The sequence below is a fragment of the Papaver somniferum genome, chromosome 3 (assembly GCF_003573695.1).
Source record: "Papaver somniferum cultivar HN1 chromosome 3, ASM357369v1, whole genome shotgun sequence".
In the NCBI taxonomy this organism is placed as follows: Eukaryota; Viridiplantae; Streptophyta; class Magnoliopsida; order Ranunculales; family Papaveraceae; genus Papaver; species Papaver somniferum.
The window spans coordinates 185,017,519-185,089,607 of record NC_039360.1 but is presented as its reverse complement, the minus strand read 5'-3'; the positions used below and the strand labels follow the sequence as shown (position 1 = coordinate 185,089,607).

The window sequence follows — 72,089 nt, the reverse complement described above, 5'->3', positions numbered from 1 at the left end:
TTGTCGACCAACGCATGATCTTGGCGTTATTTTTCTCAAGGAAAGCATGGCGAGTGTCGACGTTTGGCCCTTGCAATATACTACGAGGAATCGGCGAATATTTCTCAAAGTGCTCCCACATCAAAGCTTGGAGGAACATGGTATTAGCATATGTCTCAATTTTCATGAAGCCATTGGAGATACTAGAGTCTATGACTAAGGAGTCTAAATTGGAAAACAGTGAACCCAAAAACAGACTGCCGATAGGAAGTTTCTCACCTTTAGCCATTTTTATAGCAAAAGGAATCACGAATGGTTTCAACAAATGTCCACTATCCTCAAGAATATCTTTGGAAAGCCACAAGCATAAGAAAGCAGCAATAGTTAAGGTACCATCAACAGGTTCTTTGGGAACCTCATCTCTCGGGCACCAGTGCTTCAACCATTGAGCATAGCAAGTTTTGTGCGATTTTTTGAATTCATGCATCGTAGTTTCCAACACGTCAGATATCACGTCCTCCTCTGCTGAGAGCTTTTCAGGGAAATTTCCAGTAATTGGGAGATGCAACAAAGCAACTACATCTTCCAAAATGATGGTGAATTCTCTCCATCTGCATATGAAAGTATGAGTAGGAACGCACCAGCGAGCAAGTAAAGACACCATACCTGGTATATCATGATGAATGACTAAATCCCCAGCATCTTGAATAGCTCGTGTCACTTGTGCACGATCCAGCATGGTCCTCACACGGCTATGACCCAACATATGCCTTGCCCACCCAGAGAAATGCGCCAGAGGCTTTCGAGAAAGCTTAAGTTCCACATGTGAACCCAAATAGTGTTTCCCATTCAAACAAAATATAATTATCGCTTGAGGAGATACTAACTTGTTCTGAGTAGTACTCCTAGGATTTATGAGCATCCGGAATGAGGAACCTTAGGGACGCTTTTCAGGTTTATACACAAACACGAAGAATTCATCATCAGTATTTGGGATGTTCTTGGTTTTAGGAGATTCCTATTTCTCCTTGGAAGTCTCAGAATCATCATTTCTGGAAGAATCATCATCTCTGGAAGACGCGTTTGAAGAAACATCCTTCCTGGAAGTTTCCTCTCTGGAAGCATCATCTTCAGGAACATTATCACGGAAATCAGTCATTTTTGCAAAGCTGATGTGACATTCATACATGAATATCATCAACACGATGGAATTAAAGCAACGGAATAAACATGATGCTCACATGTTCTACGAACTTAGTGATAACAACGTAAAACTCTGAAAACCTGCTCGCTTCTTCAAACCTGCAAAGATGAGCAAAAAATTCAAAGTCAAACACCCAACTTTTCATAAAACCATGAGTGATTTATATAACCTCCCATGTGAACATTCACTGATTTTTACGTGTGCATACACTATAAAATCACCAAACTTATGCTACGAGTTCATGAACTCATAAAATATTGTTTGCTTTCAACAATTTTTCATAAATCAATATTTGATTTTTTAAAACAAAACGTGAATAAGTCACGTAATTGTTTTTAAAAAAAATTAGTGAGCTAATAACTCACTTAAATTTTATATAAAAAATAATAATTTTTTGCTCAAACGAGCATTTTTCTATGAAACGAAGTTCTTTTCTATTTTTGCAAAATTCCACATATTCTAAATAAAATTTTGAAAGTTCACAAATAAATTTTATCATGAACTACAGGTCCTTTCAAAATTCCTCTAACCCTAAGGATCATTATTTATCACTTCTACTACGAACGAAATATATGTTTCCTAAAGGTATTTGCGTGAAAGTTCATGCTTTGAGAACAAATTTGGATTTTCATGAAACCTCGTAAAAAAAATTTCATCTACTGTAACTAAATCATATTTACTCAAGGATCCATGTATCTCTTTCATATTAGGAATTATTGCTCGTTTCTTAAACTAACGAACGAACGGACATACGTTTTCTAAAACAATTTTCATGAAACTTACATCTTCATGCATACATATGAAATTTTGTTTTGAACAACTCATGAAAAGCTCACAAAACTCACAGCAAAAAAAAAAAATCGTACCTTGTCGGCGCCGCGCCGGAAATCGGCCGGCGGCAGTCGGTGGTCACGGAGCTCCGGCATGTGCGAAAAATATTCCTCCTTCTCTGGACGTGGAGAAATCAAGGAGGGGGTGGTCGGTCAGCTAGGAGAAAATAATATTTTTTGAGGGTCTCTTCCCTTTTTATATCAATTTTATTGCCAAAACCTAATAAAACATGGGTTTCCTTTTTGGGCTCGGGCCCATAAATCCTAAACCGACCATAACTAGGCTTCTGAAGTCCAAATCAGCAGTGCTTCATTCCTCCATGCTCATGGAATCACACTCTATCATACTATCATGGTCCTCACCCTAACATTTGCTCATACACAACATCATTGGAGTAAATCGAGGATTCTGAAAATACCTTTGTACAACTGGGTTCGACCACTAGTCTCGGCGACTGAAAATCACCATTTAATGCTTACTGCGGAACATGACTGTCCCTCACTAAGCAGGGACTTAATGTAGATGGTAGATTTTCAGCAAAGGTCAAAATCGTAAAATCATGATATTGCATGTTTCTGACGCGACTTTCAGGCATGTACGATTCATATTTTACGAGCCATGATGAACATGTTCCTCGAAAAGCCTCCACTAGCTGAGCGTTCGACACCTTGCGTTTCATCATGACCTTTATGTAGAATAACATAATTGGGTGGTTCTCCGTAAGATTGAGGACTTAACGCCTTCAGGACGTCGGTGATACTCACTGTTCCTGACTACATGAGAGAGACCCACCTCTACATAGAAGAACGATTGGGCGGTTCTCCGTAAGATTGAGAACAATAACGCCTTCAGGATGTCGGTGATACTTATTGTTCCCTGACTATGTAGAGAGACCATGTATAGATCCAGGCGGTTCTCAGTAAGATTGAGAGCAATAACGCCTTCATGACTTCGACAACACTCGTTGTTTTCCTGACTATGCACCTTTCAGAATGGGTATGACGCTTTAACTGGCTAATATCCCTTCTGTGATAGATTAATTCTACCATGACATTCACCACTGAATTCCTAGAAGATAATCTATTTTATCTCATTACTCTGATTTCATGATCGAATCCACGGATGATCTCATGGAATGGTAATAGATAATCTCATTACTCCGATTTCATGATCGAATCCACAGATGATCTCATGGGATGGTAATTACTACCTTCATTACTCCGATTCTACGGTCGAATCCGCGATCCAATGGAATGGTAATACTCGTTTTATTATTTCGAATTCATGGTTGAATCCACGGCTGATCCTATGGATTGATAATAAAAAACTACTCACTTTTATTACTCTGTTTCATGAATCATTCTCCACTAAATTTCATAAATTAGTAATAAATACTCAACAATCGGGCATCTGGACTATCACTGAGTAAGCCTCATAAAATTGTGCAAGTGTACTCAACCATGATGCGCGAACGAGCACCTAAATGCATGAACGAGCATTCAAAAATATGGAAAAATGAGGAATCCTACACGGAATGGGAGAGAGAAAATATTATTAAAATGATAAAGTGGCGTCTGTGGGACAGGACCCACCGGCTGGCCAGTCATGCCGTCGTGGCCGGTCCCCACGCCCTTTTTCCTTTATTTTAATTGTCCTATTATTTTCATGAACTCATGAAAACTCCTTTATTCTAGCAATTTTCCTTGTTTGAGAAAAACTCATGGTTTCTCCATACTTTCACGGAATCATGAAAAATAATACAAAATTAGGGAAAGTGTCGCGGGCTCGGGCCCCTAGCCGGCCGGCCATGCCTTGGCCGTGACCGGTCCCACACTTTCCAAACCCTTATTTTATTATTATTATTTTCCTTATCTCATGGAAATTTCATGGTTTCAACAAAACTCCTTGGTTTCATGGAATTTCCTCCGAGTTATGAAAAACAATATAAAATTAGGAAAAGTGTCGCGGGACAGGGCTCCTAGCCGGCCGGACATGCCTTGGCCGTGGCCGGTCCCACACTTTCCAAACCCTTATTTTATTATTATTATTTTCCTTATCTCATGGAAATTTCATGGTTTCAACAAAACTCCTTGGTTTCATGGAATTTCCTCCGAGTCATGAAAAACAATATAAAATTAGGAAAAGTGTCGCGGGACCGGGCTCCTAGCCGGCCGGCCATGCCCTGGCCTTGGACGGTCCCACACTTTCCAAACCCTTATTTTATTATTATTTTCCTAATTTCATGAAACTCCTCCGCTTCAACAAAAATCATGGTTTCTTCATATTTTCTCAAATATTGCTCAAACCATGAAAAGGCCAAAAAGTCAAATGGTCACATGACCGACTAGGCTACTCACGCCAAATATTAAAATATTATTATTTTAATATTTTCTTAATTTTGATCAAACGAGCAAAGTTCCACTTGCTCATTCGAGCAAAATCAAGAATTTCAGTCAAAGATCGAACTCTTCGGAAAATCCGAGATATTGCTCAACGCACATCAGAAAATGCTGAAACTCTCAAGACTGAGACACAGACATTATGGTGACACGGGAATGCTCCCTTGACCGACCAAGGATGGCCCTAAGGCTTTCAAGGAGCTGGTCCCACACTTTTCATAATTTTGACCTAATTTGCTCAATTGCTCATATTGGGTCCAAACTCTTTCCAACCGACTTGGAATTTTCTCAAACGACCATCAACTGGTCCCACGACCACCAAGGGCCGGTTTCATGCCCTCTTGGTCGGTCCCTCACTTTTACACAATTAGGTTTTATCACCTAATGCTCAATCGAACACTATTTCAATAAATGATGAAACCAGCATTTTATCATCATTCTTTCACCAACCGGCCAACTAAGGACCTGGTGCACGCTCACTTGAGCACTAGGGCGGCGCATGGACTCCCTAATTCCATGTGTGGTCGGTCCCTCTATCACTCATGAACTGTTTTCAGCAATTCATCAATTGACGAACGATTAATCAAAAATTAGGGTTTCGAACAAACGCTTTACGAATTCATCATTATGAGAAAGTTCAAACACTAATAAATTATGTTGATCCAGCAATCAACATCTGGATTAATTATATAATATTCGGTAGTCTACCAATATTTTAATTAATATTTTATTGAGTAAGGTCACCAATAAATAATTCGTCGAATTGAGCAATACTTGCTCAGTTGCTCAAATATTGATCCAACTATCAATATTCAGTAATTCGTCGAATTGAGCAATACTTGCTCAGTTGTTCAAATGTTGACCCAACTATCAATATTCAATAATTCATCGAATCGATGAATCTCTGAGCATTCTTCACTCATGCTCAATTCAACAAAACCTAGACTCATTTTCTAAACAGTCAACAACTGACTAATAAAATACACGTCTGTCATGCAGACTCCACGATTCGTGAGACACCAATCACGTCACATGGGGGGATATCAATTAGGGTTTTGGTTTGGCGGCCTACGACACGTGGATTCATCCACGATGAGAAATGTGAGTAAGTCATGCAAACAGTTGAAGGAGTTAGCAAAGTAGTGGGTGAACGGTTAACCAAGTCTCCGCACGACCTGGAACTGGTTTCACCACGATTTCCCACTTCCCCACTCTTTCACTCAAGAAACCGTCACACTTAGAGGGATCAAGGTTTTACCATTCTGACAATATAAATAAGTCTCTGAATCCATGATTGAGGACATGAACATTCGTATACACAGAATTTCTCGAGTAATTACTCTCAAGAATTCAACAATCTACCAGAACTTATTCGAACTCATCAGTTCACAGAAACCTTCAACACATCCACAATCCTTGATCATCATTGATCCCACACAATTCTCAGCTTCCCTCCTACAGATCAACCCATCTCCCTCTTTGTGATCGAATTGACTCTGGAACGGCCATTGACTTGGTTTAGGCCGGAGTCCTATAGATTGATCTCTCGAATCTAAGCACTCTCTTTGCAGTGCATCTGTGTGAGGTTAAACAGTTTGCTCGGTTGAGGAGTCTCGTCCGCACGCTCGACTCTCCACTTCCTAAAAAACCAGCAAATCGTTTTTCCCCATTTATTTCTGTATTTTCAATTCCTCCAAAACGTATGCAATACTTGCATTCAGTATTTGAATTCGGCAATTAATCAAAGTTTATTTTACTTAAAAAAAATCTCTATCAAATCCAAAAACAAATCATCAATCATCCACTTATCCAAAACCATTCAAAAAATCAAAACCAAATAAAACCTCATATCTCTCAGGAGTTCAAAGTTCAAGAGATTATGGAAGAAAAATTAAAGGAAATCGGCAAAGTAAGATTTTGCTCCTCTACAACTTTGAAGTCTCGCAAAGCCGCTTTCTCCAACTCCATATCTTCAGTAAACTTGGCAATTTTGGCTTCCTTCTTCATTACAGCATCACTGAAAAAGGTACATTCTTCTCACTATGTCCTTGATGATGTTAATCCTCTGACGCAACCATTTCAAGTTGAAGCCCAGTCTCTCAGAATTTTCCAAGTTGTACTCCCAATCAAAGAGTACATCTTTGGTCAACTTGCATTATCAAGAAGTAAACACGTTCGGGATATTTGGTGACGAAGATATGACCGTAAATTTCCTATATTTTCTGATACATGCTAGAATATCCGGTAGAAACGCTAAATCCACCAACTAATTCATGACACGGGAGTGTATCACTGAATGGAGGATCAAAAACACCTCCTGCATTAGGGTATTTATGCACCACCTTACGAGTCTCGATCATTGGAGCAGTTTCTTCAATCTCTGGAGTAGTTTCTTCTATCTCTGGAACAGTTTCTTCCATCATTGGAGCAATTTCTTCAATCTCTGGAGAAGTTATCTCTAGAGCAGTTTCTTCCATCATTCGAGCAGTTTATTTTATCTCTGGAACAGTTTCTTCTGTCCCAAGGACGGTTTCTTCTACCTATGAAGTGATGGCGACTTGAGCTTCGGTCTCTTCAACGGCTTCAGTAGGAACATCCTCATGACCCTGAAGTGCAGAGACGGTTGTTTTTCCACTTTGATTCACATCGTTGCTCGTGTCATTGTTTATGGTGGTTTTAGTTCAGGGTCAAAATTGTAAAACCCTATGTTTAATGCGTCATCCTGAAAAGGAACAAGAGTCATCTGAAAGTGATGAGTGCATAAACCTCTTCGCTCACGGATGAACTGAGCAACTTCAGATTTGGATATATGTGAATATATATATAAAATTTACTCAGAATGGTGCATGCAGCAACAATCCCAAATATTCTGCGAAATTTTTTTCTTCACTGGCATTATTCACTAATGCATCGCCTGCCTAGTATTTTCCTATGCTATGTTCCCCAGCTGAACTTTCAATGTTGGCATGACATGACGATTAATGTTCACTCGCAGCAGAGTAACACGAATCTCCCGAAGTGTCAGTATTGAAATCTGCATGAAAACACTCGCGTAGGCTACACCACTCTCTGATAAAGAGATCGGTGTGTTTACATACTTTTTAATTAAAAGTTAACACGATCGAATGCGTTTAAATTCCTTAAGGAAAGTCTAGACTGTCCATGTCAGTCTCAAAAAACGATCACGGCCACACGATTTGGCCACACAATTCAACAAGCCTAGCCTACTCCTAGGAACTAGGCGATCATCATGATGACCACCGACGGGCCAACTAACATCCCGACCGATCGGGTTCCATCTAGTACACCTGCAACGCCTTTGGACGCTAACCCTAACATGGGTGATCGCGATGTTGGAAGATGAGCTCAAATGAGCTAAGACTGGCAAAACGGTCTCAAAAACATCATGACCGCCCAACTTAGCTAGCCTAGTTGGATGGCTTAGATCTTCCTTCGAATAATTAGAGAAGTGCTAACGTGTTCACCGGTGACCCAAATCTACCCATGGTCGATCGACCTGCCTGCGGCAAGTCAAGAAGGCACCAAACTGTTTTCCCAAAATAGGGTGAACGCGTTGTTTTAAAAACCCTAATTTATGTTGCGGCAACGTACTGCTGTCGCAAACTGATCATAGTCGTCCGTCTTCGCCGGCCAAATTGAATGGCTTAGATCCAAATTCAGGCGGCCCAGAAGACATCAACATGATCACTGGCAGCCTGCCTTTGCACCCCACCGGTCGGCCTGTTCCAACTAACGTCTAATGCCTTGAATTGATTGCCCAAAAGAGGGTTGGCCACACGACTTTAAATCTTAAAAAATCAAGCAGCGGCAATGTACAACCTCCGCAAATCATCTCGTCCATCCAACTTCGCTAGCCTAGTTGAATGGTGTAGATTTATTTTCAGACGTCCAACAGGGTAGCGTTGTGATCACCGGCCACCCCTCCTCCACATGGAGCGATCGACCAAGTGGTAGCTCACCCATAGGGTTTTCAAACGATCGCCCAGGGGTGGTCGGTCACGCTACTATTTTTAAGACGTTCATTTCGCGACTAATTTGAACGAGCTCTAAAACAACGATGTTTCCTACACATCGATTATTTTCAGCTGCTTGTTTAAAAGTGATGCTTTATATACATCGATTATAAGAGATGCTTTACAAGTATTGATTCCGCAATTTTTTTTTTATTATTTTACCTAAAAGCACGGTGTGCTGCTTTTAGCGGCGAGTCTCATGACTTGACCCATTTACTCGAGACATCAAACATGTCACAAACTGGGGGATGCTCAATGGGGTATTGGTATGGCGGTTTATAGCGTGTGGTGTGCAACGTGCCCATTACGAGAAAGTGTCAGGAAAGGACGGACGATTAACAACAATGAGAGTAGTGGGTGAAAGTGTGACCATTTTTTCCTCATAATGGAAACGTGGTGATCACCATTTTTTACACAACCCCATTTCCCCACTACTTAACTGCCTCCACTTCCTACAAGATCAGGGGTGCGCTCAATGACTTGTATAAATAGGATTTCAATCTATTGCAACAATGAAAACAAGGGTTATCAACACAAGTATCCAGAAATCATATTCTGATAACAGGTTATAAAAACAACCACACCTCCATAATTCAACATTCTGATCTCAACACCTTCTTCGCTTCCCTCCCTAAGATCAACCCTTCTCCTTCACTTTGTGACAGAAGAAAGACTGGAACGGCTATTTCTTGGTTTAGGCCAGGATTGTACAGATTGATATCTCGAATCTAAAGTACTCCCGTGCAATGCATTTGTTTAGGGTTTAGATCGTTTCTCAGCGGCACACCCAAATTTACCATTGCCAGTAGAACCAGTTTTTACCCCAAAACAACTGGCAACCACAGTGGGAGGTTAATCTCTCGGTTTCAAGAAATTGATTTCAATCTTCATTTCAATTTTCTTAAATCTAGAACTGGTAGATCTTAGGTTTGAGCTCACTCATTAATCCAATTTCATTTCAGTCACCAATTCCAACTTCCACTCCGTGATGTATCCCCTCCAGCCAAATTCTCTGAAAGCCGTAAATTCTCGAAACCTAATCACCATGGAAGGCATGGCTAAGATATTAGAGGATGTTGTCGCAAATCAAGCTGATATAGCCAAACGGAAAAACGAGACGCTTTGTCTCTTAAGGAATATAGCAAACCGGTTGTGGAAGGATTCAACAAGCAGTCACCCTGGGAACACAATCAATGTTAAAGATGACACAAAAAATATTGAATCTTTATCTGAAGTTTGTGCCTCTGCCAACAACGATGCAGATAGAACGCGTAACCACATCGGACATGAACCGAAAGGAAACGATCAACAAAACCCAGCCGACGACAAAGATCCAAGGCAGTTTCACAGGAGGAGAGACTCGCCAGGAGTGTCACAATACCTGCAAGATAAGGGAAAGAAACCGGCTTATGAAACTTTGCTGGAAAATCTATATATCAAGACCCTCACATAAGTTCATATAGTTGTTCAACAATCCACAACCACGACCGCTCTGAATTTACTGAACAGAGAAGCACCTGAAGAAGGGGAAATTTACCAAGGCCTCCATGAAGACAAGAATTACGATGACGAACGGTACTCATTTCAACCACTTCATATCGCTATTGTCACCGATGCAGGGTTCTCGAGAGAAGTTGCACTTCAGCAAAACCACCAAACTAAACAATCTGCGCCTATATCAATGCACACTCGCGCCTCAATTCCACTCTTGAAACGAGCTTCGTATCAAAACCCACAAGAGTTCTCACGACAACAACCACTAACGCGAGAAAAACCAGACTCGGGGTACCCGCGCTTCCCGTTTCCAATGAGGAAAGTTCTGGAGTTGCTTGAATATTGGGTATGAGACGGAGTAGTTGAACTACCTCCCATGTAGCGATCTCCAACGGATCGAGAAACGACAGATTTGAGGTATTGCCACTACCACAGGTTTATTTATCATCCTACCAGTGAAAGCAACGGCCTGAAGCGCATCGTCCAGGAAAAGATTAACTCTGGAGAGTTACGTCTATGAACTGAAGATCCTCCATTTCTCTACAAGTCGACACGTGCAGTCAACAAGAAATTGGTTGGAGACTTCCCCATTGTTGAGAGGCGCGTCATAAACTGGATTCGAAGCAATTATCCAGGAAAGCCAGTTTTGTTATTGGGTCTCGTGAACAAGTTAGTTTCGTAAAATAACAATACACAACCAATTGTTTTGAAATTCACTGGAGACTCGACACATGCGTCAGCTCATGTTAAGAATAGAACCGATAATACGATCATTCTAAGAATATCATATTACCCTAGTAATTCCCTCTTTCGTGCAACATTCACAATTTCTCCAAAAGGGTTGCACTATTTGCATTCCAACTTGTTAATTCATCCAAATATTATCACTTCCAAAAAATTACTCACAAAATCATTTTAAGAGTAAATGAACAAAAATCCTCACAGAGCAATCACTTACTAGTTCATAACCAGAAAATCAAAACCATAAAAGAGGCGTCTTTTGCCTTTTCAAAAAAAAAAAAATTAATTAAGAAGAAAAAATTCATGAAGTAAAAGCATTCAAGAGAAATCGTCCAACAATGGCTCATTCTTCTTGGATAAAGCATCCTTCATATTTTGGAGAGCAGCCTGCTTCAACTTCAACTCATGGGATAACTTCTCAACTTCTGCCTCCTGTTGGTTAGTAAAATCCGCGGAAGGGACTTCAGTCATTTCAGTCTGCAGCTTTTGGATTTTGGAAAATCCTTCACAAAACCAGGAGGCGTTAAACTCAAAGTTCACAAACATATCTCGGTGGAATTCCCAGTTTTGAACTACCTCCTCAGAGAAGGTGCGTCCAGTCACGCTGCACATATCATAAATGGAAGATAGAGCTTCTTCAACGCGCTTAACCAATGAAAAGCGACTCTTAATCTTCTTGAAAGTGGCAATGTGCCCATGCTTCTTCCATATCTTGGTGTACAACTCCGTATACTTAGCCGGCATGCTGAATCGTCCACCCAGCACGTGGTCTGTTAAAGGGACGTCAAAAGGGGGATCGAAAGTGGCTCCAGCAACGGAATGCACAACTAATGCCGCATCATTTCCGAGAAGTTCTTTGGATAAAATTACACCTACAACCATGGATGCGGCATCTCCGTTCTCATCAGAAGGGGTAGCAACGTTCCCTGCATCATCATCTATCTCCACCTCGAGATTGTTTTGTTTTACGGTCTCGTCCTGCAATACCACTGATTAATGTTTGTTCCACATCAAAGAACGAATCATTCTTCAGAAAAGGTGTAGAAGACGTACCAGTTCATCTTCCTACTCGCTGGGAGAGTTGGATTCTCTACTACGCTTAGAGGTACTTCCTTCATCACCGCCGGATTCTGAACCTTCCTCGTCTTCAGTCTCATCATCATCTTCGAGAGACTCAGTATCACCACATTTCTCTTCTAGAGCCACCATGTTGTGACTACGTGCGAGTCTAGCAAAAGCGTTCTCAATCCCAAAACCCTGATTTTAAAGAAGGAAGATTTTTAGTGAGGCTGCCTCGAAATAATTAAAATCGATTGGTTAAGAGAAAGTCGCGTATGTACCTGCATATTGGAAGAATTAAAAATTACCGGAGCTGTTGAAGTCGTTTGAAAGCCGCCTGCACGCGTCTTCGACCTTACCTCTTTCTCCTGGGGACTGCGAGAAATGCTAGCCCTAGTCCATTTGCCCGAAGGAAGCGGCTTCAACAGCTTATGTTGTTTCAAAGTTTCAGAAGAAGGCCTTTCACGTGGAACTGTCACGATTTCTTCAACGAATTTTTGAAAAGATAAGAGCTATTCTCTCCAGAATTCCTTATACTTATCAGTAGCCACTGGTTTTCTTCCTGGGATCAAGAATGGTAGGCTCTTCTTTGTTGCGAAGACGCTAGTATCGAAAACAGATGCCAAAAGGTCCACTAAAGGCGTTGGCGGGAGAAAAAATGGGATTCCCTGATCAAATCCCGTCTAACGAGCGGCCCTGTCAATGTTATGCGGAACCACAATAAAAGATTCATTAAAGAAAGATGGAATATATCCTGGCATGCAGCTTCGCATGTATACATTCTCTTCAAGACTCATATTCTTTCCATTAGTGTGCAACACTATATCAGGAACGACGACAAAGGTTTTTGGTTGAACTACATAAGAATGAACTGGCACCCACGGGAGAAAATCTATGGCATGCACGCTGTCAAAAAAGTCAATAAGATTCAACCCAGGCTTTGGACGCCTCTTTTGCCAATGGAGTATTCTGGAACCTCCATACAGACTGGAGAAAGAAGTTGCAGGGACAGGAGCATAACCTTTAAAGTGCTCCCATAATCATGCTTGAAGAAAAGAAATGTGAACATGCGACTCCACCTTCATATATCTGTTGGAAACATACATGTCTGCTACCAGGGAATCCAGATGAGAGTACAAAGACCCAAAGAACAAGATGCCTAAGGGGAGGACTACGTCTTGCGCCAGCTTACTAGCAAACATGACGAGCTTCCGTCTTATGATCTTCTTACCAGATCCATCATCAAAAACGTCTCTAGACATCCACAAGTATAAGAACGCGACAACACTGAGTACATCATCCAACACTTGGCCTGCTTTCGGTTTCGTAGGAAACCATTCAGACACCCACCAAGTATAAAAGCATTTTTTATCATTTTCCTTCTGATTATATTCTTCTGCCTTATTCACTAGAGTGGCGAACATCACCTCTTCTTCAGCGGACAACTTAAAGTCAAGTCAAGATTCCCTGCAACCGGAAGACTCAACAAAACGGCTACACTTTCTATAGTGATGGTCATTTCTCCCCATCTACATATGGTCGTGTGCGTGGAAGGATACCATCGACAAATGAGAGTTATCAAATCTTCAGCATCTTTCCTAATGCGAAGTGTTGCAGACGCCATGACAGCTTCAACAACTTGTGCTTTAGTCAGGTTATTTTTGATGCGCTAATTGCTCAGCATATGCCTCATCCATCCTTCATAAGAGCGCAACGGATTATGGCAAATTTTGAAATCAATAGGAGAAGCTGGATACTCATTCTTTTGGAGACAGAACCTCATCACACGCACTGGAGAAACTGACGGAGCAGCCGCTTCATTCTCTGAACCTGTGAGGAGGGTTATCTTATGATCTGGATGAGTTCTAGCGTTCGGATAGGGAACGAAAAAGAGCTCGTCATTAATGTTTGGCATATCCTTGGAGTTGTTAAAGCTTCCCAGCTTGGTGGCATAAATATTTCCAGGTGACATCTTAACGAGAATTCCTTGCGTTCACTTTCAAATAACTACAATGAAGCAAAACGGAAGAGAGTCACTACTTCACGCTAAAAGAGGAATCATGCACATAACTCTTATTGAATTCGATATAATTACTACTAGTCGAAGCTCAAAAAAAAATGGGGAATTATGTGGATAACAAACTAGCAAGAACAATGGAAGAGGCCGCGCGCAAACCTTGCTTCAGCCACGGAATACGTGCTCATAGCCGAGTGGCGCCCACAGCTGGACAAATGGGGACTTGCGCCCTTGGAACAAAATTTCACCATGGGAATTATAACCACGGTCAAAACCTAAAAGCTAGGTTTTTGGCACAAGAAAAAAAAAAGGAGCAAACGATGGCATCCACTTATGACTCTTTGCTCGTCTTGCCGGTGATTCCAGTGATGTTGTTATTGATGCTATTTTTGAAGCTCACTACAATATTGCTAGCGTAGGGATATCATTCATATGGGGATGAGTTTTCAAGTTCAAGGAATATACGCCTAAATCTAGGGTTCACATCCACGCAAAAAAAAGGGAAAACAATGATAATAAAAGGGAGAATGGACGCATCGCGCTTACCTGATGGATGATGCTCTCGTGATGACGGCGACGACGAAGAGATACGCTGCCAGGGACCGAGTGAAGCAAAGCAAGCAAATCAAGTAAAAAAAAGGGGGGGTCGGCACCCTTTTGTACATGAAGGTTTGGTGGAATTCTAACGGAAGAAGGAAACCTTCTTTTTCTTGTACACAGGAAAGGGAAGATGGGTCCGCCACACCGACCGACGCCCCACAGCCGAGCCAAGTGTTGTCTCGCACGTCGATGGTCTGCTCCTTCCGGTAAGCTTTTCCATTCCTTTCATCTCTGTTCCATCTTGTATGTCTCCATCCAGTGCCTACCCCGCAACAATGTCACTGTTATGTGCTAGGCATGGGACTTAATTATGGTGGTTTTAGTTCAGGGTCAAAATTGTAAAACCCTATGTTTAATGCGTCATCCTGCAAAGGAACAAGAGTCATCTGAAAGTGATGAGTGCATAAACCTCTTCGCTCACAGATGAATTGAGCAACTCAATACATTTGGATATATGTGAATATATGTAAAATTTACTTAGAATGGTGCATGTAGCAACAATCCCAAATATTCTGCGAATTTTATTCTTCACTAGCATTATTCACTAGTGCATCGCCTGCCCAGTATTTTCCTATGCTATGTTCCCCAGATGTACTTTTAATGTTCGCATGACATGACGATTAATGTTCACTCGCAGCAGAGTAGCACGAATCTCCCGAAGTGTCAATATTAAAATCTGCATGAAAACACTCGCTTAGGATACACCACTCTCTGATAAAGAGATCGGCATGTTTACACACTTTTTAATTAAAAGTTAACGCGATCGAACGCGTTTAAATTCCTTAAGGAAAGTCTAGACTGTCCATGTCAGTCTTAAAAAATGATCAAGGCCACACGGTTTGGCCACACAATTCAACAAGCCTAGCCTACTCCTAGCGGAACTAGGGGATCATCATGATGACCACCTGAGGGCCCACTAACATCATGACCGATCGGGTTCCATCTAGTATACCCGGAACGCCTTTAAATGCTAACCCTAACATGGGTGATTGCGATGTTGAAAGATGATCTCAAACGAGCTAAGACCGGCAAAAACGATCTCAAAAACATCACGACCGCACAACTAAGCTATCCTAGTTGGACGGCTTAGATCTTCCTTCGAATAATTAGAGAAGTGCTAACGTGTTCACCGGCGACCTAACTCTACCCATGGTCGATCGAGCTGCCCGCGGCAAGTCAAGAAGGCACCAAACCGTTTGTGCAAAATAGGGTGAACGCGCTGTTTTGGAAACCCTAATTCGTCTTGCGGCAACGTATTGCTGTCGCAAATTGATCACAGTCGTTCGTCTTCGCCGGCCAAATTGAATGGCTTAGATCCAACTTCAGGAGGCCCAGAATACATCAACATGATCACTGGCAGTCTGCCTTTGCATCCAATCGGTCGACCTGTTCCAACTAACGTCCAGTGCCTTGAATTGATCGCCCAAAAGAGGGTTGGCCACACGGCTTTAAACCCTAAAAAATCAATCAGCGGCAATGTACAACTTCCGCAATTCATCTCGTCCATCCAAATTCTCTAGCCTAGTTGAATGGTGTAGATTTATTTTCAGGTGTCAAACAGGGTAGCGTGTGATCACCGGCCACCCCTCCTCCACAGGGAGCGATCGACCAAGTGGTAGCTCACCCATAGGGTTTTCAAACGATCGCCCAAGGGTGGTCGGTCACGCTACTTATTTTAAAACGTTCAATTCGTGACTAATTTGAACGAGCTATAAAACAACGATGTTTCCTGCACATCGATTATTTTCAGTTGCTTGTTTAAAAGCGATGCTTTATATACATCTGTTAGAGCATTGCTCGGTCGAACTCGCATGCGTTTCTATCTCAAGCATGTTTGTCAATGTTAGTGATCAAAACTATAAGTCTTGATTTCTAGTCTACTATAGCTATGGTCTCGGACTAGGATAGAAAGTGTAGTTGATCTCAAGAACTCCATGGCTGTAGTTGCAGGAAATCCTACACTACACCCCTCATATGATTTCATTGTTGATCAACTCATTTAGGTTTACACTCTTAATTTTATTGATAAATCTTTGGATGTTTTTACAAGAAAGATAAAGAAATCAAGAATGATCTCTGCTCTGGACTTTCTCTCTCCTATTTGCTTGTTTCTTACTCAAAAAGATCTCTCTCTACCTTTACAACTCGAATGACTATTTATAAGGAAATACATAGTGGATGACAGCTAATCTTTCCTTTATTTTCGGATATGGTTTGCGACATTCTCGCAACCTTACAAATGTTAATTTCTCAAGCTCTCTAATTTTCGCAGGACTATCACATCTTTCTCATGATCCTTGCTGATGTCGTTTCTGAAATTGTTCTGCGACGCTATTGTGTTGTACCATTGATAATTTCGCTGAGACATAATTGTTGCAAGATTCTGATCCTACGTCTTGCCTCTTCTCATATCTTCTCTGCAAAGTAGAGAATGATGTGATAAATGCCGCAGCTTCTTATCTTTTCATATTCCACATTTATCACACGTACTCTCTCTTCCATTTATTTCTTGACACGTCTTTTGTAACCGCTACTTTTCAACCGCTCACGTCTCTTCGTCTTAATGGTGTTTATTTCTTCGAGTAAAATTTTTCTTTATATACGCTTTTACCCCCCCTTTTTCCACTTTTCCTTTTACTTTCTCTTCTATTTTTATTCTCTCATCTCTGCAACTCCGTTATTCTTCTGTAAATTCTGCTGCTGTAATTTTTTTCTTCCTTCAATCCTTTTACTTTCCATACATTCCCATACTCTATATTCAAACATGGCTCCAAGTGGTTATAGATATGAGAAGAATTTACAAGATGTCCAAAAAGATCTTGCTGATAAAGGTTTTACACTCTCCACCATTCCTGGTGAGAATGCCAAATCAATTCTTTCTGTCAAGCTTTTCTCCAATCAAAATTGTGATGATCAATCAATCATAATTTCGCTAGGTCAGATTCTCGCAGGTCTCCCTATTCCTCTTTATAACCCAGATCTTCCTTTGTTTTATGAAATTCTCGCTCATTCGGGATTTTTGCGAGCCATCTTCCAACTAAGTGGGGACTGCATCCGTCTGATGATAGAGTTCGCTAATCGTGGTGCTGGTAGAGGATCTCTTTACTCCAAAGAACTTAGGGATCCAAAATTCACAAACCTAGAGATAATTGCTGAGAAGTATACATCGGCGAATTTCTTTGAAAATTACGAACTTATCTCCATGAAGAAAGAGAATACTCGCTGGGGTATTCGATTAAGAAGCAAAGATAACATTGATGAAGCCAAAATTCTTATGCAAGATATTGACTGGAATTCTGGTAAAAACACAACTCCTCGCCAATCCAAAGACGATAAATGGTGTGTTTTTCCTTTAATGCTAAAAAGACCCTACATTGCTGGATCAAACGTTCATCCTGCGAATCTCGCTGCATATCGACCTTGGGTTTTCTCTTGGCCCGAGAAGGAGAAAGAGGTATACTTCTCCCCTTTAACTCATTTTATATTTCTTTATTTATTTTTACTATTCTGTTCGCTAACTCTTGCGATATTCCGCAGATCCAAAAACTAAAGGGTAGTTATAACAGGACTGGAAAATCTAGTACTCTGTTAGCTCTTCGCTCATACACAGATGAGGTAAGAAATTTTCTCTTATGACTTTAAATAGTACTGTTACTTCCATGCTTCCACTTCTTATTTCTATCTGTGTGTGAAGATTATTGCTGAAGTAGAAGAATCTGTTGATGCTGCGAAGATTGGTGATAAAGGTAAAGGTTCTCTTTGCAGGGAAAAATCAATTGGTCCTCCTCCAAAGAAAAGAAAAGTTCGTTCTTCTTCTCCTTCAAATGTTCTTCCTAACGAAAATTCCGAAAGTGACAAGGGTGATGAAGATAACGATGATCTTGTTGCAACTGAAGATTCTCCACCTGAATCTTCTATGGCTAAGCTTTCTGGCCTCTTTTATGATTCTCTACAAGGGATGGGAGATAGACAATTCACAAATACCTGCAAAGCTCTCTCTACCCTTTGTGATGTCCCTTTACTGGATGGTGATAACTCTCTTTGTGGAGTTTCTAGATCAGTGACTCCCGACTTCTTGCATTCTCTCAATAGTCTGGTATACTTTTATCTTTTTACTTTTTCATTGTTATAACTCAAAATCTCTTTATATATTAATATTTTTTATTTCTTTTCGCAGGCTGGAAAAGCTCTTTTGTTGTTGCCTCAGATCTAGAGAGAAGACACGAAAATCTTGAAAAGAAGAATCTTCAATTTCGCAAAAAGAATGAAGAATTGGAAGCTGAAGTTAAAAGTCTTCGCGAGAAAAATAGACAATTAGAAATTGATTCTTCCTCGTATAAGAACAAAATTTCTAGTCTTCAACAAGCCAATAATCAGCTTTACGGTATGTTACTTTTCTCTTTTCTCTTTATTCATTCATCCTGTTGTTTTATCTTATTTAAATGATCCTTTTTGCAGACATTTATGGTCTTTCTGATGAAGCTACCCTTCTTCGCTCATTTCCTAATGCCTTGGATAATGATACCCTTCTTGAACGTCTTAACAATTCCTTAAATAGCTTCTCAAATGATAGAATTTCATCTCTTTCTCTAAATGAACTTAGATCGAAATTTCGCCTCTTAGAAATTGATCATAGATCCAGTTTAGGCTTAGCCAACAGATTTAAGCGTCTCCTTATTGATTCCAAAGAGAAAACCAATGAGTTAAGAACCAAATTAGCGGTCTCATAGATGATAAGGATCGTATCTCTGATCAAGGTGCCAAGGCTTTGCGAAATTCCAAGAGGCTCTCCTTGAAGTTCAACTTGAGCGAGATGAAGCTAACCGCAAGAATATTGAACTCTGCGAAAGGGAAAATCAAATTCGTTCTCGTCTTCTCATAAGTAGTGAGGATGAATTTTTGGGCTGCGAAAATAGATTAGGCGTAAATGTTAGTCTCCAAGTTGAACATACAGCCTTGATTAGAGACATGATTTCTGACAGAGAAGGTTGCTAATTGCTCTTCTTTACTAATCTTTTGCTTCTTATGAATTTTCATCAAGTTAATAATTGGTCTTTTGTTCGCAGATTCTGAAAATAAATATCGTGAAAAGATTGAAGAACTTGAAGCTGAAAAGGAGGAACTCGCAAAGAATCTTTCTTCTCGCAACGACAAGTATTCTAGATTGAAGAATCAAATCAAATCACTGTCGAGAATTTTAAGAATGACGCTATGCATTTTCGCAATCAAACCATCCAATGGTTTGTGATGATCATAATATCCCACATTCTGATTATCCTTGTCTTTTAGAAGAAATCCCACAGAATACTCCCAGTTTGATTATCTCTGATAGCGAAGCTGACGATGAAGAATCTGATAGTGATGGAAGTTCTGATGGTGATGAAGATTCTGACGCAGATGAAGAAGGAAACAAGTCTGATGAAGATAATGAAGGATTAACCAAGAAAGTCTTTACTTCTTTCTTTGATTCTTTGTAATACTTGTACATTTATTTCTTCTTTCTGTATATTTGTGTTTCTTCATTTTACCTGCAAATGAAAACAATTCTTCTTTGCAATACTTAATCAATATAATCATTAATTCTTGAATTTTTGAGTAAATCTCTCATATGGAGATAAATAACATTTTCTAATTTCATACATTCCCATACTTGCCTCTGTTATTTGAATCCAAATGAGAGATTTCATAAAAAAATTCTTATTGTATAATTTCGCAACCTTTTGCGAAGTGAATTTTGTTTCTTTTCAAAATCTCATTCCTGTGTGGTCTTATTTTTCCTTCCTAATTAAAGGTCTTATTATGCCACCTCTTGTCATTGCGACAAAATCGCAGGACGTCCTTGCATTTTCATGCAAAAACCCATTGATCTTGCCTTAACTTTTTTTTGTATTATGGCCTCTTCAGGAATGTTGCGACAATATGACAGGCCTAAATATTCTTGCGAAAATAAAGCCCCATGACATTGCCGTCTTGCGACGAAATCGCAGGACGTCTTCGCACTTTCATGCGAAAACCCATTGATCTCGTCTTATCTTTTTCTTTTGTATTATTGCCTCTTCAGGATTGTTGCACAAATATGACAAGCCTTAATATCCTTGCGAATAAAAAGCCTTATGACATTTGCGTCTTAAGACACTTATCAGCTCCCTAATGGAGGGTGCCGCCCTTATCTCCCCCTGGTTGCCCCTTCAAGGAGGCGTACTTCTACCATACAAGGTTAGCTCCTCCCATCCAGTCTTAACAACAACCAGTTGTTTTCGCAGCCTCTTATCCCTTTTACCTATAGGGCTTATGGTTACGAGACTGCACCCTAAGTGGGGTTTTCTTCAGGCCGAGTGCAGTATGAGCCAAGACTTGTCAAGAATGGCAAGGACGCTTCAAACGCCCCCGGCACTCTTGACTCAACCGTGTACCTCGGCGCCTTGATCAGATTTGCACTCCTTGGGAGAGTCCTTATTACCTTAGTCGCCCAACCTAAGTCATATGCTTAAGTTGAGAATCCAAGGTGCCTCTCCCGGATGGGCTTCATTGACCCCAAATCTCCATGACTCAGGTTCCGGTGGCGGTGTAGCCTTTCCCTGAATCATGCAATAGGTACCCCCTTATATGACGTACTTTAGGTCTTACATTTGCCTCTTGCGAAATTGTATTCGCGAACTAGGGTGTACGCCATAAAGGTTCGCCTCTTTCTCTTTTGTCATTCTTCTCTGATTATTTTCTGTAAAATTCATTATCTCTGCGAGAGTCTCGCAAATCATTATATTATATCTGAATTTCGCAATCTCAATTTTGTTGTTCAATCAAATGTATTTTTGAGAATTTTACTTATTGCGAGATTATCGCAACAACTTAATCATTCATACATTTCTTGTTTTATTACTTTGCCATCCTCTGCTTCTTTATTATTTCTGCTACTGCTTCCCTTGGTAGTGGTATGTTCATCCTTTTTATTCTGAGCTAGCATTAATTTCGCAACATCTCTTCTCCTTTCTTTTCGATTGTATCCACCATCAACCTCTCACTTCTTTGTACGTCTTTGATTTTGTGTCGCCAGTTTTCCTTCTTGTTTGCTCTTCCTTCGCAAGATTCTATCTCAGTTTCGTAACATCTCTTTCCTTCAACCCAATCTCCCTTTATGATTCCTACACCATTGGGGAGGGAATTTGATGCATTGGTGGAAAGTTGAAGTGATGAGTGCCAAATATTGTATATATTTATCCCTTTTTGTTGGCATTTTAACTCATCTTTTATGCATTAATTCTACATTTTATCCCATATTCTGTATTTTCGTTGTTTTCAAGAATAAATATTTTTATTAATTAATTTTGCATTTTTAGGTAATAAATAAAGTTCGGATGAGTCGCGGAGCGAAAAGAGCAGAAAAGTAGTGAAAAGCCGGGAGAAATTACGCAAGGAAGCCGCGAAGAATGGTGCGCACAACCTCATTTTCTAACACAAAAGCGCCTCCGTTCTCAGCCATCAGATCAGTTCTCAGAAGCATCCGACGGTCGCTCCTTCATAGAGCATCAAAATCTGAAGTCTCTGCCAAGCACCACAGCGCTGAAATTCCAAGCCTTCAGATTAGATGGTAGTTGAATCCAACGGTCGCTCCCTTGCTGTTCATCAAAGTTTGATATCTCCGCCTTACACTACAACACCTAACCCCATCTAGAGCCGTTAACTTCGTTGTATCAAAAAATCTGACGGTCGCTACAAGCTTCACTTCACATCACCGTCCGATCTACCTACCATCTTCGCATCTCGCAGCTCAGAGTCACAGAACATCAAGACTCGGTAGATACGCCTAACACCCTAGCAACCGAACCTATACCACCTACCCAAACACCCCCCTTCTCCCAACAGTCGAGCCATCTCCTCCATCACCCCCCTCTGCAGAACCATCACCCTGCAACTGTCGCCACCATCATCGCCACCACTCCCTGTCGCCACCAAACACCACCATACCACCTCCGTCATCATCCTACACGTGATTGAAAACTTCCCCCATCATTCTAGCCCTTTATCCCATCAACTCATTACCTAACCTAAACCCTAGGTTATGGGTTGATGGATTAACGTGTGCTAGAGAAGCAATTGATGCATGGAGGTGATACAGGAGAACAAATAGAGTAATGGGTCGAGTTCAATTTGATGTTGCTACATCAAATTAGGTGAGTAATCACCAACCCTAGCTACTGTTATTTTGGGTGAAAATTGGGTAGAACCCTAATTGTCTGTGGGTATAAATAGGTATTGTGGGATTGTTGTAAAAACTATGCTTGGAGTAGACAACATCCAGGACTCTCATGTCCTGTTAAATGTTAATGTGTTCTGTTAATATTTTCACTTTCATTTATGTTCATGTTCATGTTCTGTTAATGCTATTTTCTCCTGTTATTTATAGTTAATGCTCTGTTAATGCTCCTGTTATTTATGTTAATGTGATCATGTTCTGTTAATGCCTGTTACTTGTGTCCTGTTAATGCTATTCTCTCCTGTTGATGTTTGTTACATGTTCACTGTTGTGTTTAATTTTCTGTCACATTTGATGGAATGCTAGGCTAGATACATTTGAAGCAATGAACTAATTGTGCAATGGAAGAAATCAGTGCTCATAGCAAGCTGATTATCTTGCCATTCTTGTTGTATGCTTAGGTTGCACTGTTGATTGAGCATTGGGAGAAACTAGTGCTCATAGCAAGCTAGTTTTCTTCCCATTCTATTTGTTTGCCTGTATTCTTGCCTTAGTATTGCTTCATTTCAGTTTCTTTATCACCCCTGCCCTTGGCCTTAGGCCTTGGTTAACTTGCTTTGTTTCTTGTCTTTGCCCTGTGCAGTCTTAACTGCTTATGCTGCTACTGTTTAGTTTTTGCTTCACTGCCTTGTCTGTTTCTGCTACACTGCTGCCTCTGCTGTTGTTGCTGCTGCATTTTACTGCTTGTGCAGCTGTGTACAGTGTTGCAGTCTTCTTTCTTTGCACTGCTGCAGCTGTTGCTGCCACTTCTTTCTCCTGCAGCTGCTGTTGCTGTGGCCCTCCCTGTTGTTGCCTCACTGCTGTGCAGTATTGCTGCTGCCTTCACTTCCCTTGCAGCTACCCTGCTACCACTGCTGCATTGCTACTTCTTTTTCTTGGCCTTGCTGTGCAGCTCTTGCTCCTGCTGCTTGTGCTGCTGCCTTCCTTTTTCTGCAGCTGCTGCTGCCTCCCATCCAACTGAGCCCAAGTTCAAATCAGTGAAGTCCAAAGGCCCAGATCCTTGACTGAAACCAAAGCCCAAGGTTTAGTTCACTGAGGCCCATTTCATTAAGGCTCAAAGCCCAGTTTAAGTTTAAGGCCAAAGCCCATTTACACTTCAGAGACCAACTGAGCCCAAGCTCAGTTCATTTTATTGTGAACAAACCCATTAGTACTCAAAGCCCAATTTAAGCCAAAAGGCTTCATAGCCCAATAGCAATTTAGGAACCCAATTAGCTAAACACTCCAAAACACACCCGATCTCTGTGGATCGACCCGTACTTGCACGAGCTACAACCGACGACCGTGCACTTGCGGTATTACTGTAGGCCCCCGTTTTCATTGCGCTTCATTTTTATACATATCTCCGGGCCCACCAAGTTTTTGGCCGGGGATAAATTTCTAATACCCTTTTAGAGGCCTGCCAAGTTTTTGGCGCCGTTGCCGGGGACTACCAAGTTTTTGGCGCCGTTGCCGGGGATTGGTGCCAAGGCTTTGGCGAAATTTCTAATACCCTCTTATCAAGGTGCCAAGGCTTTAGCGAAATTCCAAGAGGCTCTCCTTGAAGTTCAACTTGAGCGAGATGAAGCTAACCGCAAGAATATTGAACTCTGCGAAAGGGAAAATAAAATTCGTTCTCGTCTTCTCATAAGTAGTGAGGATGAATTTTTATGGGCTGCGAAAATAGTTAGGCGTAAATGTTAGTCTCCAAGTTGAACATACAGCCTTGATTAGAGACATGATTTCTGACAGAGAAGGTTGCTAATTGCTCTTCTTTACTAATCTTTTGCTTCTTATGAATTTTCATCAAGTTAATAATTGGTTATCTTTTGTTCGCAGATTCTGAAAATAAATATCGTGAAAAGATTGAAGAACTTGAAGCTGAAAATGAGGAACTCGCAAATAATCTTTCTTCTCGCAACGACAAGTTTTCTAGATTGAAGAATCAAATCATAATCACTGTCGAGAATTTTAAGAATGACGCTATGCATTTTCGCAATCAAACCATCCAGATGGTTTGTGATGATCATAATATCCCACATTCTGATTATCCTTGTCTTTTAGAAGAAATCCCACAGAATACTCCCAGTTTGGTTATCTCTGATAGCGAAGCTGACGATGAAGAATCTGATAGTGATGGAAGTTCTGATGGTGATGAAGATTCTGACGCAGATGAAGAAGGAGACAAGTCTGATGAATATAATGAAGGATTAACCAAGAAATATTCTTTACTTCTTTCTTTGATTCTTTGTAATACTTGTACATTTATTCCTTCTTTCTGTATATTTGTGTTTCTTCCATTTTAACCTGCATAAATGAAAACAATTCTTCTTTGAAATACATCTAATCAATATAATCATTAATTCTTGAATTTTTGAGTAAATCTCTCATATGGAGATAAATAACATTTTCTAATTTCATACATTCCCATACTTGCCTCTGTTATTTGAATCCAAATGAGAGATTTCATAAAAAAATTCTTATTGTATAATTTCGCAACCTTTTGCGAAGTGATTTTTGTTTCTTTCAAAATCTCATTCCTGTGTGGTCTTATTTTTCCTTCCTAATTAAAGGTCTTATTATGCCACCTCTTGTCATTGCGACAAAATCGCAGGACGTCCTTGCATTTTCATGCAAAAACCCATTGATCTTGCCTTAACTTTTTATTTTGTATTATGGCCTCTTCAGGAATGTTGCGACAATATGACAGGCTTAAATATTCTTGCGAAAATAAAGCCCCATGACATTGCCGTCTTGCAACGAAATCGCAGGACGTCTTCACACTTTCATGCGAAAACCCATTGATCTCGTCTTATCTTTTTTCTTTTGTATTATTGCCTCTTCAGGATTGTTGCACAAATATGACAAGCCTTAATATCCTTACGAATAAAAAGCCTTATGACATTTGCGTCTTAAGAAACTTATCATCTCCCTAATGGACGGTGCCGCCCTTATCTCCCCCCTGGTTGCCCCTTCAAGGAGGCGTACTTCTACCATACAAGGTTAGCTCCTCCCATCCAGTCTTAACAACAACCAGTTGTTTTCGCAGCCTCTTATCTCTTTTACCTATAGGGCTTATGGTTACGAGACTGCACCCTAAGTGGGGTTTTCTTCAGGACGAGTGCAGTATGAGCCAAGACTTTTCAAGAATGACAAGGACGCTTCAAACGCCCCCGGCACTCTTGACTCAACCGTGTACCTCGGCGCCTTGATCAGATTATGCACTCCTTGGGAGAGTCCTTATTACCTTAGTTGCCCAACCTAATTCATATGCTTAAGTTGAGAATCCAAGGTGCCTCTCCCGGATGGGCTTCATTGACCCCAAATCTCCATGACTCAGGTTCTGGTGGCGGTGTAGCCTTTCCCTGAATCATGCAATAGGTACCCCCTTATATGACGTACTTTAGGTCTTACATTTGCCTCTTGCGAAATTGTATTCACGAACTAGGGTGTACGCCATAAAGGTTCGCCTCTTTCTCTTTTGTCATTCTTCTCTGATTATTTTCTGTAAAATTCATTATCTCTGCGAGAATCTCGCAAATCATTATATTATATCTGAATTTCGCAATCTCAATTTTGTTGTTCAATCAAATGTATTTTTGAGAATTTTACTTATTGCGAGATTATCGCAACAACTTAATCATTCATACATTTCTTTTTTATTATCTTTGCCATCCTCTGCTTCTTTATTATTTTCTGCTACTGCTTCCTTGGTAGTGGTATGTTCATCCTTTTTATTCCGAGCTAGCATTAATTTCGCAACATCTCTTCTTCTTTCTTTTCGATTGTATCTACCATCAACCTCTCACTTTTTTGTACGTCTTTGATTTTGTGTCGCCAGTTTTCCTTCTTGTTTGCTCTTCCTTCGCAAGATTCTATCTCAGTTTCGTAACATTTCTTTCCTTCAACCCAATCTCCCTTTATGATTCCTACACCATTGAGGTGAGGGAATTTGATGCATTGGTGGAAAGTTGAAGTGATGAGTGCCAAATATTGTATATATTTATCCCTTTTTGTTGGCATTTTAACTCATCTTTTATGCATTAATTCTACATTTTATCCCATATTCTGTATTTTCGTTGTTTTCAAGAATAAATATTTTTATTAATTAATTTTGCATTTTTAGGTAATAAATAAAGTTCGGATGAGTCGCGGAGCGAAAAGAGCAGAAAAGTAGTGAAAAGCCGGGAGAAATTACGCAAGGAAGCCGCGAAGAATGGTGCGCACAACCTCATTTTCTACACACAAAAGCGCCTCCGTTCTCAGCCATCAGATCAGTTCTCAGAAGCATCCGACGGTCGCTCCTTCATAGAGCATCAAAATCTGAAGTCTCTGCCAAGCACCACAGCGCTGAAATTCCAAGCCTTCAGATTAGATGGTAGTTGAATCCAACGGTCGCTCCCTTGCTGTTCATCAAAGTTTGATATCTCCGCCTTACACTACAACACCTAACCCCATCTAGAGCCGTTAACTTCGTTGTATCAAAAAATCTGACGGTCGCTACAAGCTTCACTTCACATCACCGTCCGATCTACCTACCATCTTCGCATCTCGCAGCTCAGAGTCACAGAACATCAAGACTCGGTAGATACGCCTAACACCCTAGCAACCGAACCTATACCACCTACCCAAACACCCCCCTTCTCCCAAACAGTCGAGCCATCTCCTCCATCACCCCCCTCTGCAGAACCATCACCCTGCAACTGTCGCCACCATCATCGCCACCACTCCCTGTCGCCACCAAACACCACCATACCACCTCCGTCATCATCCTACACGTGATTGAAAACTTCCCCCATCATTCTAGCCCTTTATCCCATCAACTCATTACCTAACCTAAACCCTAGGTTATGGGTTGATGGATTAACGTGTGCTAGAGAAGCAATTGATGCATGGAGGTGATACAGGAGAACAAATAGAGTAATGGGTCGAGTTCAATTTGATGTTGCTACATCAAATTAGGTGAGTAATCACCAACCCTAGCTACTGTTATTTTGGGTGAAAATTGGGTAGAACCCTAATTGTCTGTGGGTATAAATAGGTATTGTGGGATTGTTGTAAAAACTATGCTTGGAGTAGACAACATCCAGGACTCTCATGTCCTGTTAAATGTTAATGTGTTCTGTTAATATTTTCACTTTCATTTATGTTCATGTTCATGTTCTGTTAATGCTATTTTCTCCTGTTATTTATAGTTAATGCTCTGTTAATGCTCCTGTTATTTATGTTAATGTGATCATGTTCTGTTAATGCCTGTTACTTGTGTCCTGTTAATGCTATTCTCTCCTGTTGATGTTTGTTACATGTTCACTGTTGTGTTTAATTTTCTGTCACATTTGATGGAATGCTAGGCTAGATACATTTGAAGCAATGAACTAATTGTGCAATGGAAGAAATCAGTGCTCATAGCAAGCTGATTATCTTGCCATTCTTGTTGTATGCTTAGGTTGCACTGTTGATTGAGCATTGGGAGAAACTAGTGCTCATAGCAAGCTAGTTTTCTTCCCATTCTATTTGTTTGCCTGTATTCTTGCCTTAGTATTGCTTCATTTCAGTTTCTTTATCACCCCTGCCCTTGGCCTTAGGCCTTGGTTAACTTGCTTTGTTTCTTGTCTTTGCCCTGTGCAGTCTTAACTGCTTATGCTGCTACTGTTTAGTTTTTGCTTCACTGCCTTGTCTGTTTCTGCTACACTGCTGCCTCTGCTGTTGTTGCTGCTGCATTTTACTGCTTGTGCAGCTGTGTACAGTGTTGCAGTCTTCTTTCTTTGCACTGCTGCAGCTGTTGCTGCCACTTCTTTCTCCTGCAGCTGCTGTTGCTGTGGCCCTCCCTGTTGTTGCCTCACTGCTGTGCAGTATTGCTGCTGCCTTCACTTCCCTTGCAGCTACCCTGCTACCACTGCTGCATTGCTACTTCTTTTTCTTGGCCTTGCTGTGCAGCTCTTGCTCCTGCTGCTTGTGCTGCTGCCTTCCTTTTTCTGCAGCTGCTGCTGCCTCCCATCCAACTGAGCCCAAGTTCAAATCAGTGAAGTCCAAAGGCCCAGATCCTTGACTGAAACCAAAGCCCAAGGTTTAGTTCACTGAGGCCCATTTCATTAAGGCTCAAAGCCCAGTTTAAGTTTAAGGCCAAAGCCCATTTACACTTCAGAGACCAACTGAGCCCAAGCTCAGTTCATTTTATTGTGAACAAACCCATTAGTACTCAAAGCCCAATTTAAGCCAAAAGGCTTCATAGCCCAATAGCAATTTAGGAACCCAATTAGCTAAACACTCCAAAACACACCCGATCTCTGTGGATCGACCCGTACTTGCACGAGCTACAACCGACGACCGTGCACTTGCGGTATTACTGTAGGCCCCCGTTTTCATTGCGCTTCATTTTTATACATATCTCCGGGCCCACCAAGTTTTTGGCCGGGGATAAATTTCTAATACCCTTTTAGAGGCCTGCCAAGTTTTTGGCGCCGTTGCCGGGGACTACCAAGTTTTTGGCGCCGTTGCCGGGGATTGGTGCCAAGGCTTTGGCGAAATTTCTAATACCCTCTTATCAAGGTGCCAAGGCTTTGGCGAAATTCCAAGAGGCTCTCCTTGAAGTTCAACTTGAGCGAGATGAAGCTAACCGCAAGAATATTGAACTCTGCGAAAGGGAAAATAAAATTCGTTCTCGTCTTCTCATAAGTAGTGAGGATGAATTTTTATGGGCTGCGAAAATAGTTAGGCGTAAATGTTAGTCTCCAAGTTGAACATACAGCCTTGATTAGAGACATGATTTCTGACAGAGAAGGTTGCTAATTGCTCTTCTTTACTAATCTTTTGCTTCTTATGAATTTTCATCAAGTTAATAATTGGTTATCTTTTGTTCGCAGATTCTGAAAATAAATATCGTGAAAAGATTGAAGAACTTGAAGCTGAAAATGAGGAACTCGCAAATAATCTTTCTTCTCGCAACGACAAGTTTTCTAGATTGAAGAATCAAATCATAATCACTGTCGAGAATTTTAAGAATGACGCTATGCATTTTCGCAATCAAACCATCCAGATGGTTTGTGATGATCATAATATCCCACATTCTGATTATCCTTGTCTTTTAGAAGAAATCCCACAGAATACTCCCAGTTTGGTTATCTCTGATAGCGAAGCTGACGATGAAGAATCTGATAGTGATGGAAGTTCTGATGGTGATGAAGATTCTGACGCAGATGAAGAAGGAGACAAGTCTGATGAATATAATGAAGGATTAACCAAGAAATATTCTTTACTTCTTTCTTTGATTCTTTGTAATACTTGTACATTTATTCCTTCTTTCTGTATATTTGTGTTTCTTCCATTTTAACCTGCATAAATGAAAACAATTCTTCTTTGCAATACATCTAATCAATATAATCATTAATTCTTGAATTTTTGAGTAAATCTCTCATATGGAGATAAATAACATTTTCTAATTTCATACATTCCCATACTTGCCTCTGTTATTTGAATCCAAATGAGAGATTTCATAAAAAATTTCTTATTGTATAATTTCGCAACCTTTTGCGAAGTGATTTTTGTTTCTTTCAAAATCTCATTCCTGTGTGGTCTTATTTTTCCTTCCTAATTAAAGGTCTTATTATGCCACCTCTTGTCATTGCGACAAAATCGCAGGACGTCCTTGCATTTTCATGCAAAAACCCATTGATCTTGCCTTAACTTTTTATTTTGTATTATGGCCTCTTCAGGAATGTTGCGACAATATGACAGGCTTAAATATTCTTGCGAAAATAAAGCCCCATGACATTGCCGTCTTGCAACGAAATCGCAGGACGTCTTCGCACTTTCATGCGAAAACCCATTGATCTCGTCTTATCTTTTTTCTTTTGTATTATTGCCTCTTCAGGATTGTTGCACAAATATGACAAGCCTTAATATCCTTACGAATAAAAAGCCTTATGACATTTGCGTCTTAAGAAACTTATCATCTCCCTAATGGACGGTGCCACCCTTATCTCCCCCCTGGTTGCCCCTTCAAGGAGGCGTACTTCTACCATACAAGGTTAGCTCCTCCCATCCAGTCTTAACAACAACCAGTTGTTTTCGCAGCCTCTTATCTCTTTTACCTATAGGGCTTATGGTTACGAGACTGCACCCTAAGTGGGGTTTTCTTCAGGCCGAGTGCAGTATGAGCCAAGACTTTTCAAGAATGACAAGGACGCTTCAAACGCCCCCGGCACTCTTGACTCAACCGTGTACCTCGGCGCCTTGATCAGATTATGCACTCCTTGGGAGAGTCCTTATTACCTTAGTTGCCCAACCTAATTCATATGCTTAAGTTGAGAATCCAAGGTGCCTCTCCCGGATGGGCTTCATTGACCCCAAATCTCCATGACTCAGGTTCTGGTGGCGGTGTAGCCTTTCCCTGAATCATGCAATAGGTACCCCCTTATATGACGTACTTTAGGTCTTACATTTGCCTCTTGCGAAATTGTATTCGCGAACTAGGGTGTACGCCATAAAGGTTCGCCTCTTTCTCTTTTGTCATTCTTCTCTGATTATTTTCTGTAAAATTCATTATCTCTGCGAGAATCTCGCAAATCATTATATTATATCTGAATTTCGCAATCTCAATTTTGTTGTTCAATCAAATGTATTTTTGAGAATTTTACTTATTGCGAGATTATCGCAACAACTTAATCATTCATACATTTCTTTTTTATTATCTTTGCCATCCTCTGCTTCTTTATTATTTTCTGCTACTGCTTCCTTGGTAGTGGTATGTTCATCCTTTTTATTCCGAGCTAGCATTAATTTCGCAACATCTCTTCTTCTTTCTTTTCGATTGTATCTACCATCAACCTCTCACTTTTTTGTACGTCTTTGATTTTGTGTCGCCAGTTTTCCTTCTTGTTTGCTCTTCCTTCGCAAGATTCTATCTCAGTTTCGTAACATTTCTTTCCTTCAACCCAATCTCCCTTTATGATTCCTACACCATTGAGGTGAGGGAATTTGATGCATTGGTGGAAAGTTGAAGTGATGAGTGCCAAATATTGTATATATTTATCCCTTTTTGTTGGCATTTTAACTCATCTTTTATGCATTAATTCTACATTTTATCCCATATTCTGTATTTTCGTTGTTTTCAAGAATAAATATTTTTATTAATTAATTTTGCATTTTTAGGTAATAAATAAAGTTCGGATGAGTCGCGGAGCGAAAAGAGCAGAAAAGTAGTGAAAAGCCGGGAGAAATTACGCAAGGAAGCCGCGAAGAATGGTGCGCACAACCTCATTTTCTACACACAAAAGCGCCTCCGTTCTCAGCCATCAGATCAGTTCTCAGAAGCATCCGACGGTCGCTCCTTCATAGAGCATCAAAATCTGAAGTCTCTGCCAAGCACCACAGCGCTGAAATTCCAAGCCTTCAGATTAGATGGTAGTTGAATCCAACGGTCGCTCCCTTGCTGTTCATCAAAGTTTGATATCTCCGCCTTACACTACAACACCTAACCCCATCTAGAGCCGTTAACTTCGTTGTATCAAAAAATCTGACGGTCGCTACAAGCTTCACTTCACATCACCGTCCGATCTACCTACCATCTTCGCATCTCGCAGCTCAGAGTCACAGAACATCAAGACTCGGTAGATACGCCTAACACCCTAGCAACCGAACCTATACCACCTACCCAAACACCCCCCTTCTCCCAAACAGTCGAGCCATCTCCTCCATCACCCCCCTCTGCAGAACCATCACCCTGCAACTGTCGCCACCATCATCGCCACCACTCCCTGTCGCCACCAAACACCACCATACCACCTCCGTCATCATCCTACACGTGATTGAAAACTTCCCCCATCATTCTAGCCCTTTATCCCATCAACTCATTACCTAACCTAAACCCTAGGTTATGGGTTGATGGATTAACGTGTGCTAGAGAAGCAATTGATGCATGGAGGTGATACAGGAGAACAAATAGAGTAATGGGTCGAGTTCAATTTGATGTTGCTACATCAAATTAGGTGAGTAATCACCAACCCTAGCTACTGTTATTTTGGGTGAAAATTGGGTAGAACCCTAATTGTCTGTGGGTATAAATAGGTATTGTGGGATTGTTGTAAAAACTATGCTTGGAGTAGACAACATCCAGGACTCTCATGTCCTGTTAAATGTTAATGTGTTCTGTTAATATTTTCACTTTCATTTATGTTCATGTTCATGTTCTGTTAATGCTATTTTCTCCTGTTATTTATAGTTAATGCTCTGTTAATGCTCCTGTTATTTATGTTAATGTGATCATGTTCTGTTAATGCCTGTTACTTGTGTCCTGTTAATGCTATTCTCTCCTGTTGATGTTTGTTACATGTTCACTGTTGTGTTTAATTTTCTGTCACATTTGATGGAATGCTAGGCTAGATACATTTGAAGCAATGAACTAATTGTGCAATGGAAGAAATCAGTGCTCATAGCAAGCTGATTATCTTGCCATTCTTGTTGTATGCTTAGGTTGCACTGTTGATTGAGCATTGGGAGAAACTAGTGCTCATAGCAAGCTAGTTTTCTTCCCATTCTATTTGTTTGCCTGTATTCTTGCCTTAGTATTGCTTCATTTCAGTTTCTTTATCACCCCTGCCCTTGGCCTTAGGCCTTGGTTAACTTGCTTTGTTTCTTGTCTTTGCCCTGTGCAGTCTTAACTGCTTATGCTGCTACTGTTTAGTTTTTGCTTCACTGCCTTGTCTGTTTCTGCTACACTGCTGCCTCTGCTGTTGTTGCTGCTGCATTTTACTGCTTGTGCAGCTGTGTACAGTGTTGCAGTCTTCTTTCTTTGCACTGCTGCAGCTGTTGCTGCCACTTCTTTCTCCTGCAGCTGCTGTTGCTGTGGCCCTCCCTGTTGTTGCCTCACTGCTGTGCAGTATTGCTGCTGCCTTCACTTCCCTTGCAGCTACCCTGCTACCACTGCTGCATTGCTACTTCTTTTTCTTGGCCTTGCTGTGCAGCTCTTGCTCCTGCTGCTTGTGCTGCTGCCTTCCTTTTTCTGCAGCTGCTGCTGCCTCCCATCCAACTGAGCCCAAGTTCAAATCAGTGAAGTCCAAAGGCCCAGATCCTTGACTGAAACCAAAGCCCAAGGTTTAGTTCACTGAGGCCCATTTCATTAAGGCTCAAAGCCCAGTTTAAGTTTAAGGCCAAAGCCCATTTACACTTCAGAGACCAACTGAGCCCAAGCTCAGTTCATTTTATTGTGAACAAACCCATTAGTACTCAAAGCCCAATTTAAGCCAAAAGGCTTCATAGCCCAATAGCAATTTAGGAACCCAATTAGCTAAACACTCCAAAACACACCCGATCTCTGTGGATCGACCCGTACTTGCACGAGCTACAACCGACGACCGTGCACTTGCGGTATTACTGTAGGCCCCCGTTTTCATTGCGCTTCATTTTTATACATATCTCCGGGCCCACCAAGTTTTTGGCCGGGGATAAATTTCTAATACCCTTTTAGAGGCCTGCCAAGTTTTTGGCGCCGTTGCCGGGGACTACCAAGTTTTTGGCGCCGTTGCCGGGGATTGGTGCCAAGGCTTTGGCGAAATTTCTAATACCCTCTTATCAAGGTGCCAAGGCTTTGGCGAAATTCCAAGAGGCTCTCCTTGAAGTTCAACTTGAGCGAGATGAAGCTAACCGCAAGAATATTGAACTCTGCGAAAGGGAAAATAAAATTCGTTCTCGTCTTCTCATAAGTAGTGAGGATGAATTTTTATGGGCTGCGAAAATATTTAGGCGTAAATGTTAGTCTCCAAGTTGAACATACAGCCTTGATTAGAGACATGATTTCTGACAGAGAAGGTTGCTAATTGCTCTTCTTTACTAATCTTTTGCTTCTTATGAATTTTCATCAAGTTAATAATTGGTTATCTTTTGTTCGCAGATTCTGAAAATAAATATCGTGAAAAGATTGAAGAACTTGAAGCTGAAAATGAGGAACTCGCAAATAATCTTTCTTCTCGCAACGACAAGTTTTCTAGATTGAAGAATCAAATCATAATCACTGTCGAGAATTTTAAGAATGACGCTATGCATTTTCGCAATCAAACCATCCAGATGGTTTGTGATGATCATAATATCCCACATTCTGATTATCCTTGTCTTTTAGAAGAAATCCCACAGAATACTCCCAGTTTGGTTATCTCTGATAGCGAAGCTGACGATGAAGAATCTGATAGTGATGGAAGTTCTGATGGTGATGAAGATTCTGACGCAGATGAAGAAGGAAACAAGTCTGATGAAGATAATGAAGGATTAACCAAGAAATATTCTTTACTTCTTTCTTTGATTCTTTGTAATACTTGTACATTTATTCCTTCTTTCTGTATATTTGTGTTTCTTCCATTTTAACCTGCATAAATGAAAACAATTCTTCTTTGCAATACATCTAATCAATATAATCATTAATTCTTGAATTTTTGAGTAAATCTCTCATATGGAGATAAATAACATTTTCTAATTTCATACATTCCCATACTTGCCTCTGTTATTTGAATCCAAATGAGAGATTTCATAAAAAATTTCTTATTGTATAATTTCGCAACCTTTTGCGAAGTGATTTTTGTTTCTTTCAAAATCTCATTCCTGTGTGGTCTTATTTTTCCTTCCTAATTAAAGGTCTTATTATGCCACCTCTTGTCATTGCGACAAAATCGCAGGACGTCCTTGCATTTTCATGCAAAAACCCATTGATCTTGCCTTAACTTTTTATTTTGTATTATGGCCTCTTCAGGAATGTTGCGACAATATGACAGGCTTAAATATTCTTGCGAAAATAAAGCCCCATGACATTGCCGTCTTGCAACGAAATCGCAGGACGTCTTCGCACTTTCATGCGAAAACCCATTGATCTCGTCTTATCTTTTTTCTTTTGTATTATTGCCTCTTCAGGATTGTTGCACAAATATGACAAGCCTTAATATCCTTACGAATAAAAAGCCTTATGACATTTGCGTCTTAAGAAACTTATCATCTCCCTAATGGACGGTGCCACCCTTATCTCCCCCCTGGTTGCCCCTTCAAGGAGGCGTACTTCTACCATACAAGGTTAGCTCCTCCCATCCAGTCTTAACAACAACCAGTTGTTTTCGCAGCCTCTTATCTCTTTTACCTATAGGGCTTATGGTTACGAGACTGCACCCTAAGTGGGGTTTTCTTCAGGCCGAGTGCAGTATGAGCCAAGACTTTTCAAGAATGACAAGGACGCTTCAAACGCCCCCGGCACTCTTGACTCAACCGTGTACCTCGGCGCCTTGATCAGATTATGCACTCCTTGGGAGAGTCCTTATTACCTTAGTTGCCCAACCTAATTCATATGCTTAAGTTGAGAATCCAAGGTGCCTCTCCCGGATGGGCTTCATTGACCCCAAATCTCCATGACTCAGGTTCTGGTGGCGGTGTAGCCTTTCCCTGAATCATGCAATAGGTACCCCCTTATATGACGTACTTTAGGTCTTACATTTGCCTCTTGCGAAATTGTATTCGCGAACTAGGGTGTACGCCATAAAGGTTCGCCTCTTTCTCTTTTGTCATTCTTCTCTGATTATTTTCTGTAAAATTCATTATCTCTGCGAGAATCTCGCAAATCATTATATTATATCTGAATTTCGCAATCTCAATTTTGTTGTTCAATCAAATGTATTTTTGAGAATTTTACTTATTGCGAGATTATCGCAACAACTTAATCATTCATACATTTCTTTTTTATTATCTTTGCCATCCTCTGCTTCTTTATTATTTTCTGCTACTGCTTCCTTGGTAGTGGTATGTTCATCCTTTTTATTCCGAGCTAGCATTAATTTCGCAACATCTCTTCTTCTTTCTTTTCGATTGTATCTACCATCAACCTCTCACTTTTTTGTACGTCTTTGATTTTGTGTCGCCAGTTTTCCTTCTTGTTTGCTCTTCCTTCGCAAGATTCTATCTCAGTTTCGTAACATTTCTTTCCTTCAACCCAATCTCCCTTTATGATTCCTACACCATTGAGGTGAGGGAATTTGATGCATTGGTGGAAAGTTGAAGCTACACCTAGAATCCCATGTATCCAAGGTCGACCAATTAATGCATTGTAGGGTGATTCTACATCAACGACACAGAATGAGATTTCAGAAGATATTCCCTTCAATAGAATTTGCATAGTAACCTCCCTTTTAGGCTTGTTAGCAGTACCATTAAAACCATATATCTTATATGTTGATGGTATAAGATCATCATCTCTTCCACCCATGGTTTTATAAGTATGATAAAATAAGATGTTCACAGAGCTTCCAGTATCGACTAGAATTCTATTGATTGCCCACGAATCTTCAGCTTCATCATCCTCATCTTCTTTCGGTTTTGGATTAATTTCTAATTTTATTACCAATGGATTGTCATGCATCTCTTCTCATTCGGGAATTTCTTCTGCGGTAAAAGAAATGATCTGTTTCTGTCATTCCTCTAGTCGCGAGATTTTCGCAATATTCATAATTTCTCTTCCATTATTATCTCTTGCGAACACTCTACTCAACACATTATCATGAAAATCTTCAATTGTATTATATGAATGTACGATAGAGTGACAAAATAGATTTTTTGCTTTTGCACCAACTTCTATGAAGAATGTTTCTTTCTATTTCATCGTATTCACTTTGTGATGTTTTGGCGGTGGTGGTAACGGTTGAGATTGCGGATGCCCTATCAAAAAGTCGTTTAGTTTTCCTTGATCTATCATTCTCAAAATAATTCTCTTGACGTTTCTACAATCGTTTGTGGTATGTCCATGAAAATGATGATAAGAACAAAATTCATGACTTCTGTGATTTGGGGGCGGTTACGTTCCCATGTTCCATGGTGTTGGCATATTCTCCATCAAAATTATAGCTTCTCATATCTTCTCTACACTTGCCTTTAGAGGTGGCATCTTGATTTCTTCCCATATTACTTCATGACTTCCTTGCCCTCTATTAAAGTTTGGTCTTTGACCTCTATAAGTTTCTTGCGGTTGATCGAGTCTTTGAATATTGTTATTTCCTCCACGACTGTAGAAATTTCTTTCTCTTTCATACTCTTCTTGATCTCGGCTCCCCATAGCTACCAATTTCTGATGATTGTTACTTGTCTCCTTTTCTTGTTGTACTTGCGAAGTATTCTCCACTATGTTTATTAGCTTGGGTAATAAGCTCGCATTCGCTGTTTGTGAGCTGGTGTTCGCAACTGGATATGATTCCATTTCATTTTGTTTTTCCTCTAAAGCAATGTATTCTTCTTGAAGTTCTCGCAATTCAGTTATTGTAATCGTATTCTTGACTCTGAAAATTTGGACATACAACAGGTTTGTTGCAAACATAGCATTGATAAATGATAATATGAGATATCTCTTATCTACACGGCCAGCTATTTCGCTACACATAGTTCTCCATCTTTTAGTCAAGTGTTTCAAACTTTCGCCAATCCTTTGTTTTAATCCAAACACATCTTCTATACCAGGTCGTGAGGAATTATTACTTATATATGCTCCCAAGAATGTGGTCTGCAAATGATTGAAGGAGGTTATTGTATTCTTTGGTAAACCTTCAAACCGTTTTAACACTTCTCCCCTTAAGATGGATGCGAAATATTTTCACAATACCGCATTATGATTTTCCCATTGTAACATGCACCTCACATAAGCTTTAATGTGTTGAATTTCACAAGTTGTTCCATCGAAAATGCTGGTTAATGCGGGCAAATTGCATTTCGGTGGTATTCCTCCTAATTGTACTTCCCTTGTAAATGGAGTTTTCGCAGCTTCTTCTATTGCTTCATCCAATTGTCTTCTACCTACTTCTTCTCTGTTATTTAGCATTCCTCTCATTTCTTCTAATTCTTTCAAGATTTGTTTATTTACACCTGAATCTTGACCCATTGGTCTCTTTAATCTTGCTTCTCTTCTTCTGCGTTCACGTCTATCTTCTCTTGCGAAATTTCATATCTCTTCTTCATTCTCCTCATCTCGTCTTCTTCTGCGATTCTCTTCCTCATCCCTATCTTGAATTCGCAAATGATGATGTCGTTCATTTTCCCCTCCATAATTTTGTTCATTTCTTATCAATTCAATTCGCTGTCTTTCAGCCATTCTCTTTACTCTATCATACTCCTCATTGAGATTATCGTTATTCCGGTTTTGTATACGCCTTCTTTCTCGATTGTCATGATTGTTCTGGCGAATTGTCTTCTGAAGCTCTTGTTCTTCCATTTCCACTCTCAATCTTTCACATTCGCAGATTAAACGTGCTTGTTCAGCATTATGTCTTTCAATTTATTCTTCAATTGTCTATTGATTTCTTTGAGTTTCTCTCACATATAAAATTCTTCTTCCTTCCTCTTGATTTCCTTCGCCATCTTGGTTATTTTGTCTCTGATTTTGCCCGTTCTCTTGATTTCCTCCAATTTGCCCATCATCAAAAGTTTCATTTTGAGGAATGTAACGATCATCAGTTCTTTCTCTATTTTCGCGATATTCTTCATTTGGATTTGATATTTCTTCTTGAATATTGTTTCCAGCATTGATCGTGGGTGAATTTTGCCTCATTTCTCTTCTAGTCGATCTGGAATATGATTTTGTAATACTTCTCTATCTTCTATTCTGCAATGATATTCTCCATCCTTAATTCGTGATTTTGCCTTGTTAAATTCGTACGTTCTTCTGCCTCGGCTCTTCTTTCTTCATGTATTCTTCGTCTCAATGTTTCTAACGCTCCAATTTTCTCATTTCCATGAATTATTCCTTCATCTGCTTCTTGATTTCTCTCTTCCTGTCTATAATTTCTATTTTGTTGCTCTTCTTCTATTTCTTCTGCTGAATTTGATTGCCAAGTGTGTACGCTCACTCTGTCATAATCTGTATTCCTCTCTTGAACTAATGTTTGTTGAATTGGCGATTGAATTAGATTTTCTCTATTATTTCTCATTCTAGTAGATTCTCCCATTTCACTTCTTTCTCTTCCAGCAATTTTCTTGCTTCTTCTAATAGTAGTCGGTTGTTCGGATGTATTTCTTCTTCTAGCCATTTCTTCAATGCTAACAGTATTGCAAGAAATTATGAAAAATTATTAATCAATCACTTTAAATTTTCACAAATCTCAATATCAATCTTTAGCTTTTTCTAGAATAATCTTCAACTCTTCCCTGTTTCTAGCGCCATTATGTAGTTGCAGGAAATCCTACACTACACCCCTCATATGATTTCATTGTTGATCAACTCATTTTTAGGTTTACACTCTTAAGTTTATTGATAAATCTTTGGATGTTTTTATAAGAAAGATAAAGAAATCAAGAATGGTCTCTGCTTTGGACTTTCTCTCTCCTATTTGCTTGTTTCTTACTCAAAAAGATCTCTCTCTCCCTTTACAACTCGAATGACTATTTATAAGGAAATACATAGTGGATGACAGCTAATCTTTCCTTTATTTTCGGATATGGTTTGCGACATTCTCGCAACCTTATAAATGTTAATTTCGCAAGCTCTCTAATTTTCGCAGGACTATCACATCTTTTTCATGATCCTTGCTGATGTCGTTTCTGAAATTGTTCTGCGACACTATTGTGTTGTACCATTGATAATTTCGCTGAGACATAATTGTTGCGAGATTCTGATCCTACAATGGCAATCATCATACAAGACGAAGGACTACTCAAGGAACCGGTGGATCTTCATCAACTAAAAGGTATGTGGAGACTTGAACTTATCTATATAGACTTAGATTATACACATTTGCTATTTTGAGCCGAGTTTATCTCGCCTATCTATTTCTCGAAATATGTGTTGGTAAGCTTTCGCTTTAGCCAAGTTCATATTTACCTAATGACGAAAGTCATGACAAGTTTCAATCACTTCGAAAATTGCTTACTTTGACGAAAAATAGTTTGTGAATAACAACTATAGAATATCAACGTCCTATAAGAATGTTTCAATTATTAAAATGAGAGTTTAGATTATATAACCATTGGAGGATATAAGCATTATTGTGGAAACACATATATGTATAAGTCCTTATTCCTTGAATTGAAGTTTGCAAACTTTGTTGATCAAGAGAACCGGAATAGTGGCGTGAGCCAAGTCCGCGAACTCAGTCCGCGAACTGGCGGAAGTTCTCGACCCGAGAAATTCTGCTAGAGTTTGTGAACTCCGTCCGGGAACTTAAGTCTGCGAACCCAGTCCGCGAACTTGAGTAGGTTATATCTAAAAACGATGTTTGTGAACTTATTCTTATATAAACTAAGGAATGAAAATTGCAAAACCGTGGATATATAGTTCATGAACTGATTCGAGTGAATCAAATCGTTTTTGCTTCAATTGTGTCTTGTGTAGTTACAATAAGATTTCCTTGCAATTGAACAACTCTCTAACTAGTTCATCTGAGTCACTTGAACTAGTTATGGTGAAGAAGAATATGGTTGATATGAAAGTGATCATATGGCTAACCATTTGGTTGACTATTGTTGAACCAACAAATGTACAAGTTTGGGTACGGTTACACAAGCCTAGAAACATGCATTTCATTTTTGTGTAACAAGCTAGTTTTCGATCTAACGGTTGAAAGATATTGGCTTGAATCTAATCAGATTTTCATCATAACGGTGAATATTGAATGCTTTGTTACCAAGCTAACATTGATTGCAAACCCTGATTTGAAAGACTATATAAGGGAGAACTCTAGCAACTGGGAAACCTAATCCCCACACCTTCTGTGTGATACTAGTTGTGCTAATCTAGAGTCGATTCTCCTTTAACCTTTGGTTTCTTCTTCTAAACCAGGTTAACGACTTAAAGACTTCATTGGGATTGTGAAGCCAGACCGATACTACTTTCTTATAGTTGTGTGATCTGATCTTGTTTTTTCTATCGTACGAGTACAATTGTAATAATTGGCTTGAGATTGATATCTCCGATAGGTAAGATATAAAATAAGTCACAAACACTTCGTCTCATCGTTTGTGATTCCACAATATATTTTTCGCTGCGTCGATTAAGTTTATTGTGAGGTGATTGATAATACTAGGCTGTCCTTCGGGAATATAAGTCCGGTTTATCAATTGGTTCATGTTCACCTTGATTTATCAAAATACGGAACAAAACTCGTAGTTATATTCGTGTGAGACGGATTTATCTATTATCGTAGACTTTTATGTGTGATACAGATTTGTTTATTAAATTCTTCGCCTTTGGGTCGTAGCAACTCTTAGTTGTGGGTGAGATCAGCTAAGGGAATCAAGTACATAGTATCCTGCTGGGATCAGAGAAGTAGGAGCATAACTGTACCTTGGATCAGTGTGATATTGATTGGAGTTCAACTACAGTCTAGACCGAAGATAATTTGGAGTAGGATAGTGTCTGTAACGGCTTAATACAGTGTGTGTTCAATCTGGACTAGGTCCCGGGGTTTTTCTGCATTTGCGGTTTCCTCATTAACAAAATTTTGGTGTCTGTGTTATTTCTTTTCCGCATTATGTTTTGTTATATAATTGAAATATCACAGGTTGTGCATTGTTCAATCAATTAGGATATCCTACCTTTTGGTTGTTGATTTAAATTAATTGACACTTGGATATTGGTCTTTGGTACCATCCAAGTTATCTCCCTAGTATATGATAAAGACTCGCAGATTTCTATTTTCTTTGAGTATATATCAAATCGAGAGATTGATATATAAACTCTTTGATCTACTTTTTATCTAGATTGAGTCTGACTGTCTAGTTGATTCTCTAGAAAGTATATTGGAGTTTGTCCATACAGATTGCTAAGCGAAATATTGGGCGTGGTTGTTGTACCCTTACTTTTCAACATCGATTATAAGCGATGCTTTACAAGTATTGATTCCACAAATTTTTTTATTATTTGACCTAAAAGCACCGTGTGCTTCTTTTAGTGGCGAGTCTCATGACTTGACCCATTTACTCGAGACATCAAACGTGTCACAAACTGGGGGATGCTCACCGGGGCATTGGTCTGGCGGTTTACAGCTGTTGATGGTGGTTTTTAGCTTAGGGTAAAAATCGTAAAACCATACATCTGACATGACGTCACTACAACCATTAGCGCATTTATTGAATCAATCAACATGCCTACGTAAGAATTACCAGGGTACCTTTTTTCATTTACATGTGTCATGTTCCACGGTAGAACCCTTAGTACTGACCGACATCATCTTCGTATATACCAAACCCTAATTATCACACCATGCCAATGGAAAACCATGTCAGCCACGTCTTCGCGCCAAGGCATGCCAACCATGTTAGCCGCACCACTGTGCCAATGGAAAACCATGCCATCCACGTATCCGCGCCAAGGCATGCCAACCATGCCAGCCGCACCACCGTGCCAATGGCAAACCATGCCAGCGGGGTTTTTCTGCATTTTCGGTTTCCTCGTTAACAAAATTTCTGATGTCTGTGTTATTTATTTTCCGCATTATATTGTTTATCTTTATAATTGAAATATCACAGGTTGTGCGTAAGTTCAATCAATTGGGAATCCAACCTTTGGTTGTTGATTAAATTTATTGAAACTTGGATATTGGTTATTGATACCGTCCAAGTTATTTCTTATATTCAATCGGGCTCGCAAATTCCTATTTGTTTGATTGCAGATTGAATTGATAAATAGAGATATTAAACTCTTTGATATACTTTACTCTAGATTGAGTCTGACTGTCTAGTTGATTCTCTGGAAAGCATATTGGAGTAAGTCCTCTCAGATTGCCGAACGAATTGTTGGGTGTGGTTGTTAGGACCCCGCATTTTCAATGAGTATCAGAGCAGTCAAACACGTTAAAGACCTTATAAGTCTGTGTTTGTAGCGATCTGATATGGAAAGAAGTGTTATCTCTATAAACGTACCGCCAGCCTTCGATGGCATGAACTATTTATGGCGAAAAAATTTATGCGTGCTTTTATACAAGTGCGGGATTTTCAATCATGGGTTCTATTGTTAGTGGTTATAATCCTCCATTAGTTACAATAGACGGTGTAATTGTTGCGAAGGATATTGGTGATTATGATGATCTTGAGATTCTTGTTGCCAAGCAAAACTATGAAGGATTAAATGCTATCATCCATGCCATTACTCTAGATCTCCAGCATCATGTGACTACTTGCAATAAGTCTAAAGATACTTGATATATCTTAGAAACCGTATTTGAAGGGAATGTCGCAGAGAAAGAAGCAAGAGTTCAATACCTAGCTTCTGACTGGGAAAACCTTCGTATGTATGATGATGAAACCTTTGATGAGTTTAACCAAAGACTTTCCCAAATAGTTAACTCCTCATTTTCATTTGGAATAACTATTGAAACATGCCAAAATACGAGTCTAAGAAACATGCCATTGAAGAAGCAAACGATCTTTCTACACTCTCCATGATTACTCATGTTGGAAAGTTAAAGATCTTTGATAATGAACACCGATCTGGAAAAGAGGTGATTTCTTTTAAAGATGCAAACAATTCTGAATCCTCTAAGGATAAATCTGGTTCGCCAGATGTTAAGGATGTTACTCCACGACAATTTAGAAAATTCTTGAGAGATATGAAAAAGAGTTTTTCTAAAGGTATAATATCTCCAAATGATGATGTACAATGCTTTAATTGTCGTGGTTTCGGGCACCTTTCTTCAGTATGTCCTAGCTGGAGTCGTAGACAATCGGCATATGCAGCATCTTTGCCTACTCTTGATAATGGACCCGAATATTATGATCATCAAGAGTACGCAGGCGAGGTTTCATTAGCTTCTGAAAAAATTCTTTCGGATACTGATTCTGATTCTGTCGAAGAAGTGTTCCATAAAGATCCAGTTGCTAATAATCTTCTTAAGGAATGTCATCAAAAACTCTCGGAAGTTGAAAGCACCATACTCGGTGAGAAAGTTAAATATCACAGACTTCGTTGTCGGAATAAAAACTAGCAAGATCAACTTGATTTTATTGGTGCAAGAGATTATCTCAGCGAAATACGAATGCTTAAAGAAGAAATTGCCAGAAGTCGAGATCGGGAACATATTCTTCAAGCAAAGCTAGATAACTTAGAGAACATTGAGATGAACTTGTTATTTGATTCGGAAGAAGAAGATCTCAAAGTTCAAAGTGAATCATCCAAGAATGATCTAGTTATTGCGCTTGAAAATGTCAAACGGTTCGAAGAAGAAAACTCGAGCTTAAAAGAGAGTTTGTGTAAAAATGGCAGCTCAAAAAAATTAACCTCGATATTGGGAGCATGTAGAATTCATCGTGATACACGAGGATTGGGCTATGAAGGAATAGACGCTCCTGGTATTAGAAAAGAGGTGAAACTTGTCAGAGCTAAAGATTCTTCTAAACCAAAACCTTCCACGGTTGACAAAAGTGAAGGATCTCTACCAACTCCCGATGACGAAAAGAGGAAATTATGTCAAGCTCCAAAGAAAGCACATACCATTCAGGTAACACTAAACATAACTTTTTCCATTCTACTAAACACTGCTTTTATTGTGGAAAACCAGGTCACTTGCAAAGGAATTGCAGATATCTTAAACGAGATAAAACCAGATCTGATTTTGTTAAGATGACAAGATCTGATGTTCCAAACTGGAGAAAAAATGAGACTCATAATTTCAGTTCTTCTAGTATTCCCTCCAAGAAGTTTCATAATTATATTGGGGAGAAAAAGAAATATGTTGCTCCAAAAGCTACTCAAAAATGGGTACCAAAGAAGATCAATAAAGCAACGAGTACTATTAAGAAGGATCTCCCAGAAAAGAGTTAGACAAGGAATAACATCTTAAAAAGGTATGAAACAGTTATTGAAAGTTTCAAGGAAGTTGTTAAATTCCTAGAGTCCATACATGATTTTTGTTTCGAATACCTATTGTGAGCGAGATTTTGTTCACCTCAACACAACCTGATTGTGTTGGAAGTGCATCCTCACCAAGAAGCCCTTGTAAATGCGATGAGGATTGTAAAAGAATTGGGGCGCACATATTATGTTGGGTATTTTTGTATATGTAGAAGCATTTTTGCTTCATCTATATTCATATTATATTCTTGACGAAAGTCATGTTGATTATTTCAATAACTTGAAAATTGATTTGATGCTAATAGTGTGTGAAAACGGCTATTGTCATCCTCTAAGAAAGTTTCAATGATTGAAATAATAATTTAGAACACTTAACCATTATTGGATATGTCATGTTGTGCACTCTTGCAAATATGTAATCCATGTCCGGGAACCATACTATTGACACCCGTTTGTGTACCTATTGGTTTAAGAAATCCGGGAACCTGAGTATGCGTACCTGTTAGAGTATAGCTCGGTTGAACCCAGCAAGCGTTGGTATGTCAAGTTTGGTTCTCATATTTTAGTGATCCAAAACTCATTTAAAGAATCTCTTGATTATATGCTAGAGTCAACTTCATATATGTTAGCTTGAAAGTATTAGGATATGAGAAATTACAAGTATTACGTGAAGACTTGAAGAATGTGAAGAAGTAAGGATCTACAACGACGACATCATCCTTCTACTTGAGGTTAGTAATATTTGACTTGAACTGTTTCATTCCCTAACGTATCTTTCAAGTCATGCATATTGAAAACATAATTGCGAAGCTGTGAATGATTATACTCTAGTTAGACATAGTATTAAGGAATACAATACGAAGTATAACGCTTATCTTTTGAACTCCGTATATAAGACATCCACATCATCGTTTGAATGCTATTGTGATTATGTATGGGTATGAGGTGAAGATTTCGTCCTAGGAAACAATGTTTTACATTCGTTTAAAGGAAGTACATTCATGAACTTGTTTTGTAATTCGAAAGGGAAATCGCTAGGCTTATTCGTATTGTTATTCATTTCAAATCTTTTGAATTACCAATATGTGTGTTTCGTATAACCGCTCATAACTTGCTTATGTTCTTGTAAAACTATTCACAAGGCCTGAATTTCGTATTGGTATGCCTTTTATTAGTGAAACCGATCTTAAGTAATCACCTGAGATGGTATGATCGATTTGTTGTAAATGGTATGACCAACTCTAGACATTGGGGGACCGATTCTAGTAAGAGGTGCAACCAATAACAAAAGGGGAGTCGATCCTTATAAGAGGTGCAACAAGTTTCTAGTTATTGGGAACCGATCTTGTGAACATGTGCAACACGTTTTTAGTTATTGGGAACCGATCCTATGGACATGTGCACCAAATACATGTTAGATACCATATATATGTGGGAACCGATCCTAGTACCTAGTCAACCAAGTTTTGGTAACTAGCGTGACTAATTCTAGTACCCACATGGAGGTATAACCGAAACTTGTTTTGGTAGAACCGTGAAACCCATGTTTGGTGATTTGATTCTTGGAAGTCAAATGAACCAATTCTAAACTCGTTTTGGAAGTGTGGAAAATCTGTTCCAAGATTGTAAGTATGAAAAAGGACTTACAAAGTAAGATGTCGACATACTTTGAACATGTGCAGTAACGCTTATCTTTTATTGTTCAAAGATATTCCTTGATATCTAAAGGAGAGTCCCGGATCGAAATAAATTAAGAAACTTTTAATTAAGGTTTTTAGTTTTGCATATCTTTAGAAAATAAAATTAGTAATGTGCATTTACTAGTTGGAGATTTTCTAAGAGATTTTCGGTCAATATTTGGACAAAGCATTTGCAGGAATTATGAAAACCGGATTTAGAACTATATTGCATATCTTGATAATATTTTAGGTTTTGGAAATTCCTTGGTGTCCAAACTTCCTTGGTCTATAAATATTGAAGTTTGCATTTCAAGCAAACTAATCCTCAGAGCCAGCAAAACTACCTAGTTGTGTTGTTACTGGTGGAGCCGCCTATTCGGAGAGGAAGGTAACCTAATTAGGCGAAATCTCTTACGGCCGCTCGGTTTAAAGACTTATTTGGGATTGACAAGCTCTATTAGTACCATTGGTGGGAAACTAGATAATTGCATTTTATTATTAGTTTTCGATTGATTTGATTGACTAACGGTTGTTGAACTTTGATTGCACATAGTTTATTTATGCTTGAGAATCTTCTCTTTTGATATAAGATTCACTCAAACTAGATCAAAGTTTCGACGGGGATCTTTAGACTGTTTGTAGTTCTAAAGACGTCTTGTGATAATCCATTGTTAACAGACTCCGTTTTGTGTGTGATTGATCACAAGAGATTCAAGTTGATTGTGTGCAGGTGTTTATTGAAGATCTAAGAAGATTTGAAGACGAAGAAGATTTCTGATTTGGGTTCACAATGTTTGGTGTGCACAATACTTGTTTCCGCTGTAAAGGACCCAACTATAATCGGTTTATCTTTATGATAGATTTGATTCATTAGTTGAGTAGATCGGCATCAATAAAATTCTTTGTGATTAAAAGTATTGATTGCAAAATCTTGACAATTACTTTGGTAGTTGTTATTGGATAGATCTAAGGACCTGACAAAGGAGTTTATTGGGATAAACGGAAGATCCTTTTGTCGAACTCATATCATTTGGTTGAAAAGAGTTGTTACCGAACATATTTGTTGTTTCTTTACTGTTTGGAATACGAACCAAAGGAATTGTTCCAAGTGCGTGCCTTATTGCAAGTTGGAGGCGCAGGGATACAGACGGAACTAGGTGAACTATAGGTTTAGTTGCTTGGTCTCAACTATACGAAGTTGGTTTAGATTTTGTATAGCGGCTTAATCCTGAGATTATTCAATTTTGGACAAGGTCCCGGGGTTTTTCTGCATTTGTGATTTCCTCATTAACAAAAACTTGTTGTGTTTGGTTAAGTCCGAACCTTTTATCAAGTAAACATACTTCGTTGTTGTATTGTCTCGATCTTGTATCCATAGTCAATCATGCAAGTTATCTTGTTGTCGTATTGTCTCGATCTCGTATCCATAGATGATCACACGAAGTGTGAACCGATTAGTTGTATTGTCTCGACTCAGTCCATAGACAATCACTTTCGGAGAAAGGACTTACAGGTGAAAATTTTTTAGATTGAGGTATTTTTGGGTACCCTCGTCTTTTCAGTACCCGTTTCCGTACTGACGTACAGGTTCATGTCGAGAATTTATGCTGGGATTAAAAGTTCGCTTACCCGTTTGTGTACTGGCAAAACCCAATCTTAGATCGGGTATTTCAAGTATGCGTACCCGTTTGCATACTTGAAGGTTAAAGTTCTAAAATCGGTTAAGTACATGAACTTAAACATTTATATAATAAGGAATGCAATCTCTGCAAACCGTGGCTATAATGTTCATGAATTGATTCGAGTGAATCAAACTGATTTTGCTTCAATTGTGTTCTTGTATACTTCTATGAGAATATAGCAATTGAACAAATCTTTGACTAGTTTCACTTGAGTCATTTGAACTATTTATGGTTAAGATGAATATGGCTAAATACCACGTGTATAATTCTTAATTACCTAACTTGATTTGTGATTGAAATTCTTAAATGTAAAGGTTAGAAGCGATAATCAAAGCCATTGTATGTTGGTTTTTATTGTAAAATAAACTTTTCCATACACTTATGGTAACTATTTTTGGTGTAAATCCTCGTAGAAAAGGTTATTCTTCCTTCTAAGCATATCAATTCTTGTTTTTACAAGTTTGTATCTTAGAAAAGATGATCACAATACTTTATCTTCATGATTACATATTGTGTATTGTTACCATGAGACAGTTCTATTTATTTAGTAACACGATCTCATGAGAGACTTTCAATGATTGGTCCTTAGCTCGTATCTCCTTGTGGGATTTCTAAAATCCAATATACAAATCCTTCTCATTGGAGAAAGGTCACTCTTGTTGTTCTTTTGGTAATGACATTTTATGGGGGAGAGTTCTTAATTGAACTTGTGCTTAATTGCTATATCTTTGAGGGGAGAAGCGGTTGTGGAACATGTAGGAGTTTTTTTGTGTCTTCATTAACTCCTTGATGAATGCATTTAGTTTCGGATATATGATTGCATCTAAACAAAGTTGAAATGTTGTTCTCTTTTGGTCATGAATTATCTCCATGAGAATTTCATTAGGATCGCACTAGTTTTCGTACCTTTGCCAATTTATATTGAAAAAAAGGGGGAGAATTATTTTGTAGTTCACACTACATATACATATGGTTTACGGATCATTATGTAAAGGGGAGTGGTTTTCATGTTGAGATGGAGTATTTACTAAGGGGGAATGATACATATCACCGTAGTATTATTTTCAAAGTTGTGATACAATTGAACTTTGATGTTGTGTAATAATATTATGATGGATCTTCAACAAGTACAGGACGAACACACGCATAGTTGAAGAACCAAGGAAATCAAGCATGTCGGATTTTTGAGTTGTAATGCCTTTAACAAGTATAATCCATATGTAAAATGTTGTTGACACTAAAATTGAAAATTGGGGAGATTGTTAGAGCATTGCTCGATTGAACCCACAAGCGTTGTTATGTCAAGTTAGTTGTCAATTTTAGTTGCCAAAATGCATTCTTGATTTAGTATACTAAAGATAGTTTCAGACTAGATTAAGTCTAAGAAGTAGAATCGAACCTATACTTGAAGGATGCAGTTTGAAAACTACAAGAAAACATCGACAATTACTTCATCAACAAAGGTATTATTCAATTGATTTCATTTGGATTCTTGTTCAATTCTACCTTTCTAATCTATACAAACAAATGCTCACTCTATGGAACAATTCCTATGACGGTAAATGTACATTTATGTATATATACTCGTGGTTATTTGAGCCACGACTTTTGTGACAATAACCTTTATCCCTGGAAAGGTTCTCATATTATAGTGAATGAGCTTACAAATTCAACGAGCCAAGAATCACTCAATTCCGAGTTATAACGATGAAGTTATGAGTGATTTATTAAAGTAACAACTATAAGTGTTGTTGTAATTGTTACAGTTCGTTAGTAGGAAATAATCCATGGAATGTTTGTAACGGTTCACGGACTTGAGCCCAATTACGTGACTAGAAGTTTTTTCTAGTCAAGTTGGTGATGTTTCCTTATCTAGGCAAGTTGGCTATTAATCCAAACATATTTGATTACCATATTAAAGTGTTTGTGATAACTTTTAATTCCTGCCCAAGTTAAAATGTGATTTATTCACATAAATACAATATATGCTAATAATTATTTATTTAATTATTTACGAAAAATATTTATAACTTAGGAAAGACTCCCAAAATTAGTAGAGTCTTGAAAAAGGAAAATAGCCTAAACCCTAGCGTAGCTTGCAAGCTAACCTATTCACTATAAATAAGGAGTTTGTGAATGCTACACGTTTTTCATCCCCTTTGGAAAATTGGTGTAAGCTCATAAGGTTGTTTTCCATGTCTTTTGTTCTTCGTGAACAAGAGTGAGATAAAAGACTTTGTATTGGTAATCACAAAGCCAAGTTGGGTTTAATCTTCATGATTGATTATACAACTTGTAATCTAGGTTTTTCACCTCTTGTCTATTCTAAGGTTTTCTCTTCTGATATAAAAACTATTCAAGAGTTGTTGATCATAAATCCTAGGTTTTGATAGATTTCAGTTTCCGATCGTATACCAACACTTGTTAGTCAAAATCGGAAGCTAGAAAGAAAACTTCGATTAAGGTATCTCGTAAAAATCCTTAAAAAGTTTTAAACAAGATATCTCCAGATTTATTCTAGTTGTTCTTGTTGTAGAATTATTAGGATTTTCTTAACTTGGAAATTGATCTTTGGAATCGCCCAAGTTCACTTACGAAAATTCGGTTCACGGACTCCTTGTGTGTAGGCATATTGATTGTAAGTTAAAACCCTAATCTACAACTTTGTTTCGGTATCTCTACTTTTATCTGGTAGTTGTTCGAAACAAACACAAGATTTCCAAAACCTTGATTCACATCTAAAGGGAAATCAAACCGGTATTTTGTGTAAACAAAAGATCGAATCGTATCAATCGTGTTGTTGTATCTTCTAAAGAGAGTCTTGGGTTCTGCTAGAAGATTTACGAGAAGAATTCCTAAAGACAATCGTGTTGTGCTAGGAGTTCTATAAGTTCTATAAGTGCTGAAGAAGGTATTACATCTAGTCCGAATAGGTAGTAGGAATTTGGTGTAACAGCTTATAATCAGTGTGTTTATTCTGAACTAGGTCCCGGTGTTTTTCTGCATTTGCGGTTTCCTCGTTAACAAAATTTTTGGTGTATCTTTTATTTCTTTTCCACATTATATTGTTTATCTTTATAATTGAAATATCACAGATTGTGCGTAAGTTCAATCAATTGGGAATCCAACCTTTGGTTGTTGATTAAATTTATTGACACTTGGATATTGGTTTTTGATACCGTCCAAGTTATTTCTTATATTCAATCGGGATCGCAAATTCTTATTTGTTTGATTGCGGATTGAATTGAGAAATAGAGATACTAAACTCTTTGATATACTTTACTCTAGATTAAGTCTGACTGTCTAGTTGATTCTCTAGAAAGTATATTGGAGTAAGTCCTCTCAGATTGGCAAATGAATTGTTGGGTGTGGTTGTTAGACCCCCGCATTTTCAAGTTTATCTCTTAGTTTCTGATTTTCTGCTTTTAACTTTCTTATCTCATGTTCACAACATTTAATGTCGAGAATGAGTTTAGATACTTGTAGCTTTTCGTAACATTGAGAGACCTCGGTTTTCTCCAGTCGCTTGTTAAATTTTTCTTTATCATTCAGAAAACTCTGTTTGAGTTGATCAAGCGATGATTTTATTCCAATGATGTCAAATTCAAGAAGCTGAGTTCTTTTGTCTTTACATGCAAACATTTCTTTGAAAATCGAAGGGGTAAACTCTTCTTGAGTATCTAGAGTTGAAAGAATTTCAGAGTTAGAGACTTCTGCAATAGTTGCAATATTATCCACCATATAGTCTTGATCATCCTCGTCAGGGGAATAGTCAACGGTTGCAGTATATGCATTTCTTTTCCATTGGTTATCCTTAGTTGTACAATCTGGAGAAATATGACCAAATCCTCTACATTTGTAGCATTGAGGAATATCATCATTATCATCCCAAGTGTCTTCACGCTTATGTGTAGAAATGTGATTTCTTTTTGACACGGGAGATTCTCTTTTTCGGTGTCTCAACAATTTCTTGAATCGTTGAGTAATGAGAGATAAATGATGATTTAGTTCAGCTTCATCTTCAGCATTTTGATCTTCCTGATCTTGGAAGTTTTTCGGACATTGAGTCGGAACCTTTCTACCAGCTTTATAGGCCAGATTGTCTTTTTTTTAGACGAATACTCCTGATCAAATATCTTTAGTTTTCCGACAAGGGAACTTCTCGATAAGGAGAAAAGATCATTAGCTTCGATGATTGCATGCTTCTTAGAATCGTATCTAGATGGCAACGATCTGAGAATTTTGCATACTATATCTTTTTTCAGAAATAGTCTTTCCAAGCGAGAAAGAAGCATTAATTATCTCAGAGAGTTTAATGTGAAACTCTTCAAAAGTGTCGTTGTCATCCATTCGAAGGTTTTCCCAATCAGACATAAGAGTATGAAGTCTAGCTTCTTTCTCTGATTTATTCCCTTTAAATACGATCTGAAGACTATCCCAAGCTTCTTTCGAAGTTTGACATGTTGATACATGATGTTGTAGATCACGACTTACAGCATGTATTATAGCATTCAAACCATCTGAATTCTGCTTAGAAAAAGCCTTTTATTCGTTTGAAAAATCCACTAAGCGTTTAAACTCATTTTCCGAATTTTCTATTTTCGGGTGATTATAACCATTGACGACTAATAGCCATGTATTAAAGTCTCGTGATTGAAGAAAGGATCTCATAACAGATTTCGACCATAGATAGTTTGTTCTGTCAAATCTTGGTGGTACGTTAATTGAAGTCGATTCATGAGAACTCGAGTTCATTTCTTATAGGTTGGATCACACTAAACACTGATTGTTAGATATTTTCGTGTTTGCATGCTATGATACCAATTGAAAAAACGAGGGTACCCAAATATACCTCAATCTAAAAGTTTTCCACCTATAAGTCCTTTCTCCGAAAGTGATTGTTTATGGACTGAGTCGAGACAATACAACTAATCGGTTCACACTTCGTGTGATCGTCTATGGATACGAGATCGAGACAATATGACAACAAGATAACTTGTGTGATTGACTATGGATACAAGATCGAGACAATACAACAACGAAGTATGTTTACTTGATAATAGGTTCAGACTTAACCAAACAAAATAGGATTGCTATCAAGTAAATACGAATTAACGTTTGTGTATTTTACTTCTAATTATAATAAAAACAATTGTAATTGCGGAAATAGAAAAGTAAAAGACACAACAAGATTTTGTTAACGACGAAACCGCAAATGCAGAGAAACCCCGGGACCTTGTCCAGAATTGAATACTCTCAGAATTAATCCGCTATACAAAATATAAATCAACTTCGTATAGTTGAGACCAAGCAACTAAACCTATAGTTCACCTAGTTCCGTCTTTATCCCTGCGCCTCAAACTTGCAATAAGTCACGCACTTGGAACAATTCCGTTGGTTCGTATTCCAAACAGTATAGGAACAACAAATCTGTTCGGTAACAACTCTTTTCAAAAAAGTGATATGAGTTTGACAAAAGGCTCTTTCGTTTATCCCAATAAACTCCTTTTTCAGGTTCTTATATCAGTCTCTTAGCAATTACCAAAGTAATTGTTTAGACTATGCAATCAATACTTAGAATCACAAAGAATTGTATTGATGCCGATCTACTAAACTAATCAATCAAGGTTATCACAAAGATAAACCGATTATATTTGGATCCCCGGCCGATCGAGTTTTGTGCACACCAAAGATTATGAACCCAAATCAGAAATCTTCTTCATCTTCTTCATCTTCTTAAATCTTCAATAAACACCTGCACACAATCAACTTGAATCTCTTGTGATCAATCACACACAGATCGGAGTCTGTTAACAACGGATTATCACAAGACGTCTTTAGATCTACAAACAGTCTAAAGATCCCCATCGAAACTTCGATCTAGTTTGAGTAAATCTTATATCAGAAGAGAAGATTCTCAAGCATAAACAAACTAGGTGCAATCAAAGTTCAACAACCGTTAGTCAATCAAATCAATCGAAAACTAATAATAAACTGAAATTATCTAGTTTCCCACCAACGGTACTCGTAGAGCTTCCCAATCCCAAATAAGTCTTTAAAATGAGCGGTCTTAAGAGATTTCGCCTAATTAGGGTACTTTCCTCTCCGGATAGACGACTCCACCAGTAACAACACAACTAGGTAGTTTTGCTGGCTCTGAGGATTAGTTTGCTCGAAATGCAAACTTCAATATTTATAGACCAAGGAAGTTTGGACACCAAGGAATTTCCAAAACCGGAAATATTCTCAAGATATGCAATATATTTCCATATTCGGTTTCCATAATTCCTGGAAATGGTTTGTCCAAATATTGACCGAAATCTCAGTAGAAAATCTCCAATTAGTAAATGCACATTACCAATTTTTATTTCTAAAGATATGCATTTTAGTTGATGTAAATTAAAAGCATATAAAACTAAAAATCTTAATTAAAAGATTCTCAATTTATTTCGATCCGGGATTCTCCTTTAGCTATTAAGGAATATATTTGAACAATAAAATATAAGAGTTATTGCACATGTTCAAAGTATGTCGACATCTTTACTTTGTAAATCCTTTTTCATATTTACAATCTTGGAACTGATTTGCCACACTTCCAAACGAGTTAAGAATTGGTTCATCTAACTTCCAAGAACTATGTGATTGATTATCCTATCAAATCACCATTAATGGGTTTCACGGTTCTACCAAAACAAGTTTCGGTTCTACCTCCATGTGGGTATTAGGATTAGTCACACTGGCTTTCCAAAATTTGGTTGACTAGGTACTAGGATCGGTTACCACATATTTATGGTATAAACTTGTATTCGGTTGCACAAGTCATAGGATCGGTTCCCCAATTAATAAAAACTTGTTGCACCTCTTACAAGGATGGATTCCCTCTTACATGTGATCGGTTGCACCTCTTACTAGGATCGGTTCCCCAATGTCTAGAGTTGGTCATACCAATTACACTAAATCGATCATACCATCTCAGGTGATTACTTAAGATCAGTTTCACTAATAAAAGTCATACCAATAGAAAAGTCAGGCCTTGTGAATAGTTTTACAAAGATACATAAACAAGTTATGAACGGTTATACTAAACACACATATTGGTAATCCAAAGATTTGCAATGAATAACACTACCAATAAGCTTAGCGATTTCCCTTTCGATTCATAAAACAAGTTTATGAATTGTACTTCCTTTAAACGAATGTAAAACATTCTTTCCTAGGACGAAATCTTCACCCATCCCCATACATAATCACAATAGCATTCATACGATTATGTCGATGTCTTATATACGAAGTTCAAAGATAGACGTTATACTTCGTATTGTAAACCTTAATACTATGTCTAACTAGAGTATAATCATTCACAGCTTCGCAGTTATGTTTTCAATATGCACGACTTGAAAGATACGTTAGGAATGAAACAGTTCAAGTCAAATATTACTAACCTCAAGAGAAAGGATGATGTCGTCGTTGTAGCTCTTTACTTCTTCACATTTTTCAAGTCTTCACGTAATACTTGTAAGTCTCATATCCTAGTAACTTTCTAGCTAACATATACGAAGTTGACTCTAGTAAATAATCAAGCGACTCTTTAAATGAGTTTTGGTTCACTAAAATATGACAACCAAACTTGACATACCAACGCTTGGTGGGTTCAACCGAGCTATGCTCTAACACATAGTATTTCCATGCTGGTAGACAAACATTGGATGATCACATGAGGATCTAAAGAACTCAAAATCATATAAAGAGTTACAGAACCTCTCAAACCAGGATCTTGAGGCTTGCTTAAAGCCATATAAACTTCTTTTCAGTTTACAGACGTGATCTGGTCTTTCTGGATCTATGAATCCTTGTGGATGGTGCATGTACACATCTTCATTCACAAAGCCATGTAAAAATGCATTTCTTACATCTAACTGCCTAATTGACCAATCTCTATAAATTTCAATAGTCAAAACTACCCATATTGTAGTTGCCTTGACTACATGACTGAATGTCTCACTGAAGTATATGCCATCTACTTGATTATAAGTTGGCAACAAGTCTTTCCTTGTACATGTCTATAGTTCCATCAGTCTTCAATTTAAGTTTATATACCCATTTACTGCCAAATACATCGTAGCTTGGATCATTTGGCACATAAGACCATGTATCATTATCCTTTAATGCTTTGTACTCATTTTTCATTGCCACTTGACACTTTGGATCGTTGTTAGCTGTCTTAAAAGATTTTGGTTCCAGAATAGAAACTGTATTATGCAAATGTAAAGGATATTTGACCATGTAGTAAGATGCAAAATCTGAAGGAAGCTGTTTGGCTCTAGAAATTCCACTCTTAGACCTTGTACCAATAGAAGTATGAAAAGTAGATTGATCACAATTTGAAGAATCACCTGTGATAGAAGTATGAGAAATATCTGTTGGAGCATCTGATAAAATGACTTGAATATCTTGAATATTATTATTATATGATCTATGCGGATGTACCTGAATTATCAATATTTTCTCTAAAAAGAAAATTATCCTCACCAAAATTCACATGCACAAAAATATAAGTTTTTATGGTTGAGAGATCATAACACTTGTAGCCCTTATGAATGGGACTATAACCTAGAAAAACACATTTTGATGACTTTACACTAAGCTTATTATTTCTATAAGCTTTTAGATTGGGATGGCAGCAACAACCATATACTTTAAGATATGAATAGTCCGAAAAGGTACTGAACAAAATTTCATAAGAAGATTTGAAGTGTAATACCTTGGATGACAATCTGTTAATGATGTATGTTGCTGAAAAGAATGAATCATACAAAAAATGCTTAGGAAAGAAGGCTTGAAAACTCAGAGTGTTGCCCTTTTCTGTTATATGTATGTGCTTGCGCTCAAACAGGCCATTAATGAGGAAAGGAAACTCTATAAACAATCCCACACTCATCGATGAAAGATTTGAACTAACCTTTCACTAGCTCCAAAGCATTATCACAATGAAAGAATTTATTTGAAGCAGATAACACATTCTCTTAAGTGGTTTTAGAATGTTGAAAACAAGCAAGACTGTCATACCTACTCTTCATAGGATAAATCTAGTGATATCTTGAGAAGTTATCAATGAAAAAAATGTAGTATTTGAAGCCAAGTGTATGTATAACATGTGTTGGGCCCCAAATATCACAGTGAACCAGATGAAGAGGTGTACGTAGTAGTGATTCTCTTAGAATCAGTAAAGGCAGTATATGATTTTTACCCATCTAGCATACTTCACAAAGACATGAAGGAGGAGTAGAATCCAACTGAATAAGTGAAGTAAAAGCAATCTTATTTAACACTAATAACCTTTGATGACAAAGTGATGTCTTGGACTTTGTTGTAGTGGAAGTGCAAAACATGTAAGACCCTTCATAGGATATAGATTATTCTGAAATTTTCATTCAACAAGAACTCTTCTAATCTTCACACACTTAATCTCATAACTCAAAAAATTCAACATAAACCTTGTTATCCTTTATAAACTTAGCAATGGATAACAGATTATGCTTAATGGTTGGGACACATAATATATCATCTAAATAAAACTGACAAGTATTTGTATCCAGAATTATATTACCAGCTTTCTCAATAGGAAGCATAGTGTCATCGCCTACCATAACTTTGTCAGAGCCATCATAAACCTTTGATTTACCAAGAACAATAACATCTTTTGTTAAGTGAATAGTAGCACCAGAATCTGGTAACCATATGGAAGCAACATTGAGTTCAGAAGTATAAAGCACAAAATTAGCTTGAATAGAAGATGCTTGTTGAAGAGTATTAGAAGCTTCAACACCAGTAGATGTATCTTGACTATTTGAAGTATTCTTGTTGGGTATATACCTAAAATGACACTATTTTCAGTATGTCCCCTATTTTTGCAAATTTGACATTCAATTTGACTAATCAGTGACATGTGTAGCATTCTTGTTATTAGGTTTAGCGTTGGTAGACTTAGAGGTACAATCTACAAATAAATTTTTTGAGTAAAAGGCTGAATTGTGACTATCAAGAACTGAAACAGATTCAACCTCCTCTACTTTAAGCCACTACTCATGATGTAATAATCGAGATTTAACATCACCACTAAAAGAAAATTCAGTCTCTATACTTTGAGCAGATACAACATAATGCCTATAGTCTTTGCCAAGCCCATTAAGGCATACATAACAATATCATATTCATCTACTTTCTCACCAATAGCAACCAGAGAATCAGTAATGTGTTTCAAATTATCAAAATAAGAAGAAATTGATTTGTTACCTTTCTTGATTCCATGAAGCCGACTGCATAGAAGAGATTTCATAGATGAAAATTTCTGAAGAAATTCCTTATCCAAATACACCCAAATTTGCTTAGATGTAGTGAAACCAATTAATCCTCTTGAAATTGTTTCATCAGACGTAGCATTCATACTAGACATTACAAAATGATGCATCTTGCGCCAATGAAGAAACAACGGATTTGGAGCAGGTTCGCCATCAGCATTTATAAATTCAGATGGAATGTGACCAGATTCATCTACAAGATCATCAAGCTCTGTAGTCATAAGAATTGATTATAACTTATTTTTCCAGATCGAATAATTTGAATCATCTTCCTTTAGTTTGACATAGATAAAATTTGTGATATTCTGAAATGGTAAAGCTCAAGTCATTTTTGGATTTAGATCAATATATGAGATAAAGAAGAGCAATGATAATATTGATCTAGATCAACAATTATGTAGAGATGACAACCAAGAATATCAAGAAATGATAATTTGTTGATCAATTTGAATCAAGAATCGCTGTTATTTTTGAGTGATTATAGAGATGAAGTAATGATTTTGAGAGTTTTTAGAAGTTGTAGAAATTGTAAGCAGCAGAAAAAGGATCAGAAAACAATGAAAGAATCAAAATCTTCCTCAGAAGTCTGATAGCATATTAGAATTATTTTTGCGAAAAGGAGAATGAACAACCAGTATCATTTTGAAAGCTAAGATAAAGCTTAATTTCTCACAGGCATCGTCTAAGCCTTGCTAAACTAGGGGATTTTCTTAGTTCTTGTTCTTAGTTTGGAATTCTTTCGGATTGCTGATTTTTAATCGATATGTAATTCTTGAATTTTTGTTGTTTTACTTTATGTGTATTATTATTGGGTCTCAGCTTCAACAAAAAGAAAGTGGGAATGTTATGAATACCCTCCATTTTAGATAATCTTGCACAAATATCCCTGAGGAGTAAAAAATAGCATTTTTTTTGGAGATAACTTGAGAAAGTTGCTTCCACATTTGGAAGCAACTTGTATTAAGTTGCGTCCACTTATGGAAACAACTTGTGCTAGTTGTTTTCAATTTTAGAAGGTAGGGATATTTTTTTTAAGTTTAATAAGAATATATTTTAAGAGGTAGATTTTAAGGGATGTCAAAAATAAATAAATCAACAATCAAATTCTTTTTTAGCCCCCTTTATATTGTAATGTTTAGTTCCGTCATTGGTCCCAAGACTTGATTTTCCACCCATTTTCATGGATACCACTCCATAAAACCAGCCCTTACCTTACCTTGAGTGGTGACCGGTGATGATATAAGATTGACGTAAGTCGTGCGACATCCATGCAAAAAATGATAGGAATTTTGGTTGCAGAATTGATTTTTTTTTTTGAATCCTATTATTGGGGATGCAAAAAGGGTGGGAAATTTGGGGCTTCACATGGTCACGGAATAGTAAATGAAGCTATCCCCTATCGTATTAATTATATTTCCTAATGTCTAATATACCCTTTTGTGAATTAGTGTTAATTATGATGTTTAACTAACCTGATTATAATTAGTCATTGGGTTAGACTAATCTAATGATTAATCTATTGAAAAAAAATGTTTTGTTTTCTTCCTTGATTTTGATAGAGAATGATGATTTTGATGAACTTTTTTTTTATAAACTTTGGAGAAAAAAGGATCAAACTCTTCATCAAAATACTCAGGAAAACCTTATAATCAACCCCGAATAATAATTTGGTCGATTCAAATCCGTAAAAAATCGGGGAAAAATTCTGGGTTTTTTTGTATGTTACGACTGGGATAATTTGTAGACTGAACCATAGAACGGAAAAATGGTTGGGAACCGAGGTATTCCCAGACGTATTTGTTATTTACGACTGGGAAATAATGAAATCCCAGTCGAAAGTGTTTTTTTGATTTTTTTTTGTGGTTCTCTAGTTACGGCTAGGAAAGCAAATAAATAAACACACGTACTTTCGACTCGGAACCTGGCCGAAAATAGGCCTCTATTTTTGTTTTCTGTGTGCAATTATCAAAATTACTCATAGTTATGAAATCCTAATCGTACGTACCTACTTATGGATGGGAATACCTATTTTCCCAACGTGTACCCACTTCTCATCGTGATTTGTGAATGAGAAGAAAAGGAGAAGATAATAGTTTTGGTTTTTTCTTTTGTTTATTTTTCTTTTCTTAAGATCTTCATTTTCATCATGATAAAATCATGATCATCATGATTTGTGAATGAGAGGAGAAGAAGAAGATTATAGATTTAGTTTTCTTTTTTATATATATACCAGGATGGCACGGGCCTTTTTTTTTTATCTGTGATTTAACAACGCAACTTGTTTTTTTTAGTTTCTTATTACCTAAAAGGGGTACAGATTGCCAGTAAGTGTACCATATACCTAGTATAAAACAAAAAAAAACGTCACTTTGTCTTAGATGGAAATTGGCACATTGCTTAATAATTTGGTACCCCAATTAACAGCCATATTAAGCAAATAAGCAACATCATTTTATTTGTATTTTCAATCCGTACCCAGAATTATAAATCTAATAGATGTTAAAAACATGAAACAAACACTAAATCTGAAGTTCAAATTTGGTGAAATTATAATTATGATCCTAAAAAAAAAATACTCAGGTAGCTTAAATGTATTTCAGATTGGGTTCAACAAATTTCTGGAATTTCAATTTCAAGAATCAAAACCAAGTACCGCACTTGTCAAAGAATGATATACCATCGTTGCTACCCCGTAGATGGTTACTGAATCAGCCGTGAACAACCTAGTAAGAGAATCCGGTCTACTCCACCAGGTATCTAATTAAGGTCCTCACCAGACAGTCTTTTTATGATCTTGACATTCGGAAGGTAGGTTATTCGCTGCATCAAAAGATTCAAAATCATGATTAATAAATAAGTAAAATGATTAAATAACCTAACAACAAATGAGACTACCCATCAATTAAAAACCGAGAGAAGTTTATTCCCTTTATCAAGCAATAAAGCTGCGCCACGTGCGTTATTAAAGGATCCCCAGCCTTCAATAGTTTTTGTACCCAATTGTTGTAAAGCTACCGACGTCGTTTGTGGATTACAATACTTTTTATATGCATTTCGCACAGATTGTGTAATCAAGTAACCATCCATACCAAACAGAAAAATAAGAAGATCTTTAAGAAGACCGACGAATATATATGAAAGCCACGCCATTTACCCAAATTCCCGAGTCTTTAACTCTTTATCATTCACGCAATACCATATTCCCACCCATAAACAATCACCAGTACTAAGCATCGCCGGGACCAACCACACCCACAACATCTAAAAATATCACAAAATTGATTAAAAAAATCAAAATTAACAATTTCCGGGTGGAAAAAACTTGTACATTTTGATAATGTTTAAATGGTCAAAAATTAAAAGGATATTATTCAAATGGACAAAAATATAAAAATAACCAGGATGTAACCAGTTTCATCCTACCAATTTTCAAATATTTTTTCTTATTTTTAATTTATATCAGGATGCATTCAGTTTCATCGTTGCTATTTTTTAAGTTTAAGCCGCAATGAATCCAGTTTCATCCTTGCTAAATTTCTTTTGGCCATTTCACCCATACTAACTTTTACTCGTCCATTTGAACCATGTTTTAAGTTTTTATTGACAAATAACCCATTTTCCGTAAAAATATAAGGGATGACAATATCTTCACGTCATATGACTGGAAAACTTCTGTCAGATTGAAACCAAGTACATCGGTTAAGAATCCCGTTGATTGAGATAACAAATTTGGACACTATTCTAGTAAATATCAAGTAATACAGGAAATAGAATCTAAATAAAATGAGCTAAAAAGATAAAGGGGATGAACAAAGCTACGATAGCGCTGAATCCACACCTTTAGTTAGTATGTGTATAACCCTCAATGAACTTCAGTGTTATCTTTGAGCTTCACTTCCTAAGTAATTCCATCAACAGATTTTTTATTTCTAGTGGAATAGATACTAACCACAACCCTTAAACTTACTTATTTTGTTATTATCTCATGTGGAATGGAAAAAAATCACGGATAGTTGCTGAAAAAATCCAAATCCAAAAGTAAAATTAAAAGTTGTGTGTTAATAACCAAAACACAAACTTTTCACAAAAAGAGAGAGAAAGTAAGAGACTCTTCTCTTTATCTCTAGGTTTGACAAATTTTGTGATCAAGGACTAAATAAAGTACTCCCACATTTGCATTTCCACACTCCTTGTTCATAGTTTGCGTACTGAATACCAACCTGATTAGCAGTTGTTGGAACTTGTATAGATTGCTTAACATGGTATGAATCCCCATTATCCTCACAATTTGGTGGTGTAGATCAAGGGGTGGTCAACATTTTATATGCACTTTCAATCTTTTCCATAACCTGAATTCATAACACCCAAAACACATCATTATTCAATTGAAATGGAACTAAACAAATCCATTTCTGGGGAGATTGAGATTAAAAGTACTTGTTGTGAACTTAAGGGTGTTGGAAACGTCGAGGAAGTCTATTACTCGATACCGCATCCTGGCTACGGAAGGCCTAACAACCTGAATTCAAACAATTCAGTTTTTTTGTTTTTTTTTTGGTACAAATTGAATATATTAGCTCTTAAAAATATAATCAATGGATAATTGATCCATTAATGTGAGCTTTTTTCTATTATGACCAATTCATTAAAAAAAAGACAGAAGCTTTAAGAAAACTACGAAAGAGAGGTATTTATCCAGTAGGAAGATTATACAACAACCTAAAAAAAGCAATGCATCTTAATAGTAGCATGATAAAAAAATGAAACAAAATGAGAGATTAGGGGCTTGTTATGCTTACCATTGTAGTTGTGGCGAGTTGGAGAAAAGATGAGTTTTGTTTTTGTTTTGTTTTTGTACTCTGAGATTGTATTTGGCTCTAGAATACTGAAAACCATCAGTGAGAATAAGAGTAACAACTTGCAATCAATGAAAATTCATTAACTCCATAGGATGAATAAAAGAGAGGGTTAATTCATTGATCAAACACAATCATAAAGTTAACTATGACATAAACTGCATGAAAATAGAATGGTAAGGACCATCAAATATCCAATGGATCTTCAAGAAAATGAGTTTGAAGCAACCTGAGGTGAATGAAGAAATTAATCCATAAACAAATATAGCCACACTGCCGCAAAACAAATTCTTTAAACCTGAAAACAAAAATTGATTTTTTTTTAGCATAATATGCAATGAATCCGACATTCCACAAATCAATAAAAATCTTTAAACTAATTACCACAAAAAGCTTCAAGGTCTAATAATTTAGGTTTTTGAAGAAATAAAATAATACAAATCTCTCTAAATAGCTGAACGATCTTTCAACAATCCATCTAACACAATCAATTCCTTCTCGAGATATTTGTGAGTCGATTTGAAGCCATATATATATATAATGAGGATGATTTTACTTAAACTTCTTCTTGGAAGAGATGCCAACAACAAAAAACTTAGCATTCAGAAAAAGGAATTTAATATTCATGAGTGGAAGAAAAATGAATTTGGGATTATCATCGGTATATGTAGCATATGATATATTAGGCTTCTTCAATCTCTAAAAAGAATTGCTAGGGTGCTTAATGTTTTTCTTCTTAAAAAAATTCGAAAAATAACTCATCAAAGCACCTCAATTCCAGAAACCCTAAATAAAAAAAAATGTAGATAACTTTAAATGGAAGAGTTTCTATTGAAAAATCAACAACCAAACCCAAAAAAAATATACTTTCTCCGTCCCTAATTAGATGACATACTTGGTTTTAAGTTTTGTCTCATAAATAGATGATCTATTTTTGTTACTATAAGAAATATGTATAATTTGATAGTTATGTTTATATTCGTTACGTAGGTGTTTTAAAATGCTTTTCAACGGTATAACGTTTACGAAAAAACGTGATATAGTTTAAGAGATAAATAATTTCTAAGTTTTACTAACATCTTTGTCTTAAAAATTGTGCAAACTACAACTAGGTCGTCTAATTAGGGACGGAGGGAGTATCATTTACCTTATAATCTTAGAATTGAAAGTATGGGTCTGGTTTGTACAACAGTTGAGAAACCGACCTTCGGATCAATACGAGCGTTTTCCAATTTTTCCTTGTTCTCTATCGTTGTTTGAATCCTAAACAAAAGTTCCTTCGAGAGGAAAATAAAAAAGAATCTTAAAATGAAAGATGAATTAGTGCATGCCTAGATGAGTTACGGTTGTAGGATTCACCTTAGCCGTAGATTTATGTATTGGAATTTATGTTGTACTCCCTCCGTTTCTAAAATATAGGCAGGTTTTCTTATTTGGATATGTCAAAAAATAGCTTTGTTTCCATATGTGGAAAATCAAATATTATGATTTTACTACTATACTCATAGAGGGACCACTTGTCTCTCTCATTTTTCTCTCCTAATATAAAAAGGGACCACTTCTCTCTCATCTTTCTCTAATAACAAATGAGTGGGGACCAAAGGATAGTTTAGGAAAAAACATGAAAAAGTGGCTACAATGATTGGTTTTCTTAATTTTTATGAAAACCAAACCTGCCTATTTTTTAGAAACGGAGGGAGTAGATTTATTTATTTTTTTGAGAGAAAATACTGTCGAGAAGAGCTTATGTCTAAGTGGATCAACCACAGCCGTGGATTTATGTATTGTGAGCTTATTTCTAATCTCAATCACAACCATCACTTGTGAGAAACAACCATTATTAGTTTCTATTGATATAGTTTTTAGTAAGTGGAAATTGAATTATTGTCCCTACTTTTGATGGTCTATACAAATATCCTTATCACATAATAATTATGTCCCTCTCCATCTATAAGCTCCTTTGGGTCCAGTAATATTTTTCATTCTTTCCCTATTTACCCTCTCTACACAAAATCAAGTGCTTTTATTCTTTTCAGTTTAGATCGAAATTCTCTTTTCTTCTCTCTCAACGAAAGTCACCACCGCCTCCTCCGCCGCTGCAAATACATTCAGGAACACCTCCTACGCCATTACCGCACCTCCTCCGACATCACCCCATCGCTCCTCCTCCGACATCACCCCATCTCTGCAAAAGATTCATGAATCAATAACTCTAAAACACTGATTTATATGTTAATTCAGTTTCATATCCTAGATTCGATCTCAGATTTCACCGTTTCAACAACAATTTTCTTTCCAAAACTAAGATTTAACAAGAAACATAGGTTATGATTTAGAGATTTGAATCAGAAACTAAATTTTTCAATTTCAGAGATTTAGATTTTTAGGCTTGAATTTCTGAAAATTTCCAAATTGGAGATTTGCATGTTCGATTTATGAAAGCTGAAGGTCTAATACTCTCATTGTAGCGAACAATACATTTCATCTCTTCGATTTTGATTTATTTTGGGGATAAAATGGTGGTGGTTGGGGTGAATCTGGCCATGTAGTGTTGAATGATGTGCCGGTATCCATGTATAACTTCCTACTGAGGAAGTAAGTGTTGTTAAACTTGTCCTCCTTCTTTTTATGGTAGTGGTATTGTACGATTTCTTGGTTCTGGTGCTTTATTCGTGGTGCTTGATTTTTTGTTTGATAAGTTGTTGATGCTAACCACTGGTTCGATAAATTATTGTTGTTGATAAGCTAAATTTTGATCTATATCTAATGCTGATGGGTAGCTTGGGCACCTTTAATCTTGTTGAATAAGAGGTTGTTAGAGTCCCAATCTTTACTAATGGAAATGTTAGTGTCAGTGACCCTCCCTTTGTTACAGATGGAAATCTAGTTGTATGTTTGAATTTTTCTTCATTTTTTTTCTCAACTCTGTCTAGTGCAAGTAAACTTTGATGCTGGATCTAGTTTTGTGTTTTAGACTTTACATTTTCGTGATACCATTATTGTTTCATTCCATGAAATATTTTTGAACTTCAGTTTTTATGGGACCAACTATTGTTGTTGATCCCATTTATGGATCAACTCTTGTTGTTGACCCAATTTTTTATTGGATCAACTATCGTTGTTGATCCCCTAAATGGGATCAACTGTTGTTGTTGATCTCATTTTTTAGGTTGGTGGTAATGACACTATTATAATTGTATTTGTATTGGATGTTTTTGATGGTGGTGGAAGGTATAGTTGTAGTGGTGGTTGTTTGTGTTTGCGGCAGTGGTGGTGGATTTTCCAACATAGTGTTGGTGTTTGTTGCTATGGTGACCTCATTTCCTTGGATTAGTATAATTATGCTTGTAATTTAAATGCTTAGATTTCGTAGATGTAAATTCTTCAAATGTTGAATTTTTGGTGCAATGGTAGCATGACTGACTCCATGTCAGATGATGCGTGTTCGATTCACGCCAAATTCACTCATTCGTATGTCATTTTTGGTGTTAAATTTGGTTGTTGACTCCATTTAAATGGATCAACTACTGTTGTTGATCCCTAAATTGGATCAACTTCTACTTTTGATCCATTTTTTTGGTATCAAATACTGTTGTTGATCCCCTAAGTTGGATCAACTTCTACTGCTGATCCATTTTTTTTATTCTGGATCAACTACTGCTGTTGATCCCCTAAGTTGGATCAACTTCTACTGCTGATTATATTTTTATTTGGATCAATTAGTGTTGTTGATACAAAATATCTAAACCAGTGGTGGTGGCGGCGGCGGTGGTAGTGCAATGGTGGCGGTGGTGGCAGTGGTGGCGTCAGTCGTGGTGGCGAACTGGTGGTGGTGGAGGACTGGTGGTGGTGGTGGTGGTGGTGGCGGTTGGTAGGTGGTGGTCGTTGAAGGTTGGTGGTGCAATGGTAGTTGAATGTTGGTGGTGAGGATACTAAGGTAATCTAATATTAAATGGATATGGTTATTAAAAAGTAGGGACATATTTATTGTTGCATAAGGATATATTTATTGGGTGTCAAAAGTAGGGACATATAAATAATGTACCATTTTAGTAAAATCATTTATTAATGAAGTTATGTATTTATTAGATTAATTAAGAGAAATAAAAATTTGTGGGAGCATCCGTAACCGTTGATTTATTTTTTGGGAGAGTAAATATTAACCACCACTTACATGGGAAAAATTATCCAAACTGTGTTACGTATTTTAGACTAGGGATTAACCTGTGCCGTAACGACACGGGGATAATTTTTATTTGAATATTCATATTCATTTTCCGACGTTGGGATATTAGATTAAATACTTATTATTCGTCCTGTTACCCTCTCTATCAAAAGTGAAGAAAAAATCGATTGATATTTTCGGTCTTTAGTTTACAAATCCTTTCTCATGTACCCATATATGATTATTTCTAGTATGTTTGATACTTTCACCTCTTTCCGATTCTGTTGAAGTTGCATTCTCGAGCCCCGAATTTATCATAATTAAATTTTATTCTCTCTTTCAAAAAAAAAAAAAACCCGTTAGTGTTTTATAGTTTACAAAGGTATCTTATGGATCATTTGAAATGATACTGTCCTTTTTAATTTCCCTTATTTAAGTGACTGTGCAAAACCAAAACATTGAACTATGTTAGTTATTAAAAAATTATGTTGCCTGAGTTCATTCATCCTGGATAGTTGGGTATGCCTTAAAAATATCCATAGCCTTGTTGACTTTCTTCCCTTTAAGAATAGTCCAAAAATATGAAAACCCAGTATGAACCTAATGATAAATATCATATTATATGTTCTTACGAATTCAATAACACAATGAATGCTAATTTAAGATTTCTGATTTACTTAGTTTAGCGTTATATTATATAACGTTAAACCATTTGAGATGGAAATCTATAAGGAAAAATTAGGCTAAGGCCCGATCCATGAATAACCCATAATATGAGGCCCTTAATTAAATGAAGTTTAAATATAGGCCCCGAGTTATTAAAAGACATTCATGCCCTTTTATTTATTGTCAAGCCCCAAATTAAATAAAATTTAAATTTAAGCCCAAAATTATTAAATCTAGGCCCAAAATTATTAAAGTATAGTGTGAATGTGTAAGTGAAATCTACAGCCAAACCCATTTTACAGATTTCTTCCACTGTGAAACCCACGCTCAGAAAAGTTCAGGTGCGCACCCATTTCTTGGGGTAAAATTTCTCTCACACCCAGAATTTCTAAAATTGTTTCTTATGGAGTTATTACGGGATAAATGGTCTAGTTATTATGGAATTAGCATTTTGATTTTTCTTCCACCGGAACTTTCTTTGGATGGGTTTCTGAGTTCCTTATCATTATTGTGGAGTCACCAGAGGGGTTCTATATTAGAGTTTTAAAATGCCGGGTTTCAGCCAAATTTCTATAGTTTCAAAATGGGATCCCTTTCAATATCTTTGATGCATAAAGTTCTGTAATGAGAGGAGAGTTTATAATAAGCCCAGGAAGTGTTCGATGAAATTGCTAACAGAGATTTGGACTTTAGTTTCCTGATGCGCTTACTGTTTTGAGGTTGTGCAAGCATAATCGAAGGAGGGACGACTCAAATATTAGAGCCTAGAGAAATTGTGTCTTAGAGATTTGGTTCCAAATGATGTTGCATAAGTTAAACTGTAATGGATGATGGGCACTGTAAAGAAAGATAATATTGAGGTAGCAATTAAAATTTACTTGGCTAGAATGTAAGACCGGTCATTACTCTTCATTTTCCATGTTATTAATGCAGTCTACATGGTGTTTTCATAACGGTTGCATAACACGTTATGCAACTACTTTTTTCTTAGTATTGAAACCAACAAAAAATAAGGTTGCATAACTTTTCATGCACCTACAATAATATCTACATAACATTTTATGCAGTCGTGAAAATGAATGCATAACAGGTTATGCATCTGAAAATATGACTACATAATGCATTATGCATCGAGAAAATTGTTGCACAATCTTTTATGCATCGAGAAAATAGATGCATAACCTGATATGCAGATGCATAATTTTTTATGCAGTCGAGAAAATGGTTGCATAATTCGTTATGCGTCTGCAGAATGTGTTATGCATCTTTTTTGGTGGCTGCATAATGGTTATGTAGTCAGTTTTCGAAATTTTGCCTAAAATGATGATGACTTTCGATTTTTTTCGTGAAAAATAAAAATTTGATATTGTTATTTGTACTCGTTGCGTAGCTCTCTTAAAAATATTTCCAACGATATAAAATTTGTAAAATTTCAAGGCGCGGACTTTTAGATATGTTATATCCAAGTTGCGTTTCCAATTATACCCTTGATGCATAACCCGTCATGCGGATGCATAATCCGTCATGCAGACATTTTTAATAATTTCATATAATTATGGGTGTCACGGAAATAATTATGGGTGTCACGGAAATAATTATTGTGGGTCTGACAATAAGAATATTTTTTTTTGGGCCTACGCCTAATTTTCCCAATGTGTAAACAGAAGTTACACATGCATATGGCATGTGTATCCAGAAGTTACACATCCATATGAAATGTGTAATGCAAAGTTACACAAAAAAAAAACAGACAACTTTAATATTTATTTACAACAATTTTTTAGCGTGTGTAACTAGAATTTACACATGCATCTGTCTAGTGTAATTGAGAGTTACATATGTGTCTATCTAGTATAACTGAGAGTTACACATGCATCTGACTTGTGTATTCAGCATCAACTCCAGTTCTAGCGAGACCTAAAATATAACAACAAGAAATTAGTTTTTATAAGATTAAATGAAAAACAATGTATATTCAATTTCACATACATCTAAGTAGTGAAACTATCAGTTACCCATGCAACTGACTAGTGTAACTATGAGTTACACATCCATAATGGAGTTCAACACCAGAATCAATAAAGGCAAGAACATAACCATGATTACCAAGTGTATAATGTTTAAACAACTGATTTCTATAGTAAAGCTAGGAGTTAAAGGTTTCCGGGAAAACAAAGAATAAGAAACAAAATATAGACTGAGGCATGCTGGACTAACCTTGTAGTAGTATCAAGCGCAATTTTCATTAAGTTCTTTTGCTTTAGTTAAGTTGCATTGTTCATGATGAGCTGACCTGGTAACATAATGCAAAGTATGAGTTAGCAACAAAAGAACTGGCCATTTTTGTATCTAGTTTTCGAAAATTAAAGAACCTGGACTAAGGGTTGACTCTCATGAAGACCAGTTTTACTTGATACTTGAATAAGTAATACTTTGGGGTTCAGCCACGTTATGATCCATTCCAGTGCCAGTGGGATGACTGTTTGAGCCTGTTAGGATTCTAAGGGGCACAGATTAGGGTTCATGACGTAGTTATAAAAGCCACTACCAGAAAGAAAGAGTTTCTCTTTATCTCACAGAAGAAAAACGATATAAATATATTTTCAACTTTTACACATTCAACTAGCATGTGTAATTGGCAGTTACACATCCAACTAGCTTGTGTAACTTGCATACGTAATTTTTGGCATGTGTAATTAGAAGTTACTCATGCATATGTCTAGTGTAATTCAGAGTTACACATGCATCCTACTTGTGTAATTAGGAGTTACACAAGCATATAACATGTGTAACTAGAAGTTACACATACAAATAGCATGAGTTACACATATAAATAACTTGTGTATATCACAAGGTATACTAGGAAACATCTAAAACGAATACAGCTATAAATGTTGCCTAATTACTAAGGAAAGCATACGATCTAAATGCATTGGACTTCATTTAAGACAGGACACAGAAAACAAAGTATAAAGGAGGCAGGTCACGAGATTTACCGGACATACAACAACACCGACAAAACGTGTCACCTGAAATCCACGACCATAGGTAGTCAAGATGTCATCCCATTTTTCGTACATCACTGTTAATACGGCAATGTTATGCGGGGTGTATATATTACGAACTTTGATAACCTCGGCCTGATAGATTATATTTCATTAACACTTGGCCAACACCATGCAGTTTCACGCCCTTCCCTGCTAACAGCTAGACCAAAAACAACATCTTGGATTCGAATCTGTCGCAACAACCAACATAAGTTAATGTCATTCACCAATCATATCTTTCAGTAACACAATTAGG

The 72,089-nt window shown here is 37.6% G+C and overlaps 1 long non-coding RNA gene across 1 annotated transcript; it reads right to left on the bottom strand.

Annotated features, from left to right (window-relative positions):
* Positions 1-62,788: 62,788 nt before the first annotated feature.
* On the bottom strand, positions 62,789-64,731 carry LOC113361957. The gene is made up of 5 exons (XR_003365444.1): positions 64,340-64,731; positions 64,185-64,253; positions 63,899-63,984; positions 63,537-63,618; positions 62,789-63,448 (listed from the first exon to the last, which is right to left on the bottom strand). It is a non-coding gene; the product is annotated as an uncharacterized LOC113361957 (long non-coding RNA).
* Positions 64,732-72,089: the final 7,358 nt, after the last annotated feature.